This window comes from Vidua chalybeata, chromosome 3, assembly GCF_026979565.1.
Source record: "Vidua chalybeata isolate OUT-0048 chromosome 3, bVidCha1 merged haplotype, whole genome shotgun sequence".
In the NCBI taxonomy this organism is placed as follows: Eukaryota; Metazoa; Chordata; class Aves; order Passeriformes; family Viduidae; genus Vidua; species Vidua chalybeata.
Genome location: NC_071532.1, coordinates 70,544,154 through 70,616,242, shown reverse-complemented (window position 1 = coordinate 70,616,242; position 72,089 = coordinate 70,544,154). Strand labels below are relative to the sequence as shown.

General features: G+C 37.4%; 1 protein-coding gene across 3 annotated transcripts; it reads right to left on the bottom strand.

Annotated features, from left to right (window-relative positions):
• Positions 1 to 22,138: 22,138 nt before the first annotated feature.
• HACE1 (HECT domain and ankyrin repeat containing E3 ubiquitin protein ligase 1) lies at positions 22,139 to 70,929 on the bottom strand. Of its 3 annotated transcripts, none has more exons than XM_053938907.1 (24): positions 70,762 to 70,929; positions 66,247 to 66,301; positions 65,059 to 65,148; positions 63,159 to 63,263; positions 61,959 to 62,034; positions 61,531 to 61,662; positions 60,601 to 60,683; positions 58,234 to 58,330; positions 55,502 to 55,603; positions 53,814 to 53,920; positions 49,363 to 49,609; positions 44,048 to 44,385; positions 42,868 to 42,936; positions 42,137 to 42,224; positions 40,819 to 40,930; positions 40,639 to 40,736; positions 40,367 to 40,454; positions 39,639 to 39,788; positions 34,822 to 35,018; positions 30,260 to 30,391; positions 29,450 to 29,548; positions 29,043 to 29,113; positions 23,486 to 23,599; positions 22,139 to 23,057 (listed from the first exon to the last, which is right to left on the bottom strand). In XM_053938907.1, the coding sequence occupies exons 1-24, from the start codon at positions 70,835 to 70,837 to the stop codon at positions 22,955 to 22,957; spliced, it is 2,829 nt and encodes a 942-aa protein (XP_053794882.1). In that variant the 5' UTR covers positions 70,838 to 70,929; the 3' UTR covers positions 22,139 to 22,954. The 3 variants fall into 3 exon arrangements, with proteins under 3 accessions (XP_053794882.1, XP_053794883.1, XP_053794884.1); XM_053938908.1 differs by having other exon boundaries at positions 49,459 to 49,609; XM_053938909.1 differs by lacking the exons at positions 66,247 to 66,301; positions 70,762 to 70,929 and having other exon boundaries at positions 64,991 to 65,077.
• Between the last annotated feature and the right edge of the window lie 1,160 nt (positions 70,930 to 72,089).

The following is a 72,089-nucleotide window of genomic DNA, read 5'->3' as shown; positions in this document are numbered from 1 at the left end:
CCTTTCTCTCTCCCTGGAGGCCACTGTCCCTACCAGTCTGTAGATGGAGAAACCTGTCTCTCATCATGTTCCAAGCCAAGCCATGTGAATTAGCTCACATAACACCAGAGATGGTTTGTTCCTGAAGAAGCAAGAGCAAAAGCTTGCACACAATTCCCCATAGCCTGACTAACCAGGGAAGAAACCTCTTCAGTGAGATTGGCTGAAAGATATGCATAGTCTATACTGCTAATTTCTTATTTCACAAACTTCTTATTTTCATGATTAGATCCTCCAGATCTCTACCACATGATGCCACAAAACAGTTTGTACAAACAGGTTACCTGCCTCCAGATAATTTGGCCAGCTGTCCTCAAGTTTCACTATGTTTCAGGAGTGCAGTAAAAAAAGAAAAAGTTCAGCTAAAGAGGAAAAAGAGTAGCAGCAATGAGATGACATCTCTCTGCCAGAGTTTTTCTGAATCAAGCAGGAATGGGCCAAGACAGAGGGTTCTCAGGACTTCAACAAATGGCTGCTTGTCAGATGCTGTTATGAAGCTTTCAATTCTGCTGAGAAGTGTCTCTTGGAAGAAGTGTTTGCTTCTTGGGAAGTAAATAAAGCAGGGAGATCCCCTTCAGAAAACTTATTTTGTGAGCTATTGTATACTGCATGAATCTGCTGCAGATTCTGCTCTTCACCCCATGGGATCCTGGCTGCCTGTGCTAAATGCTGTCTGAAGGCATGTTTGCTTTCAGGTGTGTGTTTGCTCAGGGTGACTTTCAGCAGATAAGTACTATGAAAAATCCTCTTACCTGTGCTAATAGCAAATGTCTTTCTGCATCATGAAGTGAAATCAGGATGAGAAAAGTGACATTGAAATGGCACAGAAAATTATAGTTATGAATCAGCAGGAAGACAAACAGCAGTTCTGCAATTATGTGTGGTACACCAAAAGCTCTTCAACAACTGACCTCTTCAAGTTTTCAAGTGAATGATATCTGATTGTACCATTCACCACCAATAGCACTGAGGGGAGTGAGCTGCCAAGCACCTTTTCTTTATTCTTATCACTTTCCACAGGTTCAAATGCTCTTTGAAGACATTGGAGATTAATAAATAGAAATAATTTGTCTGTTCCATCAGTCTGCAAAGATTAACACAATCATGTCCTTGGTGAAACCTTGCCATGTGAAGCTAACATGAATGCAGCAGAAAAGATGTCCAAAGGACTCTTCCAGATCCCATCTACAGCTGCATCGTCCTCTGGGTGTCAAAACACAAGTAAAAGATAAGGACTTGTCCCATAAAAATTGAGCCTGTTTTAATATATTTCAGTTAGAGGTATGAAAGGAACTGAACTTGGCAGTGTATTTAACAAAAAGTTAGAAGAAAAAAAAAAAAAACAATAGAAAAGGCTCCAATCTTTCTTTTGATACCATCCTGCTGTGATGACCGATCACCTCAGAGGCCATTCCCACAACACTTTCATGAGCTGCAAAGTGAAGCTAAATTACATGCCCAAGCTTCTTTAGGAAGTCTGCTGTAGAGGGGAAAAAAATTAAAATTAAAAAAGAAAAGCCAACATGATCATACAAATCCCAGACTAGTCTCCCAAGCACTGGAGCATCTTTCCTCTGCCAACTATTTATCAGACCACTTCACGATTCATTGCCTTTCAAATGGCTTTTCACTGACGAACAGTGAGTTGCAAAAGGCTTTGTAGATTGAACTAGAAAGGTCCTCAGAAGGTGAACCAGGAATGATTTCAGATACAGAAAGAAAAATTCTGTCTTGAAAGAGGTCAGAGAAACAGATGCCCACCACTTCACTGCTGTTGCAAAGCTGATATGCTGAACATTTAGCCTCAAACATGAACAGAGTAGCCTCCATTCCCACCTCTCTGCACTTGCAGCCTATTATTTAGGTGCCATTTGGGAATTTTTCAGCTCTTTCATCTCTTACAACAGTTTCTCAGAGCTCTTCTACAGTCCCAGGGCAGACTCTGAAGTAAAAATAGAACTGTGCCAGATTACAGACGTGACTTTTGATTAATTATCAGCATAACCCTTTATGTAGACACCAACGGCTTCACCAATGGTATCATATAAGAATTTTTTTTTTTTTTTGTCCCTATCCAGCTAGACAACAAGCCTTACTGACCCTGTAAGCAGTGTACAAAACCCCTATGACCAAGAGCCATTAAAAACAATTTTTATGTCAGAAAGGCAAGGGGAGAGGAGTGGCAAAGTCACAAGAAAGGGCATGGGATAACAGCTTCTCAGACCCCGGAGCTCCATAGCAGGATGGAGCCAGACCCAAGGGCACCCCAGCCACATTCAGCCAAACATCATCTAGCCATGGGATCTTGCTGTACATGGCTCAGGAGTCAAGGGCTGGCCTCATGAGTATGTCTTGATGAGCAGCATGAAAATTGTGGGTTCCACTATCAAATGCATTCCTAGTGGTACTCACACATCTGTCCTGGATGCTAGGAGGCAACTTCGTGCCCCTGCTGTTATCTTGGCAAAATTAGACTACTGCAATTTTCACACTCTAGCAAGATTTCATTTTACTTCTCTGGCAAAATAAAAAACCTCAGAGTAAAACCTTCTCAAGTGAATTTTGACAAAAAAAAAAAATCTAACAAACAACAGAACTACTTGCACCTCAGTGACTCAGGACAATCATGCTATTTCTGTCAGAAACTCTCAGTGGTTCCCCTGCTTGGCAAAACATTGAACCCCATGTCACAGGTTCTGAGGGCTGCAGGGAGGAAGAAGTCAGATTTTAAACAAGTCTCATCGATAATATCTTACTGGGTAAAGTGCAAGAGGTTCTTAGACCCAGGATCTTTCAACACGACTTCAGTTTTCTTCTGAAATCCTGCAAACCGGGTTTTCAGATTCATCGAATATTTTCTCCAGTCAGAACAGATAAAATATGATTGTGGGATAAACAGAGACCTGGACACTTCATCTGAATACCAGTTTTCAAACAGGTGTTCAGAAGGCCATGCCACATGAAGTGCTCCCCCACATTTTGCTTTAAAATCTCTATAGCCTACCAGCATTTTTCAAAATCTTGACAGTATGTCTGTAAAGAGATAGAAACTAAAAAAAAAAGCGGTCAGTTTAGGGTCTTGAAGTCAGTTACTGCTGTGCTAGAGGAAGAATAACTGCAAGCAAGTGGGCTACTACCAGCAGAAGAAAAAGGAGAAATAACTACACAGTTGCTTTTTTCATCCAGTATGCTCACCTCAACTTGCCTTAGGGAGGGAGAGAGAGAGAAAGAAAGGAAATGCACCTGGCACAGTGCATGAGCAACTGTTCAATCATTCTGAAAAGAAACTGCAGAGAAAAAAGGTTTAAAGTTCTCCTAGTTTGGGGGAACTGTTACTGATCACTTCCACTGAGTTGATAAGGGTTTGGGGTCAGCTCTTAAAAAAAAAAAGAGAATGAAGCCTAACATAACAAAGCATTTGGTTTCTAACTATCAGCATAACACTCACCTGGATTGTGATTCAGGTTTTTAAGACTGCCTTAAACCACACCAGGGTTAGAGAGACACCAGGCATACCCTGAGTCTTTTGTGAAACTGTCTGAGAGGTGAAACAAGCAGAAACTGGGCTGCCAGAAAAGGGGTGGGGGGGGTATCACTGTCACCCCCAGAGACAGGTCAGACTGACAGAAAAACATATAAGATCTGGGAAAATGGCAAGTGTAGAGAAGAGATTTATTGTGAGTAAGCCTGGATATTATATACTGAAATGTTCTGTGATATTATAAAAGACTTTTTTAAAAACCCAGCAATAAAAGACATTAACTTCTAAATAAAACACCTCTTGAAGCAATCTATTAGAAGCTTTAGAAGTACTTCTATTAGAAGCATTCATAGTTCATTTATTGATAAGAATATCTATTTGGAATCTCTCATCCACTATTAAATGACACCATAGTTTGATGTTTACTGCTGATCAGCATTTTTAAAAATAGTTTTGGGGGTTGTGAATTTACTTGCACCATAATTCAGAGATTTCCTTGCTTCAGTATCTCGTGAATGGTTTTAGCATTTTATTCTGACAAAAAACAAATACATTCATGTTAAGATATTAAATACACATGCACTCTCCCAAGGAATTTCAATCTTGTTTATCACAAATGTGTATTTTCTTTCAAATTTTTCTATTCCATGAAGTAACCAGATGAGCCTTTGCTTGTTCATTTGCATCCAATCCTGTCTCCCATTCCAGAAGCTTAAAAATCTACTGCCAGCTAGGTGCCCTGTATTTAATGTTTGCCTGAAAGTTTTTACACATTTGGAGCTGTACAGATAATGCTCTTACTTTACACCGTTAGCAATCAGTAATGTTGGGCAGCACTTTCTTTAGATCTGCACTCACCTGCTCCATCTGGATCTCCAAGCACTTCTGTGGTACGAGTACTTGCAATCATCATCTGCACCTTATTTGCATGGACAGTATGTCTTGATGAGCAGCATGAAAGCAGCATTGCCTCCTGTTAAGACCTGTAGGGTATGGAGTTCAGCGCCAAAGGGCAGTGGAATATTTCCCATATAAAGCATTAAGGCGGAGTGTGTTAAACCAAAATCAAGACGGGGAGAAGAAAACCCAGGAAATCTGCTGCACTTTTTCTATTTAGTTACATGGTCTGTTTTCTTTTCAGTCCATCATAAAGATGTTAAATTTGCAGTAAATTCTAGAAATGTAAAGAGGAGCCCACGTGATGTCAAGCAAGCATTTGTCTGTGCATCTGCCCTGTGTAAAACTAGGGTCTAGGAAAAAGCTCTCTGGGTAGGAAGGCATTTCAGTTACAATGCAAAAACCAGAAGTGCTCTGTTTCCAAATTAAATACCTGTGACTTTCTCCTGTTCAAAATGGATATATCTCATGTCATTATCCTAACTTGCACAAAAAGCAATTGTTGAAACAATCTTCCCAAGCTCCTTCTCATGGGACAGGAGGGTTAGACTTTTCCTGGAGCACTTCCATATGCTTTAAGACATTACTATTGTTCAACCTTCCATATGTCAGAACTACATAAGGAATTTATCAGCTCCTGCATGCCCATTCAATAATGGTCTGCTGGCCTTCTGACAGCAACCTTCCAATAAGGTCTTGCTGTGGCAGTCCTGACAGCTAAGGTTGGCTTGTTTAACAGCATATTAACATGAAAAATTATCTTTTTGAACCTTACAGAAACACTGCAGTGTCCTGGCACAAGCTCAGTGAACTGTGACACTGCCTGAATTTCCTTGAATTGCCCTGGGAAAAAAATATCCTTTATTTAATAGGAATTCAAAATGGAATTAAAATGAAAATCAAGCAGATTTGGCAGGAAGCTGCTCCATGCTCTTTATCAGAAACTACTCACGATGTGCCCACCAGGCACATGTCAAAATCAGGGTCCCCAGCAAGAACTAGAGCATGTCACCTTCATTTTCAGTCCCTGAAATCTATTTCAACCTGTATTTTCCTCTTTATTCTAGAATTTTTTACTCACTTGCTACAGAAGAGCTTTCAAAACATGCTTTCCAACTTGCTGAGTTGTAGGGGGTCATTCCCAGAGGTCTATCTTCACATTCATAGTGGCATAAATAATGGCCCTTATGTACAGCATTATTATCTTTGTTGTTCCAGTATCTCTCAAAGTGACATTTTGTTTGGTGCTCCTGTGCCTGAGATGGATTAACAATACTCACAGGTGCTAAACCACATTTGTTAGAGAAACATTCTCTGGGTTATTGACTTATACACCAACACAGTTCTCTCTTGGATCCCTTGCAAAATTTAGAATTACTTTGCAGGAGGTTGCACAACAGAGCAGTACAGTTTCTGACAAACTTTTCTTTCCTCTTGGAGGCAAGCACTTGCATTAGCAAGTTACACTCATGTTTTACTGCTCGTAGATTGAATTACATCTATCACTCTGGAAGCAGCAACAGCATGACTGCCCTTCCACATGTGAGACATGCAATTCATCGATTTCTGGAGCTGCAACCACAGCTTTACATTTATCATATGTCAGTTCTGGTTTACTTAGCAGTCCCCTGTGTGGGACAATGAAGTTTAAAATGTTGCTATTAAAGGGAGGGGGGGGAAAGAAACATTTCACATACAATGGTAGCATTCATCAACTGTTCTTTGCAGCATGATGTAGCACTATTTATCAACTACCAGTTTCCAATTTCTCTAGCAATAACTTTCTTACTCTTATAGACAGCTCAGAGATCTAAGAACAAAATGACAAAAAGAATAGTTGAAATACGACTCACATAAACCTGTTTCTTGTGCTGAGCAGCAGCCCCTTTTTTACAACAGGAGGATGCAGTTTTTGATCCCTGAACTTTTGCCTGAAGGTATAAATCATCTTCATGGCCCTTAAGGAAATTAACTGGCACCCAAAATTAAAAGCTTCACTCCCAATTTAGAATATCCCCATTTGAGTGAATGACTCCATATTAAGGCATCCTTTTTCAGAAGCCTCTGAATTCCTCAAGCACTGGGCTTCACATGCAAGCAGCCCCTGTTCTAGGGGACTTCACAAACAACCCTTGCATCTGCCATTCTGTTTTCACATTAAATAAAATGAAGGTAAGTGATGAAAATCTCATCCTCATCTCAACTGTTTAAGTTAGTATCTCAAAAGATGAGATACCTTTGCCTAGTTCTGAAGCTCTTCCACTTTTTTTTCCTTTTTTTGGGTGTTTTTTTTTTTGGTGGTTTTTTTTTTTTTTTGCCACCTTTCAGAATTTGTGGCTGTGAAGAGCACAGTTGTGAACAGTTGTCTCTGACAACTGGTTGGGTGTTCAGGGACAGTGTCTCTGGTCCCCAGTCACCCAAACCTATTCTGCTCCCCAGGAATTCAGGAGAAGGGAACTCTTCCTTCATTTCTGTCCATCCCAGATGGACAGTGGAAGACAGGCTGCAGAAATACACTTAGAATCATCTGCAAAATATTCCCCAAGCAAAATTTCAACAATGTAGAGTTTGTCACATCACTCTAGGCTTTAAGGAACAAAGTTTATTCCAGCAGGAGGAGCAACAATGTGATGGTTTTCCCTGCTGCCAGACTGGGAGGCACTGCAGGAGCCTGCCCAGTACCATGAGAGAGGGAGCAATGCAGTCATCCACTCATTCCTGCTCGAAACCTTCTCTTAGTCCTCTGCACTGAAGAGGCCTCTCTTGCCAGAGAAATAGCTTGTCTTGGTGTAGGGGGGACAAGAAGGGAAGAGGGTGGTGACTGTCACCAGATTGGAATATATTTTCAAATGAGGGGAAAGGCAGAATTCATTCTGTCCAGATGATGCAGCAACACGCCAGCACGACTGCAAGAACAGCAGACTCCAGCCTCTCATTGAAAATATATTCTCCAAGGCAAATGAAAAGAGAATGGCTTAAACAAAATTATGCTTTCTTGTGACACTTAACCTTGAAGATTTTCTCGTCCTATCAGAGGTGCTTTCATGCAGTTTACAATATGAATAGCAAAATCACAGACTCTTTAATCACAAGGCAAGTTCTATTTGTTTCTTGTTTCCTGTTGTGAAAATTGGTTTTCTGGCTAATGTCAAATATGTTTTCTGAAAGAAAATGCTGTCAAATGTGTTTTCTGAAAGAAAACACTGCAAAAGAAAATCTCCCAATAAATATTTGTTTTCACTACATTACAAGAAATATATTAATAAAGAATATGTAGTGCTGTTAATTTGTTTTATCTGTCTTATCTGTTCAAGAGTAAACTGGTTTTAGATGAAACAGGGCATAGGAAAAAATAACTCCCAAGAACGGTCATTTCTACCTCCTCCAGAACTTGCCAGTATGAAAACAAAGATAGGTTTCCCCAACATTTCTCATTAAGAAAAATGCCATCATTTCTACTAGTTAGGACAGTCACTTGGAAAGTAGGAGATCCATATTTGAGATATTACCATCAGATAGGCAAACCAGAGTTTTAGGTCTTTCTCAAATCCCAGATATGCATGGAAAGGATCTCAACATATCAAATAGTTTGATGTCCTGTTCCAAGTAGATTAACTAGATCAGGTTGTTCATAACCATGTTCTAGCTCTGAATGTCTGCAAGAACAGACACACCAAAACCTCTCTGGCCAGGCTCTGACAGTGTTTGGCCACCCTCATGGTGGACAAAAAATTTCTAATATCTACTTGGAATTTCCCTTGTTGCAGCTAGCCTCTAGTCTCTGCCATTCTTTCCCTCTGCACCTCACAGAATGGTATTAAAGCATAAACATCCCCCATCACAATCCCTTCATCTACTCTCCACTACATGAACATGGCAGACCAGTCAGCTACAATTTGTCCATGGTACATCCACGCTGGCTGTTCTCAGTCACCTTCCCATCCTTCACGTACTTGGACATGCCTTCCAGGAAGACAAGCTCCATAACCTTCCTGAGAATTGAGGTTAGGCTGATAGGTCAAAAGCTCCCCAGATTCTCCTCCTTACCTTTCATTAAAATGGCATTAAAAAGGCATGTCCTGTTCCCGATGGTCACCACATTTCCAAGATGACAGAGAGGGATTTTGCAATTTTATTAGCCAATGCTTGGCACCCTTGGATGCAGCCTATGTGATTCCAGAGTCTGGTATTTGCCCTATTGACTTCAGTTGTTCCTAACTCAGTCCAGCTCCCTTGTCACTTAAGCATCTCTCTCCCAGCCTATTACTGGATGCAGAGCCTTCACTAGATCCAGTCATGCAAACTTCCTCAGCACATTTCTGCTCTTCCAGTGACATAGGTCTGAGCTGCATGTGGACTTCAAATTTCTTCTATCTTTTTTCCATGTTGTGTATGTACCTGCACAAACACTTGATTGAGAGTCTGGCTTTAGACAAAATAAATAAATAAATTTTCCTCCTTTCATACTTCCCATTGGAATTTCTGTTTATCTATATTCATATCAATACTATCAGAGTTCTTGGGTATTTAAAAATTGGAATGTTAAGTAAAAAGCTTCCTATATATGGATTGCATAAATTCAATCAGATACTAGCTATAACTCCCATGTCCATAGTCTGAAAACAAAAAATGAGAAAACCCAAACCCAGATAAACTCCAAATTGTGTAATAAAGTCTGAGGAGACTGTTATGGGACAGATAGGAAGGGATGTACAATTGAAAACTTGGAAACTGATAAACCTCCCCAGTATTGAAGAGTATTCCACAATACTGAGCCCAGAGTTCAAATTATTTAAAAGTCTCAAGAATTAATTAGAAGCAAGAAAGATTTTGGCCATGGTGTCCAAATGCCATGGACATGGAAAGCACACCTTACAGAAGGAATATTTAATTGAATGGTCAAGTTTCCAACATCAGTTGAAGCCAAGTAAATTTAAGTTATATGCAAGTTGTATTACATGTATTATATGTAAGATTTTAATACAGTGTGTCTGCTATTAAAACACATTTGTAAAGGAAAAGGCAGAATCTCCAGATCTGCAGTTCTCTTTGCCAACAGTCTTTCTGGAAAATGTATTTTAATAGTTCACAAATAGTTAACTCCTGAAAAAAAAACCTACATAACTTGTGCCCTCTTATACGAGAAGTCGAAAGAGAACATAGGCATAGACCTCTACATTCAGCTTGAAACTAGTATAAAGCAGGCAGTTTCTTGATTCTGCCTACAAGCAAAAAAATGGCTCAGTGGGCACCACAGCAAGTCAGAGGTGTCCCCAACAGCATCACAGCCAGTGTTCTGCCAAGGCAATTTCTGCTGGAAAATATCCAGTTTAATTTTACTTGCATTAATAAATTCCAAGTTTTTGGCATACTGGTGTGAATACTCCAGTAGTGCAGCAGAGCAACAGCCTGCTTATATTCCTGTAGAATGACATTTATTGCAGCGATGAACTTTACAAACACTTTGGACCAGATGGCGACTGCTTTCCTTGATGGCACACAGGGGAAGGGAAGCCCCTCGAAACTGAGCAGAGAGGAAACCTCAGGAGTTCACAAGGTAACACCTCCACTGACTGCAACTTCCCCAAGGTACTAGGGCTTTGTCTCTTTGCCCTTTACATGGGGTAAACCTGGCCATGTGTGAGCTCTGTGACTGTGTGTGAGCTCACCAAGAGAAACAGATTTGGAAACCTTGTCAAGATGGGCATAGCTGTCATCTGCTCCTTGCAGTATTCAGAGACTGTGGCCTACTTCAACCAAGCTTATGAAGGTAGTTCAAGCCTTTGCTGAAGTGAATCAAAAAGTTTGGAGAAATCCCAAAGTGAAAACAAATAAGGACAATATTTTCTTAGGTACCTGTCCTTTATTGTTCAGGTCTACTTCTCTGATCATTTGCTTACACTCAGCAATTCTTTTCTAGCTTTTTTTAGCTCTCTTATATTGCTATCTGAGTCAGGCTCTTTTAACCAGCTGCTGTCCCAGCCCCTAAACTGCAGATTATGATATTGGTTTGGTACTTCACTGTGATGGGCAGAACTTCATGCCTATGCTGCAGGCACGGAGCAAAGCCCGCTGCTCCTGCCTGGATGCAGAGAGGACATTCCCCTTCCCTCTTCCCTAAGACAAGTCTCACAAACAGGCTCCAAGTTGCTTGCACATAAATGCTGCTCTCCCACCCACACTTCTCTCTGCACACCCCAAGTACACTCTTTTGGCTTTATGAAATGCAGATGTTCACACCAGCAAAATTTACACACCTTACCAGCCTTGTTAATTCTTATCTGTACCAAAGAAACATTTGAGATACCCAGAAAAGGCACTTTTTAAGAATTTGACATTGTATACCTAGTGCATACAAAATGCTACTCTTTGCATCTACCTCTGCAGTGCAGCATTTGAGAATGTACCTCTATATATTACCTTATTGTGGGCAACAAACACAAGCTTCGTGTTAAAATCATATAATTGTGACAATCATCCAGTCTATATGTTAGAAGGACAATTCTGCAGACTCATTTGCATAGCCAGCATGGCAAAAAAACTATTAGAAGAAAGAGCTTTAGAAATAAAACCCTGGATTCTACAAATCTAGGATAAATAAAAAAACAAAGTTACACAAAATCATGCAGATTTATGGACTAGCTGAACTTAAAAGAACAGCTGCTTCAGACATTTTTCCAAGAGAATTGAAAGGCACTGGAGGAAAAAGCATTTGTGTGCATATATGCATATCTTGTGCATACACACAGGCACATACATTATATTTATTTATGCACCTGACACAATTTATCCTTTACTTCAAATAAAGTATACAGGATCTTAAGGACTACCAGTTAATTTGGTGTCTGTATCCTCAGATATAGAGCACAGCTGCCAAATGACAGAAATGGATCGAGTGTCACAGACTTTTTTTTTCCCCCCCATCATTTGGTGCTGATATAATTTATATCAGAAGAAGAACTGGAATGCCAACCTGGAGCAGCCATCAGCTGCAGCCCTGGCACATTAGCTCCCAGTTCCCACTGTTAGTTGTGTACGTCCATATATCTACCAGCCTGTCAGGCCCAGCTTCTGAACACCTTTAATGTGCTTCAAAGATAAACACATATGTAGGACAGGAAATGAGGCTTCTTTTGCTGATTAAAAAAAAAAAAAAAATTACAACAAGTGTAGGGAAAGAACCCTTCCAATTAAAATACAGCTTAAGCTTTTTTTTGTCCTCAATATCAATGAAATCAGAACATCACTGTAATTTGATAATTTTAACTTAGTTTATTAGAGATTGTCCCCCTGAGCCAATAGCTAACCTCCAAAGCACTCCAGCTTCCTGTGGGATAACAAAGAATAACATAAAACATGCTACTGTAAAATAAGCATGGCTGGTGTGAAGTTTGTTCCTGTGTTGCCAGATCGCCAAACCTATAGCAAGTACTAAGCAGTGATCTAATAAATATCCAGAGACCTTTTTCTAACAGACAACTCAGCAACATCAAACAGATTTCTTGAGCTAATTCACTTGTGGTATGGGCTGATAAAGCAGTGTTAATCTCCTGCTTTAAATCAAATCTCTGTCATAAGGCTCTATTAATCTCTCCCAAGTTATGGAGGGTCTTAGTGGCAGGAAATTATACTTCTAAATTGAATTTTGTTCTCTCTCAGTGTAGCAAGAAATATCTTTCAAACTTCTAATAGGAACTGTAAAACCTATGATGCCAACAATACATTTGAATAAATAAAAGCTATAATTTAAAGCCACTTCCTTGCAAGACCAAACATTACAGCAAAATAACAGAAACTGGTTACCTACAAAGAAGAAATTAAGCACAAGATTTTAAATGAAAGCGAAGCAGATGGTTAGCGTTTTTATCTTTTTACAGCAATTAGATTTTTTCTTAAAAAATCCTTTAAAAAAAAAAATCCTTTGTAGTCAAACAATCTCCAGACACTAATAAAACACTTATTGATTCTTAGTATATGACACTTACTCTACAAGATGTCCTGACCTGCAGTTTCCATTATTTTTAACAGAAACAGATACCCTTTAAGTCTGCAAAGTTAGTGCCCCTTTGTTTCATGGGAGACAAATTTACAGTAAGTAAATATCTCTGCATTAAATTTACTATGCTTAAGTTAGAATTAATAACCATAGGTGACAACATAACTTAATTTTATGGCCAGCAAGAGAGTTGCAGGGTGGGTAGTGGTAGGAGGCACCAGAATGTAACTGCAGCATTGATAAATTTGATGGCCTTTGCTTTCCAAGAAGAGCCCCACAGTCATTTAAGGTTTAGATAGACCTGTCCCATTGGCTGATTTGAATCTTATCTACTCACCAAGTTTTTTATTACCATCTCACCAAGTGCAACAAACAGCACTGGTCAGTGCTTAGATCAGAAGTACTGCCTGCATGGTCACCCAGCAGTAAATACAGAGAACTATTGCACATCAGCATGTTAGGATTTGCATTAGGCAGAGTGTTCAAGGCCACAGGATCAGGGCATCACCACTCAATTTATATCAGCTTTGCAGTCAAACCGAAATCCAGGTAGCACAAGGAATCACCTTGACTTTCAGGTTTGAGGTAAGATGGATTTAATTTAACTTAGATGAAATTTACATCAAAAAAAAAATGAACACAAGAACACCAAACCAAAAAAAACCCACCCATGCTTGCTACAGATTTATTCTCTCTCTGTAGGAATTAGATTTTTCTCACAAAAATGAAAGTCAGAACACTTACCACAAGTCTGTTTCTTTGGGGGAGGCTGTGGGATGGGAAGGTTAATGTTACCTTTTAAGTTCAGCTGGGACACATGGTGTAAGCATTGAATACCACCAAGAGCACAGCAAGATTGGAGCAAGAAGCATTTTAAAGTGACTGCTGCCTCAAGTTAATTTTAGCTAACCTTCATTAACTGTTCAGAGTTGACTTGTACTAAAATTTCCTGTTTTCATTTCTATGACAAGGGTCTCAGGGTCTCCAACATCACCATGATCTACCTCGCTACATTTTCTAATATGTCCCAACCTTTAAAGCATCAGAGCTGCTAATGAAAACTGGAAATAGCTATGAAAGCTAAAGGGGAATTTATGGTTAATATTTTTCAAGGCTGGCAGAGGCATGTGCTTGGTGTATGTGCAGGGAGAGCAGCCTCATCCACACAAAACAAGCAATAGGAACCAGCTGATGGGGCTATGGTGGAGCACATCTCAGATTTCTGGTTCTTCTGGTGCCATGAACTAAATAAGATTTGATGCAGAGTAAAAGATGTATCTAAAGTGTTTCCACAACACAGAGCTCTTTCTTTTTGAGCTGCTTTGTTTGCAACAAATGGAAGGATAACTCTCCCTGTCCACAGAAAAACAGTGAAAGATGAGAGGGGAAGGAGAGAAAAGAGGCAACAGAAAGAGAAGGGCAGCTGCAGACAACAAGGCTGGAGAGAAAGGTGGACATATCCCAGAGCTGGCAACCCTCAGGTGAGCATTGCAGCAGCCCTCCTGCAGTTTCTGCAAACAATTAGAAACGAAAGGAGCCTGTTCTTGTCAATGCATCCAAAGGGTGCAAACTCAACAGTTTGCCTATCAGGCTTCTCCCTCACAACATGAATTTTTCCGTCTTTTAAGTAAAGCTGTTTTGCTGACACATTTGACTGATGTTTGCAGCCCCAGCTCTGAAACAAAGAGATGATGTATTCAGCAGCCTGTGCACATCCTATTTCCGTGAAGACTTCCCCAGTTTGCCCTAGATAGCCTGTAATAAGTAGCAGAAGAAATGTCTTATCAAGACATTGATATTTTCTCTGCAGACTGCTGATCAGAGTCTTTCTGCCATAACTGAGATCCAGCAATAAAGAGGAAATATGGTCTTAGGACAACATAAGTAGAAACACATGCTCCTCCAAAATTCAGAATTTTAAGAAATCCTCAAGACTACATATGAAAATACATAGTGTAGGGCAGATGTTAACTTTCATCTTTCAAGGTCGAGAAAGAGAACCATACATCATACATGGAGAAAGAGAATCTAAAGAGAGCAAAAGGCTCCTTAAAGGTAAGTGTCCTCATTTGTATTACCTGAATTCAGTAAAGATTTGGATAAATCACTGCTCAAAATGTAAATTTAGCAGTTTGGCAATAAAAAGAAATCAAAAAAGGGAGGAAATTTCAAGGTATATTATTCAAAGGTCAAATTCACACCTCCCATAGACAGCTGTCTACAAAAAAAAAGGCTGACATACAAACACTAAATTCATTAGAGGAAAGAGGAATTGGACTAATTAACTCTGAATTAAATACTATTCATTAGAGACATGTTGTATGGTCCTCCCATTCCAGCAACTTAAACCAATTTACAAGCAAGAGACCATTTTCTTAAACAAGTCATTGATAAAAATTATGATTTTGCCCAAAAGTTAAAAGCCTTTGGAATCTCAGCAAAGGTTTCTGAATAAAGACCTTCCCTTACCCACCAATTTACATTAGTCTGATGAACAGTATATCCCACATTTAGTTTGACCTTTGACAGCTGGAAGACCTGGTATCCTACAAATACTGAAATCAGATAAAAATGTCAAAATAATTAAGTTCCCTTACTTAAGCAGGTTCAGACATACAGGACTAGCACAGCTTTATGGTCCAGGATCATAGTAAATAGCTGTTCTAAGGCAGCAAAATCAATGGAAATATTTTAAATACTTGGCACTTCTTTTTTGAGGGATGGTAGGAATTGTTGCTTGGCATAAATCACCACATAACTATGTGTTACCTTTAAAATTAGAGACCTTCAGACCCTGCAGATTCTTTGCTGGTTTACAGCTTTCTATCCTGCCCTCCAGCCTTGTCGGAAGCCTTCCTGATGCTGTGAAGTTTGTTTTGTCTAAAGGGGAGGGTAACTGCATGAAATTGAAAGATCTAATATTCCACAGTCACAGGAAAAATAGGATTTTTTTAAAAAAGTTGCATCTCTGTAGAGCTGGAGGATAGCAGTCTGGGTGAAGAGACCAGCACATTTCTAGAAAAATCATGGAACTCCCTACCCTTGTTCCACAAATTACTGAGGTTTTTCTTTAAGTGCCACCCACTACAAACACAGACCTAAAGTCATTTCATGTATGTAACTGCTTATCTTAAAAAGACACAAGTGCAGTGGGCTTATTTTATTAAGCCAAAAATCATATTCATTGTAAATACACATTGAAGGTCCAGATTAGATTTAGATTCTCTACATACCAGAAAAAGAATGCAGACTCTAAGCACAGATTGCACTAGTGAGAGCTTGTACGTATAGAAAAAAGGTAGGCTCGACACAAGATGGACTTTTGGGATGGGTTCAACTTTAGGTGGTGAGTCTTGGGACAGAAGTTGCCAGCTGATGTTGAATGGATACAGAAACAGACCCAAGTAAGAGGAGCATGCCACTCACCATCAAGGCTTCTGAAAATTAAATTCACTTCTGTTTTAAGGAGAAATTAAGATTTGCCATAGGATAACTCCTACTGCTTAAAAGCAACTTTTCAACTTTGTCACAAACCAGAAAGCAACACTTATATCCTTATTTATCTGCAAGTTACGGAATCAGCATTAAACCATGGGGATTTCCCACCTTATCAGAAGCACCGCTCCATCCAGACCATCAGTGTCTGGGTGTAAAAGCCTCCAGCATCAAGGTTACGAAGGCTCTTGACAAGATGGTGCTTCTAGGGCAAGTTAAAGCACCTGAGTCACACTTGTGTGGAATATCCCCACCGGTTCACTGGTTACCAGACATGACTGCTTTCCAGACAGACCACAGGACTGAACATACTCCCCCACACTTTACCTAGCATGCAGTCATGGTGACAGGGGAGGACAAGACACTGAAGCAGAAGCAAGCCTTGGAGAGAATTTAGTTGATACCAAGCCCTTCTGTTACCATTTTCAGAATTTGTGACTGGTGAGCACTAAACAGCGTTTTCAAGATACCGAGGTTTCCTAAGCACAAGTTTACGACAGCCATCTGCTCCAGTTTGCTCCAGCTGCCAGAAGGGCTCAGCAGGATGGGTGAGACAGAAGAGCAAACACACTCCTGAGACCCCACTCTAGGACAGTCCCTAAGGAACAGAACTAAACCCTGGGTAAAAACACAGACACTGTGTCTGGATACTTCCACATATCCCTGCCAAACTCATCGGCTCTGCATGGCATCACACAGACACACAGAGCTTGTCCCCTTCCCTCAGAAGTTTACAGTCTAACTGCAATAGCACAGCCTACGTACAGAGACACGAAGGGATTCACTGAGGTTACAAAGGGGGTCAGTGGCAGACACAGACACCAAACATGAGCCACAGCAGTCTCCCTGTCATCTGCCTGTTCACTGAACTTTGCTGTCTGTTAACTGCAAAGATACATGACAGAGCAAAAGCCCCTGGTGAACTCACATCAAACCAGTCAAGACTGCGTAACTGAGAAGTTTGGTACTGGAAACAAGACAGAGAGACAAGCAGAAACAAAACCTACAGGCCAGCAGGGCAAGATACGGTCAAAGGGTAGGTTTTTTTTTTCTGTAAATGACAGTAAGAAAAACCTTTTCTTCAGGCATTTACACACACACCCCAAGTGCACATTGCTATGAGCTCTGTTGGACTTTTTGACAGTTTTAACTGAAGTAATAATGCACCTTATAAAAGCATAGCTTTACATTAAAATTTATCACAGTTGTTCACTCATACATTTCTATTATTTCAGTCCACTCCTCTTGTTGTGTTACCAGTGAAGACACAGGAAATTGTCACACAATACACAGAAACTCTAATGAATAGCAAAGACTGAAAGTACATTTGCCTGGTTTAAGACAGTTCTTAAATTGCCACAATCCAGTCAATACTGAAGATGGAGATTCTAAATACGCTAAAATAAAAACACTTCCACAAAGAACCACAACCTAAACAAAGACACAAAGAGACTATTTCCAAAACAAAAACACAACATATTTAAGGTGCATTTTAAAATGATGTCAAGGTGCTAAGGACCAAAAGCACATACATGACTATTAACCTCCACGTGTCCTGCCCATGGAGTTTACATTTAGAATTTTCCTATACTGGAGACACATTTCAGCAGTTATTCATGCCACTGTGCTTAAGGGGGAGCATCTCACCTGCATAGAAGGGAGTCCCTTCTCACATAAAATTTCAAGTGGTGCCCTTTCAGCAAAACCTTAACTTGCTTTAGCAAACATTGCCAAAAAATCTACCTTAAGGCATGGGGTGGGGGGAATATACCAAAATGACAAGTCAGCAGTAGGCTCATTCTAAGCTAGCATCAAACATAAAGGAAAATCCACCATACTCCAGCAACCCTCCTGGCTGAGCCCAACCAGTCTTCCCAGTCTCAGTGGCAGCAGACTGCAGCCTTCAGACCAGGCAGGGAAGAAAAAAAGATCATATTTCTACGAGGCCCAGGCACTATTCCCATCTGCCAGCTGAACGACGTATCTGTTCTCAAAACATCCCTGCTATTCCACATTTATACTCAGGACACGACTCACCTCTTTCCTAAAAATACTCTTCACTTTCAGAAGTGTGGCTCTACCATTTATTTCCTCTTTTTTCTTGCTTATGGTCCTACATCTAAGAGCATCACTAATACATCCCACAAATCAGGAGCAAAGTACACTAGTTGTCTCCAGGCCACCTCTCCAGACCTAATCTAACACAAAATTTAGATTCCCTCTAGTACAATCCCATTTTTAGCTGACATGCACTGAAAAGCCACGCTGTCATAACATCCACAGGCATCCAAATACCAATCAATAGCTGCATCAATTTGTAGAAATAAAGACAGCAATTAGAAGAATTAATCTAAAATAGTGCTTATACATTCATCTAAATACATCAGAACAAACTAGCACAGAAAAGCTTTCTCGTAGATACCTGTGAAATCTTTGCCCTATGCATGTTAACTAGTATCATTCTTCAAGTATTCAGTTTTCTTTCCAATCCAAGTAATTTGCAGACTGAAGGTGTTTTTATATACTGGACAGCACTAGGGTTCAGTTTCCTTTTACCAGGGGTTATAAATTTGACTAGACAGCAACAATTGCTTTTTAATCTAAGCAAACTGGTATGTCAGAGGCAATCAGTATGGCGAAGCTATCCCAGGAGTATCCTAATAATCCCAATGAATCACTTGGCGTTGTATGAAACTGAATAGTTGAACTCTTGGCTCAGAATGTCACAAACACTTAATGCAGCAAGTATATGCAGCTGCAAACAGTGAGCTCAGGGACACTTCCCTTCATAGTGTTTGTACCCCTCCTCAACTTCTCTTTTGGCATTAACCAGTTTCCAATCACATTAGCGTATTTTATTTTTTTAAAAACAATTTCCCATGAGAAAAACCTGACACAAATTTAGACATGTTATTTGCTACTCCTGCCAATGGTTATATATTACATTCAGAGTAAAAGATCAGGAAAAATCTGGGAGGGCTCTAAGAGAAAATCTATCGATATAAGAGAAAATCTATCGATATAAGAGAAAATCTATCGATCTATATTCTCCTTTATATAAGGAGACCAAAGTGTTTCTGATGAAAGACTTTTTAACACACAAATGACTGACACACAAATGACATTGATTTCAGAGGAAATATTTCAGTGGACCACTGCAGCCCCTCTTAGTGCTGTTTGGAGGCTAATTTGTAGCATTTCAAACATATTAAGCGAGCATTTCAAAAACAATGTTCTTGAACTAAATTATATACCATTTATGGAAAGACATGCAATAATGCCATTTTTAAACCCAAACTAAAGGTGCAGTCTATCTTAATTCCATTTTTAGTAATATATTCTATTAGTTTGAATTACATGCAGATTTTTAAAACTGAAACTAGAAACACTACTTTACACACATAATTTGAAATGTTTCAATCTACCTAACTGCACAGAGCTATATTCAAATGAAACTAGCTAGTAATTAACCTAAGTCGGTAACCTCACTAGGTTTCTTTATGTGGTGTGATTCCTACTGCCTCTAAACAACAGCTAGCCCCACAGAAGTACATTAACTCTGTTAGTGTTCTTAGAGTGTAAAATGTTGTTGAATTGACAAGTGTGTCTATAAAACATGTATCACAGTCTCTTGCCTATCTTGTCTGTTGTCTGTATGATTATCTATAGTAAGTCTGGATAAAAACAGATGTTCTGACTTGAAAATTACTTATTTTTACAACTCCAGAATCCCTGAGGAGATTTAATCTAGTTGATTTAAAGCTTTGGTTCTTAACATCAGTTTAGTAGTTCGCTGATTTTACTTCTTAACTAGACAAATGCTCTTCTACAGACATGCTAAAAATTCTCAGTAATAATAACAGCTGCATAAACTACTGACTTGCCCGTAATTTCTAAAGCACAGGTGATCCTAACATTCTTTGCTACTGTGCACGTGAAAATCTCCAAGTATCTGGAAAATTCAGGCCAACCACCATCTTCCTCTCATTCCATTTTCAATCTTATTTGACTATGGAACATACAGTAGAAGTCATTAAGCTGCATTTCACAGTTTATGGTTTTAATGGTTTTGCAACATTAGATGCACAATACATTTTCAAGCATCAAAAACTAGGCTTTGCTATCTACCATTTCATAAAGATAATAAAAGCTAATGAGCACTCATGATCTATGATCTGACAAGACATCTGTTCTGTTCTTTCCAAGATAAAATACTCACCCTGCCTTGTTCTGGCACAGTGGGAGAGAACAAATATAAACCAATTAACCATTCTAAAGTATAAGCTATATTAAGTTATAGTTTCTCAACAGGCTTTTCATGCCCTGTTGCTAATATGGCACAGGTGTCCTAAAAACAGTCTTTCAATGCAGTAATTAAATCCTGCTAACTTCACATGGTCAGCTGCAGTCAACAGCACTGCTCAGTTTCAGCAGGAAAAAACCCTGTTCAAAACAATGGCAAGATTGATGTTATACCAAGAGTCCAGTATCAAGAGCCCTGTTCCCATTATCTACATATTTACATCATGCTTTCTTATTACAGGAGGATTTTAGAAGAATTTAATTCTAATCTGTTAGGGGGGGTAAGTAGTGCAAACATTACAAGAAATCTTACAAGATATATCATAAGGGACATGACTAACGTGGGGCACAGAGGCAACAAGAATAATTTGCTTTACCATTGTGAGATCTGTCATAGGAAACTGAGAACATTAAAATTCTGCTCTCCTTTACATTTCAAAACCAGCTGCCAAGTATGTTAGCTGAACTGCTTGAGACCAAACTCAGCTTGTTGTCACCTACAGTATAATATAGAAGTGGGAAGAAAAAAAAATTTTTTTTTTCTCTTCATTCAACCTTGCAGTATGACTTATTTTGAACACTGCAGGAGCATGCAATGTTTTGGCTTCCTGGAAACTGCTGTATATTACTGTAAATAAAACATGTGAAGGGGGCGGGGGGAAGCACAGATTGCATAGCAGTTAACGAACAACATTTTTTACAGTAAAACCTTAGATAAAGACAAAAATCCCAGTTTACATAAAGAAAACAAATACCCAATGTCTGACAAATACCCTTACTGCTCAAAACACTGTCCTCTATCAATGTACCCTGCAGAAGCACATAATAAAATAGAACAAGGGAACCAAGCACAGCCCAGCTGTGCAAGAAAGCAAAGTACTTTTGCTAAACTGAAGGATCCAAAGCAACTGGGATTAAATGTTAAAACCTCACACATCCTCAACCATCTAACCTATTCAAATAGCCTAAGCTTCCTCAAGCATGCCAGAGAAGAACAGCACCTTCCCATTTCCTTTCAGGAAAGGGAGTGAAATCTTGTGATTTCAATGAGGATAAATTGGGCAAGCTTTGGTCCATTTCCCTGCACTTCTCATCCCATTCACTTTTATTGTTTTCACTTGGTTTTGGATTTTTTTCCTTTTTTTTCCCTTAACATTTCATTTCTTTAGTTTCTTCTACTCTCTCTTTGTTTACCTTTCTTCCCAGATTTCAGGATTTTAATTGGAGTAATTTTGGCAAGTTTTGGTCCTTTTCACTGCCCCTCATTTAATCTCAGTCCATTTGGTTGTAGTCACTCCATTTCCAAATTTTCTTTTTTTTTTCAATTGCACTTTTTTTTGGTCATATCTCCTTTCCAGAGCGTTTGTTAGGCTTTGCTGTCTGATTTCAAGATTTCAGTCCCTTTCCTAAAAGCAACAACCAAGCAGCTTTCCCTGGACTGTTCTGCTGGAAGTGTCTGCTCTTTCCACTACCTAAAACTGGTATTCTCCTCATGTTGCAGTCACAGACTCTGTCTCAGAATTTAAACTGACATTTATACAACATGTGCATAAACAGAACCAAAAAGGAAATGAAGCTAGTAAGTTCATGTCTAAAGCTTAGTCCAGAAGAAAATTACTGTGGCAAGATGGTCCATGGATTTCTCTCTCACTCCTCCAGAGAAGTTATGTATGCTTTAGATTAAAATAAATAAAATCTGAAAAAAACAGCAATAAATAATTCTATATAGATTTTGACATGATATTCTAACTATCATAATTTTGTCAGTTAACCTCATAAGCTCAATTTACTCCCTTGTTCATTTTTTTATGTCCATCCATACACTTTGACAATGACTCCTGAAATACTAATTCCATGCCAATTTAAATTATAGAAAGATTAATAAAATCCTGGTAGAAAAAAGAATAATCTGCCCACAGGAACACACAAATTTGTCACATTCCAATTCTGGTTAAAATATTAAAATTTAATTAATACCTTTTGAACATACAATTATGTCAAGGAAAGAGTAAAGGCATTCAAACAATGGATATAGATCTTAAACAGCATTTACAAATTCTAAACTGCAAGTTGACTATAAAGTCACAAATACTTCAAATATTTAGTAGAATATAGTGGAAATTCTAATATAAACTAGATAAACTCAATCTGTTGGTATTTTCCAGTCATAACAGTCTAATCTTTACATATTATATACATTAGAATACTAAAAAGTTATAAAATTTTCTTTCTGTTTCTTTCTGCAAAGAAATGGAAAATACATCAGCTCTATCTTACTGTACAATATCCCAGTTGAACTTTCTGTAGTGGTCTGCAAAAATAAATGGCACTTTCACATGCAACAAGGCATAAAGTACAACTCTTTTCATTTGCAGTATTCCATCTGAGTGCAAAGTAAACCGCAATGCAAATGTCATTTAACCATATAGTTGGAAATCAAATGTAAACTGTGGGAAGAGATTCTGACAAACTTTCTCAGATTGAAATAATAATGAAAAGCATGTAAACTGATTTCCATACAGATCTGTAATTTAAAAATATGAAAATACAGCATACTGAGAAGTTTGTTATGATGGTATCAGAGCTGCCTTGACAACACAAATGCAAAGTTGATGGTGCTGTTCTGAAGCTCAACCCTGCCAATGGGCTGCAGTATCTAAGATGCTTTTCTATTGACAGTTTCCAAAATTACTTCTGCCACTCAAAATTGCACATTAACAGTCAGATGCGTTTCCTAGACTTCATTATGCCATTGTGTAACCATAGCTTCCACAGTGCAATGCCACAAGAAGCCTGTCTTTCAGGATTTCTTTACTTGGGTACTCAGGTAACTTCAGCATGTTGATACTGGAAAGTAAAAAAAAAAAAAGGACACCACAGTTCAAAAAAAAACTCAATAGTAAAGATTTCTGATTAAAAACCTTGAAGAGATCACATGTATGGAAGAAAACAAGCCTGTGCAGATTTACAGAACCACTGACCATTTGACTATATGGTAGGAAATTAAGTTGATTTTTTCACTTCAGTAAGTTATAATACAGTAATTTAACTTTAATATTCCTTTATTAATTTCACTAACTTTAATTAGACAAATTCGAGTTGCAAACATGATGTAACATCATTTGGGATAAACCCACCACTTTCATGTTGGAGAGTGAATACTGAAGAAACTGTTTACATCTTTTTTGACCTTTTAATATTCTAAAGAACTGTATTTTTGACTGACATGAAAAAGCCCCAGTTTTAAGATATTTTAATGAGAATAGTTAACATACCATGTGCTTGATGTTGGTAAAAGATTTGCAGTATATGGCACAGCAGCAATAGTAAAATTTTGCAATCCGCTGCCGCCCATTATATGGGCAAAGCCACCATGAGGCACCCTGGAACTGAGAAAATGTACAGAAATTAGAGCACTGCAATAATGTTATAAGGCAAAAAATGTAATCTTTAGACAGAAGGTATCTCTTACTTAGGATAATTTGACAGTTACTAATACTTTTACTAAAGTTCCCTTTTTCTTACTGATATCAAAATTCTTGTTGTTTAAAAGCTTTTAATTACAAGACCAAACATCACATTAGTCCACTGACAATAGGCACCATATTGTTTGACTAACATTTAAGATAATTCTGCCTGCAAGAAGTACTCATTTCTATAACCAGTTTTTGGAAAAGAATATTCATAGAATCAGAATATTCTGAATTGAAAATGACCCACAAGGACCGAAATCTGACTCCTAACTCTGCAGGGAAGACACACCATGTGCCTGAGAGAATTGTCTAAACCTTTCTTGAACTCTGTCGGGCTGGTGCTGTGACCACTTCCCTAGGGAGCCTGTTCTAGTGCCCAGCCACCTTCTGGGGGAAGAGCCTTTCCCTAAAATCCAAACTAAATCTCCCTAACACAGCTTCACATCATCCTCTTGGGTCCTGTCTTTGGTCACCAGAGAAGAGATCAGTGCCTGCTGCTCCACTTCCCTTCCTAAAGAAGCTGTAGGTCTCCAAGGTCTCCTCTCAGCCTCCTCTTCTCCAAACTGAACAGACTAAGTGTCCTCAGCCGCTCCTCGTACAGCTTCCCCTCAAGGCCCTTCACAACCTTCATGGCCTCTTTGGATGCTTTCTAACAGATTTATATCCTTCTTACATTGTGGCATTATCTCAGTTAAGACAAACATGTCTATTTATGTTTAAAGTTTAAGCTACATCACAAAACAGTTTATTCTCTGATTACTATTTGTGGGACAAATGACAAAAGTGTCCTTGACATGTCTGTTCATTTACTACTTCAGACCAAATACTTCAAGTAACTAATAAAATCATTACATCAGTCACACTATAGCCCAGTGACAAAGTATGGCAAAACTAGAACACACTAAAAAATCACTAGCATCTTCAGGAATGCAATGTCACTTAATCATATTGCTCTTTTTTTTTTCCTTTACCAACATATTATTCAAAGACTGCTCCAGGTGTAAATGTACAACAGCTCATTGGTCAGACTCCCTCTCTGTCATTAGAAACTAACAGAATAAAATTCAGATATTCAGATATTTTCGTAATATCAACTTAAGCTGACATACACTACAAGGTAACATCTTGCTAGCACAGCCCTTGCATCCAAAAAACCCTCAACTTCCACCTCAAACTCCACTATAATGAAAGGATAAAGGAATTGAATGCATTACGAACAATGCCATCAGAGAGTGTGATTATCTCTTCTCTGTACCTGGAGAGAAATATTCATCTCCAAGCTCCCCACTACAGGAGTGGCAGGGACACAATGCAGCAAGCTGAGCGAAGGGCCACAAAGATTGTGCGGGATTGGAACACCTGACACAAGACAAAAGTGAGCTGGACTGTTCAGCCTGCAGAAGTGAAAGCTCAGAGTAATCTGACCAATGTGTATAAATACTTGAAGGAAGGGATAAATAAAATGAAGCAGTGGTCCCCAGTTACAGTACAGGAGGCAACGGGCACAAATTGAAGTCTAAGAAATTGCCATTTAAACATAAGGAACAATTTTTTAGTGTGAGGTGGTCAAACACTAGTACAAGTTGCCCAGAGAAGTTGAGAGGTCAGCATTCCAGGAGACGGTCAAAACCTGTCTGGACAAGATCTTGAGCATCCAGCTGTAGCTGACCCTGCTCTGAATACCATGCTGAACTAGACAGTGAGATTACATTAGCTGATTAGAGCAATAATGCCAAGGTTGATCCCTGTATGAGCCATTCACTTAAAAGTTGGACCTGATGATCCTTGTGCATCCCTTTCAACTCAAAATATTCTGTGAAAGTCTTAATCTGCAGAGGTCCCTTTCAATCTCAGCTATTCTGTGATTTTGTAGCTAGCAAAGAAAGAGTCTGATAAAACAAAATAAACTTTCCAAAAATATGTAACAGCTGTTAGAATTCTGGATTACAGGTACATATACTAAAAACAGTGTTCCCATATTCACCAAATCAAGTGACTGTAAAAGCCAGAAGCATGTGTAAGAGAAAAAGTAATGTTTCCACTCACAGTAAAACTACCTGGCAAAAATGCACAAGTATAATGGTTGCTGCTGTTGAACGTGAAGGAGCTGGGACACAATTCACAGTAATATCTTTTAAACACACCTTTTAGAACTAGCTGTAGTATCCAACACAAATCTGTATTACCCAGCTTAACAACAGCAATGTTGAGCAGATAGTTCTAATAACACTGCTACACAAAGTAACCACTATGGAGACAAGTGCTGATTATTTGTAGCATATTATTTCTGATACAAATGGAATTGTGCTTACAGTAACAATTCAGAACAGCAGTAAAGATGGTACATCAGTACTCTTACACAATGATTTTGGCTCACATTCCAATATAGTCCTGCCTCCCCCGCAATGACTTGTTTTTTCTCCCCTCTGATAAACATCTCACATTCAAATCCGCAATAAAACTGCTGAAAATTTCTTTCAGTCCACTATTACCTAAAAGTTTTTTCAATGTAACTTATTATAATACTTTCCATATAACAGGTCAAAATCATAAAGCATGTCAAGGCTTTGAACATTTAAAAGGAAGAGATTGCTGCCAACTTGTGCCTCCAAGAATGAGTTTTCTCTCCAAGCAAAACCCTGCCAATATAGTAAAGAAAACCTTCTAAATAGGTGCAAGAAATATCACAATAGCTGTGTGCAAGAGCAACTATACAATTTCATAGCTTTGGAAATTTCTACGTTTACATCTGAATCATGACTTTTCTATCTATTTTTCCACTGACAAGTTTTGCATAAATTTGCTTGGAATGAAAACACAGTTGAAGAGATTTTAAGCTTGTTTCCTTACATTTTCTTATTCTTATATGACAGTAGACACTTATATCTTTCATATTTCACAACGATGCTGAATTTTCCTTAAAAGAGCATAAGCATATTGCTCCACAAAAACTTACAACCCCTAAAGAAGTTCTATACAATCTTTGCAGCTGTAGAATTCAAATAAAGTAGAATTTATCATTTAGACTCTATCAAGCTGTCAACACTTCCTTCCAACTGTTCACTAAAAACCCCATCAGAAGTTGCCAGTAGAGAATTAACAATAAATTAGCCAAATACTATTATAAATACCAAACAGATCAAGAGGAGGAGAAATAAGAAGAGCTTGTAGAATTGGCAATATCATCTCGAGCAGCTGTTAGCTGAGAAAGAATAAATGGCATCATAAGTGAACTTTCAGATCCCCAACATGAGCCACAAAAACATTTAGGCTTTTTCTTGAGTGTGCTAAGACCTCCAAATATGTTCAAACTTTGCTCATTACTTTACTATTAAAAGATGTCTCAGAATTGGTATTAATGACAAATGCAATGTTATCTCCACTGAAACTACCAAAGCAAGACTTCATAAGAGAAAAAGAGAAAGAGATGTAAAAATGGGGGAACAATACAAAATAAGAAGTTTAAGAAATATTTAGAGATGTCAAAGAAACACTGAAGACATAATCATAAATCTATTTTATTTAATTCACTAGATTAATTTCATAGTCTTTGATTGGAAAGAAAGAACAGTTTCATTTCACACATGCACAAAAAATCAAGTAAGTGAATGTACAGAAGAGATTAAAGGGAAATGGAGGAAAAAAAAAAAGACTTTTGAATGTAGCCTGCCAACCTCACAGTACCCCAGAAAAAATTCATTACTAAGGCCAGAAAAACATCATAGTTTGAAATCAGGTATACTTTTAATGTAAAATTTTAATTAAGATATCAGCCAACTAACGTACTAGGCTCAGAGAAAAGTCAGCATCTAAATCTTCCATTTAAAAGAAAGTAGGACTGTCTGGGGACTTACGTGCAAAAATGCCAGCTGCATATCACTATTAGAGGTAACTTTCAAAAGTGAAATATTTATGGAAAAATACATCTATTGCAGTTCAAACACTGAAGAAAAAATAGAGAGTTCCTCCTAGGTGATACAGGAAAAAAAAATCCTAAGCAGATTGTTTTTAAATTCTAGACCAGAGTTCTTAAAGTCACACCAAAAATTTCTTTCCTACTAACAAGAAAATGGGTAAGAACAAGACAGTAGGTGATTTGTGACCAAAACAAATGATGCTGATGCAGGTATTTATCAGACAGTGTAACTGTTTACCTGATAGAAAGTGCCTCTTAGAATCCAGTAGATTATCCCAAATGCCATGAAAATACTGAATGCCACTTCTGTATAATTTGGAATGTTTTAAGAAGCATTTGAAACATGACCTTACATTTTAAAGATCGTTATTTGCTGTCTAGATATAGAAATGGACCAGTCCACTAAAAATGAAAGACCAGCAGTTGGCATGCCACACATGTACAGTTACAACTTCAGGAATCATTTCTTCAGAGGACAAAAAGGTCAATGTGCATACAACTAGCTTCTTAAATTGTCCATGATCTCTAAAACCAAGGAAATTCATAATAAATCAAGTGAAACTAACAGAATTTGGAGACCAGGCCATTTGATGATACATCCATGGCTGTGAAATTCTTCAATATAAAAGGCAGTTTTGATTATTTTAATTCATATTTTATCTTTGCTTAACCACAAAACTTATACACAAAAGGTCAACTGCTCTACTAATCCTAGAATATTAAGGGAACATCAAACCAAGAAAATGCTGTGATCTCTGCTTGCTACCAGAAAAAGACTGGATTGCACAACTCAGGTGTCGCATTTTTGTCTATGGATCCACTTTGGGAAATGTCTGTACCCACAAGCTCAGCAACTCACCCAGCTTGCAGGGGCACTTATTGCTAAAACATTCCCTCACTGCCCCCAAACTGTAGGGGAAATAGAAGTGGCTTTCCCTAAAGAACAAAGAGAATTTAGGACAGAAAACCTTCATAAAGCAGACAGACTTCCATAATGTTACATCTTTACTTGACATACTGCACTAATGTTAAATTCAACTCAGCTTGAGGAGAAGGATATTCTGTGTACACTGACTGAAGTGATACCTATTTATCTCCTATATTACAGCCTCAGCTGATTGCTAGAAAAGCCAAGTCACATAAACATGCAACAGGAAAAAGAATATAAAACTCATTTAAATTCACTATGGCCTTGTCAAGAACAGCCTGGACAGCAACAAAGGCCTTTTGCAAAGTGGTCAAGTATAATAAATACATAATCAATCATTTTGCAGGCAACAGAGACAGCAAAAGTATTAACACATGCTCTGTCTACTTCCATCAACATACAGACCAACCAGTATGCAAAACAGTCTCTAGATGATCTTTTATGGGCTCTCAAGTCTCTTGTCTTATTTCTGAGTATCTAGACAATGTACTTGTTCTTACAGAAGAGTCTCTCACCTGCCAGTAACAAACTGTAATAGTAATACTCTCTCTTCCTGAGTTAGTTCTTCCACCACGTCCCAGAACCACTAAATGACAAAAAAAGTTAGTTTGTATTTTCCATTAAATACTTGTAGTACTTGAAAATATATTGATAAAACAATAAATGGAATATATGTAAGTTTGCTACTTAAATTGTGGAATTATTTGTACCAAATTCATACATAAGTAAGTTACTTAATGTAGAAATACAGCATAAAAAAACCTCCACAAATTTCAGCTAAAATAAGCTTCCACAAACACACACAGATAGTGACAACAACAAAACCACATTTTTTGGATTAAGTAGTCTACATTATTAAAAGAAAAAAAAAAACAAAGAAAAAAAATAACAAAGAAAAAACCAAACAAATAAATAATTTTACCTGAATAACTTGGTCTCCTCTCTCATAGCCACTGGTATATTCTGTATTTTTTAACCAGTCATTCACATCAATTTCTGGCATACCAGACAATAAAAGCTCCTTCAGGAGAAACACATAGATTGTGATTAGTCTTCCTGACTAACCATCTATTTCAAGAGTTTATGCTATTTTAAGAAGAAATATTTTAACAAGTAGAAAGCTTACAGTGCTGTTTCAGTTTATTGCAACCTTATGGAACTCACAACTAAATTTTAATACATGAAGATTCTTGAATTCAGATAACTTCACATGATTTGTTTAATTTAAGTATGCACTAGCAAGAGAGAAAAATTATTGCCAAAGAACCTAAAAGAAAAAACCTCTGAGTCTTGCCATGGCTTCAGAGAAAATTTGAGATGTGTTGGTTACAGAAGAGCAAACCACCAACAAATATTTACTAGAATTTGACTCTTTGACTCAGAAAAAGTAAAGACAATAGACAGCATCTCCTTACTCTTATAGGATTTCTGTCCTGCTCAAGGAAAATAAGCAAAGACTTAAAGGCCACAACATGCTAATTCCATACTGAAATTACAATTTAAGGCATTTATTGCCATGTGAAGTTTCAGGAAGATGGTAATCCTGAGTAACTAGAAAAAGCAGGAATACACATAATGAAATCCTCACTGATAGATGCCCAGGAAACAAAGCCAATGTGAAAGCTACAAAATCTTTATTTTGTGGTTACTGAGGTTTACTTCTGTATCATTTCCACTGCTGATGAAATATGCTGAACAAAGCATTTAAAAATAACTAGGCATTTCAACTTACCAGTTCATATTCATCAAAAAGTTGGATCAAAGATGGTGGAATGAACATATGGAAGCCTTGTAAAAAGGCATTTATCTGAGGCTGAATGGCTCTTGTCATTCTGAGCTCTGTCACAAGCTGGACATACTCAGCCTGCAACATAGAAAACAATATTAAGATAGACTCCAGCAAAACCACACAGTGCTCAAACAAACTCACACACCCAAATGCAGTCCTCAATGCATTACAAATCTCTTCCACTGTAAGGTAGTAAAGAGTTCCCTTGCATTTTTCACACAGAAGCAACACAAAATAAGCCCTTTCTGCTCTTCCACCTTCCTTCCTAAGACAATTCCTAAATAGAAGTGTTTGAATTGTTACATAAACCAGTCAAAAAACAGGGACTCGGACCAGGACAAAGAAAGTAACCAAAACTTAATTTTTGCCCACATCTAATACCACTTCCATCAAGCTCAATTAAGGGCATAAACACACCAATGTTTGTAAGCAAAAATACTCCACTTAAGCAAACTGACATTACTCAGGAAAAAGGGCTAACTTCTGAAGGAATATTTGTGAGACAAAAAGCTTCCTTGCTTTCCCCTCCACCTCATCTCTGGAAGCCTAAAATAATACATAATGAAGCCTGCAGAGTTTATTCATCTTCATAATAATTTCAATTTTTTAAGAAAGTCTTGAAAAATCACCTTAGTTTTTAAAAAAGAAAAACACCAGAAAACTACTTCCATCATAGCCAGGGAACAGACTATAACATGCTTTAGAGATCTGGGGGCTCCTTTCCCTTTAAAAGATGCCAGCCAGAAAAGAAATCCACCAGAACTTTGCTTTTGTTAAGAACACAGAAGCCTAGGAGGCATTAATGGAAGAAGACTTTTAGAAGGAGACAATTCCCTTTTAGAAGGAAAAAGTGGCTACATTAAAATTCTATAAACATGTCTCATCCACCCTGACCAAATTAGACAAGTTTAACAACGTTTCTTTACTCAAGAAAATAGTTTTCTACTTGAAAACAAAATTTATTCCTAGATTATTTAGGTACTCTGTTTAAAGAAACGTTTTGACTTCGTAATCAGGACTTTTAACAAGAAAATCATGAAATGTATCTCCCAATTAAATCATCTCAACTATCAGCTTCCTTCAAGAGAACAATCTGACGAAAATTCTATTTTGATTTTTAATTTTAAAATATTTCAACCTAAACTTTTATGTTCTGAACCTGCACAACAGCAACCAAGCATTTTTTCTTTCCTCCCTTTCAGAAAAAGAGAATGAAGTATGAAACTTTTCGAAACAGAATACTTTTCTACTTTGGGCAGCCAAAGGAGATTAACTTTATTAGACAAAAGTCAGTCTGTGAATACAGAAGAAATCAGAAATTTTTGCAATACCAGGATTTAAAATAATGTTAACATTGGTTGTTTTCAATAATCAGAAGTGCTTGTTTTACATCTCTTAAACTGTTCTTATGTAAATTAGGCTACCCAGAAAAACAGGGCTAAAGAAAGAAAAATTCACAACCTTATTTTGAAAAATCCATTTAAAAAAATATATTTATTTTATGCATGACAAAAATACTACATTGAACACTTTAATTATGAGAGAAAGCAGTTGCTGTAGTTTAGGTGTAACAAGAAATGTTTAAAATAGCCTGGAACAGCCAAGCATCCTTGGCTATCAGCACTGGCGCATGATGAAAGACCTGTAGCACATAATTTACATAATACATGTCAGTAAACAACCTGGTCAATTTGTTTTGCTTTCTGTGCACTTCATTTACATTTTTTTCCCCTCTGAAGCCTTAGGAGCACATTACAAAACAGAAATACCTACATCATTTCAGATCTACATATGCATTCCTACATAGTACATAAAGTTATGGTCCAGGCTTCTTTAAGGAAGGGAGATTTGATTGAACACACATTAGATGGGCATCACAAATATAATGACAAAATCTAGTTTGAGTGAGGGGTTGTTCCATATTTTACTTTGAGGTAAATAAACCAGAGATCATGCATCCTTGATTTCACAGTCCCACATACTGTGAAACAAGGATCAGTGGTTATGATGATTTTCAGATTCAGAGAGCAGCTCCATTTTAAAGCTGCCTGGAAAAAAAATACCTACTATTTTACTGCCAAATAGAATGGCCAGCTCACAGACAGGTTCTGGGAGGACTGAGAAAGCCACAGGATTGTGGAAATCTGCACCATTCTTTAATATAACATAAAGTCAAACCTTGACTATGCCTGATTTTATTTTTTTCCTAAAAAGTAGAAAGCTGATAAACGATACACAGCAAAGAGCAAAGATAAATTCAGGACAAAGCCTGACTTTTCCACTTGAAATCTCTCCATTACCATGACAAAAGGCTTTTGAACCAAGCTATAACTGCATTTTAGCTGGGCTACATGGACACAGCAATTGCAAGACATTAATATTTGCATCATCTAATTGTCCCACAACCATTCATTCACCTATTATACAGTTGATATAAAAAAAGAAAATTACCCCAATCAAAGAAAGTAACACTTTACAAATAGCTCTTATTAGTAGTGCATTTACTCTGTTTGTTTTCAATGAGAGAAAGGGACTGTTTAGGTGGTTTCTGTGCAGGGAGGGGCAAGGGTGTGTTTTATTCTGGTTTTGGCATGGGAGATCTTTTTGTGTATGTGTTTGTTGTTTAGTTTTTTTAAGGGATAAAGATTCATTCATAATTTAATTTTAACAGGTAATCTGCTAGTGTGCATACACAGCAAATTCTTTTAGAAGTTGAATTTTCTTCTCCCAGAGGTATAATAAATACAATGAGTTTAAAACAGTGATCTATTATTCCTTGGGTAAAGGCAGAAAAAAATAAGATACCACTTCCAAGGGGAAAAAGAGATTTTTGTTTATAAAGTAGACACATTCCTATTTAAACTGATAGAACAGCTAAGCTAAAACAGACTGCAAAACTATGTTACATTAAACAAACTGGGGAAAAATCCCCCAAAACCACTAAAATACATATCTCCAATTTTCAACAACTTGGTCATTGTCAACAACTTTGCCAGTGAACACAACTGTGCCATCTTACAGATGTTTTTTGACATCATATTTTGCAACTTCAAATTCAAAAAATGCATTAATATTAATAGTTTCAAAGCTACCACCAGAGCACCTCTTTCTTACCACCTTTCAAATTAAAGCTACACCAACTCTAGTCCCCTCCTGCCATGCTGAGAAAGGCTTGGTGAAATAGAATGGATACATCTCCTCTACACATTTTCAATCACCCTTTTTAGACTGTGCTCCAGCTCTAAAATTAAGAGAGCAAATAAGGCTGCTAATGGGTAGTACCCTCATGTGGGAAAACTTCTAATTTTATGCTGGTTGAAAATGGGTTTTAAATAGTTGTTATGAAACTACAATTCATGCTACATACATCTTTTTTATATACTGAGAAGCTAAGACTGACCAGACACAGGAATCAACATTCCTGCTTTCTCCAACAGATAATAAAAAAACTAAGCATCCAGTACCTTCGCAATTAGACTTCTTTTACCATCTGTATTCTTTCACAAATGACTGTATTGTAGGAATCAGTGCAGAATCAGGCTAATAACATGTATTCCTGCTATTGGAATGACACTCTGCCTTAATGAAAATGAGGATTAAGGCTACAAGAATCCAGTACCAATTGCTCCAACACAAACTGCAATGTCCTTGCAACAAAGGCTGACACCAAGCGGCTGCTCCCCAGTGCAGCATCTGCTGCACCACTCCTGAAGCCAAATGCTTACTGAGCACAGTAAGAGCAGGCTCAGACAGCCCAACATGAATAAAAATCAGAACACAAAGCAGCCATCAGGACCAAGAGTCAGTGTTATAAAAAACTACAGGTCTACTCGTGACACTCCTGCAGTTACTCAGAACTGTTTAGTCAGTAACTGCAGAATTCAATTAGACTTGTGCTTATCATAATTTCTAGACTATCTTCAAAATCTGGCTGTGTTTTCCCGTATTTCTTTTTTTTTAATTAATGCTGCAGAGGAATCAGGAGCTTTTCAACCTGCTATTAATAAAGTAAATTTAAAAAGTAGGTTATTTCCATACACATTCAAAATCTTCCTGCAGACTTTTACTCTGTCCATTATCTGCATTTTAATTAGAGCAATACAGTGCTATAGACTGGCCTAGCAGGTAGCACACTTTGCAACATTACCTACAATTTTATGTTTAGCAATTGCTACTGTTCTATTTCCTTGGTATATATACCCAAGACTTAACTTTAGGAATATTTGTAACCTTTAAAAGAAATCCTTCTTTTAAATTGATCCTATTTTCCTTCATAGTTCTGTCAAAAAGAAGAACCTCTAATCTGAACTCTTTTAAAAACTTTTATTACTATTTCTGTAACATGCTAACTTAGAAAAAGAGGAAAGAGTGTTGGCAACTGCAATTTTTATTTTTTTTTATTTTCTCCAAAACAGGTATACCATTCATCCTTCCAGTTATCCAGAAAGTCAGTCCAATGGCTTGTACTATATACTAGCATCTTCTGAATAAACCTGTATACTCACCTTGTTTTCCTGTGTAACAAGTATACTTGCACCCCCCGGCTTCAATGGTACTTCTTCCATTGCTCCAAACACATCAGTCTCAACAGAGAAGGTCAGCTCTAAACCCAGATCACTGATATCATTATCTAAAATCCACTGCAAGTTCTTTGCATACTCTGGATCAATAGATGCTACATCCTGATAATTTACAGGTATGCCTAGGAAAAAAAAAAACAAACAAAGAAACAGAACTGCTCAAATAAATAGGAAAAAGCAAAAAGGGGCTCTGACTTAATACGTGGTAGAAGATTGCCCTCTAGAGAAAAACCAGAATAATGCAGTAACAGGACAGAGAAAAAGGGATGCGCTGTTGTTAACTACAGCAGAACTGTGCACACCGAATTTTCAAAATACTACAGAATCAAGTTTCCTCCCTATGTTTTTCCTTTTTATGAAGCAAATGACATGCCACTCACAGGCAAAACCAATTTGCATTATTTTAGTTCACTAATTGGTTTCAGTATAAGCATCTACTCATTCTGAACACCAAATTTTAAATGTTTCCTGCAAAGTCTTAAAGTTTTCTACCTAAATTTTAGAAATGCAAATACCATGTTTCTCTATACCAGTGTCTTTTCCCCCAGAGCTTTATTTAGGGAGTGAGGGGGGAGAGAACCTTCCTGTACCCAGAAAACTCTATTACTCTTCAGTGTTCTTCTTTTTAATTATATTTGAAATAAGATCTATTATACAGTTAAAAATTACTGTTATAGGAAGTTTATATTTCAAACTGAACTTGCAAGACATTTAGAAACAATAAAAGGAGAGTTGCTAGAAGTCTGACTTTTATCCAGGTACAAAAAGTGCCTATTTACAAAACCCTTCACAGGCATGGCACTCAAGCACATTTGAGCAAATGGGCCCAGAAGAAAGTGTCCCTAGTTAATGCAAGAGAGCTACCCTCTTCACAAGAAAGCAGACCTTGATTATTTTAACCCTGTCATGACAGATACTTCAACACTGACATGACAGATACAATATCTGGGAAAAGGGGCAGGAGGTGAGGGTAGCAGTAGGTTTAGAGAAAAGCGAGTTATTGGGATGTACTGTCCTTGCTTCACCATCTTCCATGCACTGTGCAGTGTCATAAGGGTGCCCATTAGTAGAAACCTTAGCACACTATGGATTGTGGATGCAGTACCCCAGAGAAACACAAAATTCAAAGGTTAGCAACCACTGCAAAATATCCAAGTGTAAAAAATGTTATAGTATTTCCCTGGAAGAGCTGACAAGCGCTGAAATGGTGTGTACACAGCTGTAAGGCATTGTTTCTCAAATAAAATCAAGCAACACTCCAGTTTAAGAGAGGGATAACTTATTAATTAAATATCACTGCTACCTCTCTCAAAATAAAAAAAACTAACAGCCATCTAGTAGTTTCCAGAGGACTTTCACTTTTGCTAACTAACAAGCATATGTGCATTTGACACACGAAACATGGAAATAATGATGTCTCTGAGGGATATAAGCAAAATGTGGGAAAAGAAGACTGAAAAGTAGGAATCAGAGACTCCTTTAGAGAAGAAACTCAACAAGTGTTATGATGAAAGTACACTCACAGTCAGCATGTTGTGAGACCAAAGCACTAAGCTCAGTCATTTGGTTGGCAGATATTTTACCAATTAATAGACTCAAGCAGGCAGTTATAAAAAAATTCCATCAGATTTATCATGAAAAATTTGAGTCCCACAAAATACTAGGTGTCTTTCTCCTGTATACCCTTGAGGCCCCTGTAGTTTGAAGAGAAATCTATCTCAGCATCATTGTGAGAAGCAGGTATGTTCTGTGCAACACTGAACTTCAAAGAGATACTACAGGTAAGTTCTGAGACAAGCTTATTAATTATTCAATGAATTAAAGGCCCCCAGTTCAAAACACACTGATCCAAAAATTAATTTTCACTTTTGTTTATGCCATTTCAAGGACTACTTTCTGTTATAGAGTGGAATGTAAGAGCAGATAGAACAGTTAAGAATTTATCTGCTATCTGTGTTTGTAAACTGAAGGTGGAAAAAAATTTATGTACCCACCTGAATCTCAAAGAAATGTCTGAATATTTGTTCATACAGGTTTCAGCTTCTAATTAAGTCACTTCCACATCATGTCTATTGACTAAAAAGAAGAGTTCCTCTCTGAAAGAGATTCACAGTGCTCCTCAAATACAGAAGGGCTTAGCACACAACTGATAGTTTCAGTGCCATCAACAGATGGATATACTTTCACTACAGAAAACAAGGATCTCAGTGCAAGGTGAAAAACCAAAGGAATGAAAACAGTCGCAGACTGCAAGAAATTTCATACTCCTTTACTTAATGCCTGACAAGAAGCTGAAGGGAATTTCTATGTCTATAACCAGATAACTTGTATTTGACATGAACAAGAGCTAGCAAAAATAAAACAAATCTGCTCAGGGAGCACCCACTGCTGCACAACTCTGATTCCTTAAACAAGAAGATAGGAGATGTGCAAAGTTTATGGAAAAGGCCTTGGAAAGGTTTAAATAAATCACAGTGATTGAGGCAGAAAAAGCAACTACTTTGCAAAGTGGAGGTGTAATTTTTCCAGTTCTTTGTCTCTGATAAGTAATAAGAAGTGATAAAGAATTGTGAACATTTTGACCTTAAACAAGATTAATGTGTATAAACCTCTAGAAAGTTCCAGGATGCCTGTAAAACAGAATGTTGGAATGACAAGACCTTACTAAGACCAGTTAGACCTTATTAACAGAGACTAATGACTGTTGCTGGGTTTGCAATAGCTATTCTAGCAAAGTGAAAAAAAAAGAAAAAAAAAAGCAAGTAATAGGTTATCTTGTCAATTCAGAAACCAACAATCAAGCATAAACCAGTAAGGAACCCAAAATCATTAGCAGTCATTTCCAAAAGAGGTGACAAGAACAACACTTCATTACTCTCAAGGTAACACTGAACAGCAGAAAAATAAGATTTTTCTTTTTTGTGAATACATCACAAGGGAATTAGCTTGTGAATACATCACAAGGGAATTAGCCTGTGAGTGTTATTCATAGCAATGAAAGCAGTGTGGTCAGCAGGTCAAAGGCAATGATTCTGCCCCTCTACCTCAGACTCATGAGACCCCATCTGGAGTACTGCAGCCAGCTCTGGGGCCCCAACATAAGGACACAGACCTGTCAGAGCAAGTCCAGATGAGGCTACAGTGATGATCAGATGGCCGGAGCACCTCTCCTATGAAGACTGAAGGCTGAAACAGTTGGACTTGTTTCAGCCTGGAGAAGACAAAGCTCCAGGGAGACCTTCAAGCAGCCTTCCAGTAGCAGAAGGCAGCCTACAAAAGAGCTGGAGAGGGACTTTTTACACAAGCAGTGACAAGACAAGGCGGAATGGTTTAAATCTGAAAGACAGTAAGTTTAGATTAGATATTAGGAAGAATTTCTTTACTGTGGGGGTGATGAAGCACTGGAACAGGTTGCCCAGAGAAGTTGTGGATGCCCCATTCCTGGAAGTGTTCCAAGACCAAGCTGTACAGGACTTTGAGCAACCTGGTCTAAAGGAAGGTGTCCCTGCCCAAGGTATCTAAGATCCCTACAAACCCAAATCATTCATGATTCTTCTACTGACTCTTGATGTCAGAGGCCAAGGCTTAAATCAGCACCAAACTGTGCCATGCAATGATACCTCTACTTTAGAACCACTTTCCTGTGTGAAGATCAGTGACTAGGGGAGCCTGAGGAAGCATTGCCAACACGGTGCTGCTGCAGGCTGGCTGTATTCCACTGGCTCTTGCCCAGCATAGCCACTCTCACAGAAAGCAGTACTGAGGGAGAGGAATAAAATATGCTCCTCTGTGAAGATCTTGATAAAGATGACTTAGGCTGCACCTTCCATGAACTGCAAGTGTTCTCTGAATACTTGCAGGGAAGATAAACAGCAAGCCTGAAGTTAAGAGTTAATCTGTCCTGGACTCGGCAAACATCACAGGAAGACTGTAGGTAGACAAAACGATTACAGAAAACCATCAAGCTGTCTTGTGCTTCCAAAGGTTAGTGATTGAACACCAAGGAAATTCTGCATGCAACAGTAAATAAATTGATGTACTTGGAGGAGTAACAAGAATGCACAGGGAATCACATCTTCTTTCAGGAAAAGTTTTTCATGACAGTGCAGAAGAGAGGCATCTTGTTCAGCAATCAAGAGGCACAAAGGCTCTTAAAGAAGAGCAGAGAAGAGCCCTAGACCACAGATACCATGAACTGTCAGAGGTTATCCTACTAAAAAAGTTACATTTCTATAAAAATGTCTGTCCAATCCTCTTGAATACTACAGTAAAAGCATAGGAATTAACTTTTTTCATTAAGGAGACAGGATGAACCTGCATTAGTTCTGAAACCCTGTTTTGGAAAATAAATTGTATTTGCTGGAGTAGGTAGACAGAGAGGTTTTCAACAGCAGGGCTTCACCTTTTTAAAAACCATTGCACAAGTGAAGAATTTGAGACATGATCAAGAATGCCCAATAGATTTTTGCCAGAGTTCACAAACATTCTCAGCTTTGTCTATCTTAAGTTAACTAGGGAACAATTATCTTCATTTCTCAAGAATGACACTATGCAGAGGAGTAAATGAATTTCACGACTGTGGTGCAAAGAATTGCTGTGACTCTGATGTACATAAAAGACTAGCAAGACATTAATTTCCAAGGCTTTTTCACTTTTAACACACACACAAAACTGAAAAAGGAAAAGGTTTACTACTCAGCCAACCGTTATGACTAATAAGCAGGATTTTAATAAAAGCATACCAAGAATGTGTTTGTAGAACGACCTTGTGAAGTAGATGTTCACCAGCTGCCTGTGATTCAGAGCCAGCCCCAGGATCTGGCCTGCAAAACGGAAGTAGTTCAAATGATCTGGATTTACAGAAGAGTTGCTGTTCGGCTGGAAAGTTGTTCCTATAAAACAAAAATATTATCATGTTCCATTAATTTTTTTTAATGAATCTTTTACTTATCAAACACATTAAGCATCTGGAACACTGCAAGAGTTTTATCTTGGGGTTTTGAATGTCTGTTTGGGATTTTTGTTTATACAAAAAAGATGTCAGAAAGAAATGTCTTAGAATGTAATGACATCTTATTACAATGATACTGCTTAGCCACGCTCCAAAGCACTGCTCTAAAATAATTATAATGAACAAAAAGGTAATTACCAACTGGTAAATTTGGTCCTCCATCTTACTATATTGCTCTATGCATGTTTTACTCACTCTAATGGGCTTTGCTTCTGTCAAATTGTGAACATGCTCAAAGGAAGGACAAGAATACTTCCTTTCATATGTCTCCAGCCAGATGCAGGCTAGCCTCCTTGGAGAAGACCACTTCAAAAGGCAGACCTGAACCTTTCCCTTTAGCTTTCATTAAATAATCTGTGCCTCCACACAGATTTTTTTTTTGCATTATAAAAATGCTTTTATAAAAAATGGTACCCTAAACTTAGGGGGAAAAAATAAAAAGAGAGGGCAGAGACATACCATCAGCTGACTGGGTAAACAAGGCATAATCTGGGTTAACTATTTCACTGGATAAGATATCAAACCATTCACGCACCACACCCTGTCCCTGCATGTCAAGAGAATAAAACATATTAATACACAAAACTTTCACTCAGTAGTTATGCTAAGTAAGCACATATTTCTTTTAAAGTAATTTTAAAGTAGGCCTTAGGTCAAAACCTCACTTATGAATGACAATTACTATTTCCTTATGAAAATGCCATAAAAGAAAACCATGCACTTTGACCCACCATGCCTTCTTCTCCATGAAATCTCACAGCAATCCCCTGCTTTAATTTTGCACAGTTTGCTTTAGACACAACTTCACAGCTACTCCTAAAAATAGAATCTAAACACAAAATACCAATTAATTTTTTCATTTTCATTCATTGTCTTTCAAAGACACACTAAGTGCATTTAGAACACAATACCTCTGTGAACCAAAAGTATGTCATTTTCATTGACAGGCCTGTGCACCATGTCTGAATCTGGCTGCCCGGCGTGCAGATGTTCATAGAACCATTCACAGCGATCTTTAAATGGCTATAAAACAAGGTGCAAACCATATTATGCACATGCATTCTCCTGAATAATTCCTCTCCCATAAACAAACAGTTATGCATAATTCTCAATTAATTTTTGAGATGTGCATATTTACCCCAATATGCTATACAGTATTTTGGGAACAAGAAAGGACTAGACATGTGCTTGAGTGCTTGCAAAAAGACTAGACTACCAGCTATCCAGAAATAGCTATTTAAGTTTTCCACGGAAGAGAAAACCAGCACAAAACTTCTTACAGGTTAGAAGAGAGCATGAAGGAACTTAGATAAGAAATAAGTCACTGGCTTCTGTAAAACTACTGATAATCAACCACAGCTGAGCACAGAAGCACAAGCAATATGAACCAGCCCTATTTGCAGTAAGGTTCACCAGCAATGTAAAACAGCCCAAAGGAACCAGAAACCTTACAAAGCAATTGCTAGGTGAGAAGGTTCTAACTTGTTTGACTCAGTGTTTATATCAACATTTGCAGCTCTTTTGAGACAGATATGATACAAGCATGGCCTTTCTCATCCCCTGCAATACACAGCACATACATGAGTTGATCTAACGAACAGGGTATCAGTTCTCGGGGTCTCCTCATTATTCATAGGTAGTGAGTTTCGAAACACACATTTCAATGAAAGACTGAATAAACAACACACCTACACCATGTCCCAAAAGCAAAACTGGATTAATAAAAGCAATTTATCTTTAGAAATAAAAGTACAGTATGGTTCACAATTTAGGAAATAAAGCTGTTGGAACAGACAACAAGATGCCATGATGTTTCATTAAAGGAGCTGCCACTATGACCAAATCAAGTAATAATGATGTATTTATCCTCTGGTTTGTCTCAAAATATAAGTCATTTAGGGGAAAGTAAAGCATTTTAATCTATTAGATGTGCACAAGTATATTTACAAACAGAAATTTCACTCTTTAACTGAAAGCTGGAATTGTAAGACACATCCAATATTGGTTATCTCAAATGGACTCACCCATGTATTTTAGAGAATTATGAATACAGAAATACAGCTGCCATGTCTGTTTAACATGATCTTTCCACATTACAGATTCAGAAGCCACTGAGGCCATGTTTAGTTCTTTCATCCTCCCCAAACAGAAATTCTTTAAATATTATTTTTTTAAAAACACCCTTTGTATATTCACAGAAGTTGTAATTAAACACCTCCTGACATTTACCTGAGCTTTTATGATGTGCATAAATCTGGACATTAGTTCAGGACACTCCAGAAGAAAATGAAAGTGATCAAAAATTATTTTGGGATTTCTGAAAGAAAAATAGGTTAGAATCCTGTTAGAGATTTAATAATAATGCTTCACAATGCAAAAAGACTACATAAAGAAGAAGTGCAATTAATCATATAGACAAGTTTCAAGAGATTCTTTTATTTTATCACTTTTTCCTAACTCTTGTTTCCAAACAACTTATACCACTTCATCTGTTAAACATGAGAGGATTAGAAGCAGCTCCCCACATAGAAGGAAGGTTATAAACCTGGCAGTCCCAGAGAAACTCTGGAAACAGTCAACTGTACAAAGATGGTTTAGACTCTTAAGTTGTCACACATTTGAGGAAGAATGGAAGTTTTCATCTACCTTAAAATGGAAGGCCTTATTTGGAACAAATATAAGGAAAGAATCCATTCATCAAATTATTCTGTTGTTCTGTGAAATAGATTTTGTTCACAAATCTTACAAATAGATCACTTAAGTATGCAGAAAAGTTCATTTAAGTCTGAGCTCTGAATCATTAATCTACACTGTTGAGTTCAGCAAGACCATTAAATTGCATATTGTTCATATATCAAAGCAACAATCTAAAAACACAACTCAGCAAGAAGAAAAAAATGAATTATTGCCAAGGAGGAACAGAGAGGTGGATTACAAAGTCCAAATTTGTTGAAGCTTACCGGTTAACAAAACACTTAAGGACATCATCATGTTTACAAACAAATTCTATAAAACGAGGTGACGTCATCCTGTTCAAAAATCATAAGATGTTTCTGGTTAGTGCAGTCAAAACTAATTTGAATTACATAAATTGTTGGGGTTATTTTTAAATAAATACTACACAAATAGAAACTGATGCTGTTTAACTAGACATCATGAAACTAAATATTCAACAGCATTAAGATCTCATAACGAGAAACAGAAATTTCAGAATTCTAACAAAAAAGGCAAAAATGTCAATAACCAATCATCTTCCAGAATATCTACAGAGAACTATGCCCCAAACAAATATTACTGGCCAATTTGAAAGCTTTTATTCAACTCTGTTTGGCAGAGAAAGAAAAACCCTTATATGATTAGGAATAACTAAGAGCTGACATGTAGTAGGACCCTTGCTTCTAGTTTCCTCAGGGAGCTTTAATACCATCATACTTGCCTAATCTTCTAGTCATGAGGGCCCAAGTCATAAATATAATCCATAAGAATCTTGGACAGACTAGGACCTCAGTTACAAGTGGTCACACTTGTTTCCTTTTTAAACCAGACCTCAATGATATTATGCTTACCTAAGCTGAACTGCATGTTCCACACAAAACTACATGTCTGTCAACCTGAGACAGGATTCCAAGTGAGCATAACTTTGAGACTGAACTCCCCTTGTTATACATTATATAGTCAAATAAGTTTTGCCCCAGCCATCGTTTTCATACACAAAGATAACTCATTTGTTTTTCTCTTCTGAGCTTACAGCTCTTCTTGTTGGATAATCACATTAAATTCAGGGTTAATTTCACATTAAGAACCAACAGCAAATACAGCTAAGCTTCAAAATATCAGAATCCTACAAGTATACTACATGATTACAAAGACCCATTAGACACTCAATACGAAACGTGTCTCAGTGCAACTACATTCATAGGCAGCAGCAATATGGAAAACTTGCAGTGCTGTTTGCTGCCTTTAGAACCGTTAAAAAAAAAAAAAAAACAACATTCAAATAACTGAACTAGTGAAAGCACTAAACAGCATAGCCTTGACTGTCACTAATACAATGTGGTCAGTATCAACATTCTTCCAAGAAAGTATGTGTGACTTTAAAATGGTAACAGTTAGGGTAAGAAAAATGAATTGCCTCCTTACCCCTGAGGCATCTGACAGGAGCAGCACATATAGAAGGCTTGAATGACAGCACTTAGCCTGTTTGCTGTCATGGAGATAACATCCTGACAATCAGCACAAGCTTCCTGCTTCCCAGCAACATCGTATTTTTTTAACTCGACAGCATCAGTGGACAGCTCTTTTCTTCCCTCAGCTCCTGCAGTGGCAAAAGAAGGCGCAGAAGTAGCATCTTGGTGATTTGGTCCTTTTTGCTTCAATAAAATAGAAGTAATGTTGGCAGAGTCCCTTTTGTTTTTCATCAGCTCTGTGGCTATCAGAACAAGCCATTCATCCAGAGAATGCCAGAGCAGTTCCAGCGGCTGCAATAAACACATGAAAAAACAGACAAAAAGAAACATGCTGACATGAGATAATATTAAAAATGTGATAATTGTCTTAAGGCAAATAAATATTATGCACATTTTAAAGCTTTAAATGATACTTGAGAGGTCAGGTTAGAGATAAGACGCCAATACTAATAAAAAGTTCTGCACTTGTAGCCACACAGTACAAAGAGACAATTTCATATAGAAGGAAAATCAAGCAGCAGATGGAAGAAGGATAAACTCATTTAGAAAGAACTACAGAAGAACTATAGAACTGAACTATATGACAAAGTTTGGCTTCACACAGCACACTACTGCCTAACCACTGCAGCCAAGCAGGGAAACAGGAACACACAGGTTGAGTTTCTAGAGTAAGAGTGCCAGTTCTTTAGGAAGAACCTGGTCAAAGGAGCTTCCTCTACCAAGAAGATGGAGGAAATCCCAGACAACACCACACAGATTCAGGTTCATGTCTAGTAAGAATGTGTTTTATGCAAAATGTGAGCTCATACAGCTCATTTTGATAGTACCTCAGATGTTTCAAAGTAAGGGTCACTAACATCTAGCTTTACAAAATAGAAACTAGTATCAGCAGAATCCCATATCAAATTATAAGGCTATACATTTTATTTTACTTTAACAAAGACACGCTTTTTTTACTATCACCTGCTAAAACTCAATATAATTGAAATCCAGTATGATTCCCTCATTACACATTTACTCTGAGCTGCAGGCCTACTATGGTGGAGGAAAAAGGACAAGACCTGTCACTTTCTTATGAGTATAAAAAAATCCACAAGGGCTAACTGTGTTTTCCCTTAATGGTGTTTTAAGGGTTTGTTTTACAAGCCCACAGTCTAGTGAGCATAAGGATATGAATCCAGCAAGGAGGTGATCAACTCAAGTACTTCATAGCATTCCAAAAGTAAGAATGAACTTCTAAATGGATTCCTTTTTCCATATATTACTGTTACATCAACATTTTTCACCAGTGAAAATACTCAAAGACTTAGCAAACACTGAAAGCTAAATTCTCATATTCTCAGGTTCCTTTTGAAAATAAAGAACTGCTCACAGCAGCTTAACATCTGTACACTATCTGGAGCCCTGTCAGTTGCACCTCATAACTGACATGTTCTCAATACACAATAATTTACTTATCAAAAGAGCTCTGCATTAAAAGATTCAGCTGAAATTCACAATTTAAAAATTTACTATTATGCTTCCATTTTTTCCCAATAGGAATGTGGGGGAAAGCCAGCCTGATAATACTAGTAGACTTTGCTCAACACTTTCTATGTCACTCACTCAGTGCTTGTGCTCCTAGTGACCACACATTTCTCTAGGTGGTGATCTAAATACCTCCAGCACAGGTAGCATTTTCTAAATAAATGTCTGCCACACAGGATCAAGTTATCCTCCTTCCAAGACCCATTTGGAAGACTTTTAACACAAAACATAATGTTAAAAAAAACTTTCGAATGGAAACTAGGATTAATTGAATACACAGAAGAATTAAAATGCGGCTGTACTCTCAACCTATACCTCAGGAGAAACTAGGTAGTTATTTACTAGAATACTAAAAACTAGTTTTTTTCCCCTCAAACTTTTAAATGTTTAGCTTGCCATATTCCACCATATTCCCCCAGTATCTTGTGTTTTATTTTTTATTTCCAACAGATTTAGCACACTTTTCAGAACTTTTCCACCCAATTTGTTTTTCCAAAGCTTGTTCTTCACAGCTTCTTGTCATAAACTCATTTAAAAGTCTAGTGAAGCACAGTAGCTTTAACATTTCATTTTCTTTCCTTCTAGTCCAACTTCAAGATATAAAACACTTCTAAATATTGCCCATCACCTCTATATCCATGACTGTCAGCATTTTATGCTGTCATTCATGACCAGACCTTTTCAAGTAGCATATGGACATATTCAATCAAACCACTAGTAATGTTGTTTCAAACTACTAGTCAGCATTCTTCAGTTAATTCTTACCATGAACCTCATATTAAACAAAGAGCTCCAGTCAAACTTCAGTTGTCACGTTTCACAGTGCGGAAAAGTTTCTCTAGAATTATACAGCTGAATCTGATGGAGTACCAAGCTCTTACAGCTGCACACCTTACCTCCCAAATGCAAGAATTTACCTATGCAATGCCTTCCTCTTTACTCATCTAGAAAGCAATACCAGTAACCAAATCCATATTCAAACTGCAACACTGAAGCAAAAATCTTTTGTCAGATGTCAGATAACTTTTTAAGACACAGGGTGCAGGAGATCACTAATCGATGAAGTGACTTTGTCACAGCAGAGAAGTTACCTCAATTCTAGAAAAGAACAGTATCTGAAACAAGGAAAAAACATTAAGCACTTCCCAACCTTGTTCAATTACAGAGAAATTTTGCAGCAAGTTTCCCTAATATGCGATCACACTGAACAGCAATTGCAAGAGCAATACATGGAAAAGTAACAAGTGTAAACCTGGTCAAAATTACTACTCAAAGTTTCTCACTGGTAAGGTCTCATTTGAGTTAGCAGCTTGGGAGACAAATTTCAATGATTCTTTTGTATCTTTCAGGATCAGTACAAGAATGTGTTCTCATTAGCTAGTGCTTCCACTTTAAAACATCTGGATATGCTGAATCACATACAGGGAATTCCACGAAAGCAATGATAGCCCTGTGATTTTCCTGACCTCATCAAGCATTAACATTCCTCTGTAGGCTCAGATCAAGAATACTCAAAATTTTAATCCCTTCCCAGCTACATTACAGTGGCAACTCTTCAAAATATGTTCAATCAGTACATTGATACAGAAAAATTTAATGAAGCATTACAAAAAGTCAGGTCTTTTTTATCTCCTCCCAAATGGTGTAAAAGACCACCAAAAGCACATTTTCAAAGAAAGGACAAAAAAGCAGAAGGAAAGGTAGGACTAAGAGAAACCTGGAAGTCATCCAATTCACTCAGCACTATATCTAATCTCCCACTACCCAGTCTACTGTAAATTCAGGGAAGAACAGACTAACCACAACTGTAGATTCATTTAGCACTGCCAGACCTGTGTGCCCATTCCCAAACAACAGTAAGTTCTCATCAGCAGTTTTATATTTCTGAGTTTGAAATGTAAATCAATTTTTAAAATAATGTGGACACAACAGTGGTCCTACTGCAGGGTTACCTCACTCATAAAACTTCTAAATAAATTACAGTAATTGCAATTTTAAAATAATTTTTAAAACATCCTGAAATTTTTGTTTTGTTAAGTAATGCAACAGTAGTATGCATTTTGTTTATTTATTAAAAGCAGACATGTTGTTTTCACACAAGTAAGAATTACTGACATTTTCTGGGACAACTGTGGCAGTTGTTTAATGTAAGTCTACTGCACAAGATTTAAATGCACAATAAATTAAGAAACAATTCTTTCATCATACAATTCATTTGGGCATGCAGATAAGTGATTTTACTAATATACCATTTCCTTTGCAAATTGCACTTGAATGTTTTTGTTTATTATACTGAGTTCTGAAATTATGTGGAGTTGAAAAGCAGAAAACCTTCCTTTTTTTCCTTTCTGGGCTTGGTAGCAGAGTATCTCAATGGAGACAGTTCTTATATGAAGTGTGTTTAACATCTGCTTGTGATTTAATCTGGTATACTTGGAGCAATTTTCATTAAAACTGTTAGAAAGTGCTGCCTTTAATAAAATAATTCTCGTGATGTGGGCACGGCTTTGTTTTCTAAAAACAGAATTCTGGTTGAACCTACATTATTGTCCTATTATGATGAACAATTCCAAAGGACAATTATTACACTGCACACTGCGTAACATTTTGTACAGACTCATTACATTTTATTCAGACTTAAGCACTAGTTTTATATTCATTATATAAATCAGTTTGTCCTTAAAACTGTTGTGCTACCAGAAGAACAAACATTTGTGCTTGCATTTTTTTTTTGTTTTGACAGTCTAATGTTTTTCTTCTTTCCAGGAGAAGAAATTTAAACAAAAACTGAGATAATTCACTAAATAAACTGGAATTAAGAGTATCATCTTCCACAATCTTATCAATATAGCTCTGTCTTAAAACCCCTAGAAGTAACCTGATGAACATGTATCATCAAATAATTGCAGCAATTTCAAAATACTGTTTTCACAACACAGTGGAAGAAACATAAAAGAAAAAAAATCCTCAATTACTGGCATCTAAATTTCTTGGTATGAGCTATGCTGTGTAAGAGTATGGAGTAAGATGGGAGAAGAAAGATTACCCTGCAGTTATTTCTTATTAGGTGCTCTGAAAAATACAGCAGTTGTATATCCAATGAAGACTGAGTGGCACACAGGAAACTGAGGCTTCTTTACAAAAAGGCAATCTTTGACTTTCTACAGAGGGGTTCCTTAACAAATAAACATAAAAATACCAAACACCTTCATGAACTAAACCTCTAAATGGCAACCACCTAAAGCATGTGTTTAAAAGGAGCTATAAATCAGTAACCTTGCAAGGGTAGTAGTGAGCTGGTATGTTTCAAAGCACATAATAATAAAATCCAAAAACAACTTGGGAAAAGATTGCATGATCACAGTGAGAACAACAAAGAGATCAAAAATTCAATTGTTTCCATTTGTCTTGTGAAACTGGATAAAGTTTATTGATCATCACTCCATCTGTGTATCTCCTACTACCATTTTGAAATTACATTAATATAATCTATTATATTAATATCACCATATTTTGATATTACTATGCTCTTAACAGAAATAAAAACAAAATGTACCAATGTCACCTGGGTAGCTAAACCTTCAACACCTAATAAACAATCTATTAAATAAGAAATAAACAGAAAACATAACATGAGATGTGCATCAGTGGCTAAATGAATTAATTCAGTGGGAAAAAATACAGGAGAAGGAGAGAGGTAAGTTTAACTTAAAAAGGGATAGGGACATCAACCAAACTTACTTCCTGTTCATGAGATGTCTGATTAATGAATGCATGCTTTGTGAAATTCATCTCTTTAACGTCTATCTTCCTAACAACATCATATACTTTTCTGACCTTGAACACCTGACTTCTTGGAGTTTTATTTCCATTGTAGCCCATGTCATTTCCATTACTGGGAGAGGATGGGCCAATGCGAAAGACATGGCAAAATATCCTCACGATCCTTAAGAGACTCTTCATTTGAGCTTCATAATTACTTGACAAGCTGGGGGAAAAAAATGGAATGTTTAAGTTTCTTTTCCTAAATGAAACAATTTAGTATAATAAGGAGTAAGCAATGTAATGGTAGGGTCTGATACATATGCTGAAAAAAAAACCCCTAAGCTTCAAACCCTAGAAAATTTTTACTTTCATTTCCTGCACCAGCCCCAAAAGTCAAATATAAGCATTATGATTTTACTAACATGTACAGGTAACTTTAACTAGAAGTAAAAACAGCAAATTCCAGATCTTTCAAAACACTTCCTTTTTTTTTTTTTTAAATACACTTCTTATGAACCCCTGGGAGGAAATCCAACTTCCTAAGAATCTCAGTGCCTGAAGCAAACTGGGACATCCAGATGAAAATGTTTCTCAACCAAGAAAAGAGAGCATTCAACAGTAAAAGCCTACTGACTGATCAGATACGCTGCCATAGCCCATCCTCACCAGCTATTATTCTAGATGCCCACTAACTACCTCAACCAGACAAGGGATCAGGATGGTAAGGATGCCACTATTTCTACTCAAGAAAAAATGTAATCTAAAATATACTAAACAAAAGCACCACTATGTTATTTATTTATCCAACAAATATACTAAAAGTTTTATGTCTCCTTAATTGAACTGGCAAACACTGAACTCTGTACCAAAACAGTGCAAAATATGAGATATTCATGACATTATGCACAAGCAGAACATTCTCCAAACTCAACTAGGTTTTCTTTCTTAAACTCCAAGTAGTAAGAATTCTTCTGTCTTGAATGCATAACAAACTGCAAGAAATTAATTCTTTTCTATCAAAACCTACTAACTTATAAATATTATAGAAGTGAGCACATACTCAATTCTATCCTTAAAGTACTTGCAACTTAAAAGCATGCTTCCCAGCCAGAAGATCAGTAAACACCAGAAAACTGACATCTTATAGGGTGCTGTAAACATCTGTGGCAATTAATAATCTGTTAATACACAAACCTGAAACACAGTTAGTTGTAACAGCTAGCATAGCTTTATTATGATCTCATTCACCCTAAGTCATCAGCAAAATACCTATTTGCTTTTAGCACTACATTTTAATGACTGTGAGTTAACTTTTAAAAGCAATGTACTAAAAATTTTACCAAACTACCTCACAAAGTACAATTTTCTTGTGACAATTTATACTTTAGCCAGGTAAGTTTGCAGTAAGTCAATATAAGAAAAGAACAGAGAGAGCAAATGGTGCTACAGTAGGAATGTTAAGTTTTTAACCAGGTAAAGAAAATCCCCTGACTGGCTGTCTACAATTGTGTTACCAGAAGCTCTTGTCACAGCTAAAAACTAGCATTTGTAAAATCTTTGCTTATAATACCAAAAGAATTTATGAATACAAGAAGCTAACTCAAGAAGTTAACTCTTGAAAAGAGGAAAAAAAAAAAAAACTTGTAACATTCCAACTGAAGTTTAAAATTTCAACTGAGGTCTCAGCAGTGGTGTTTTCCTGGTGAAATTTCCTTGTCTCCAGGATAAGGACACACATATGTAGAAAAAACCACAGAGGCCTTTTAATAGTTTACTGAAACTTCTACTGCCATGTTTGTAAACATTCAGCTAGGCCTAACCTGCATGAGCAAGACCAAATCATATCACACGCCAATTATTTTCTTGGAAAAAGGGAATACTTGGTGAAGATAATACTATGTGAAACAGGGTCCTTGCTTGTACTCAAGGCCGAAGTCTTCAAGCAGAAGCTTAGTGGCATGCCTGGATACTTGCTAGAAGCATTACAAGAAACAATTTTAGAGACTTTTGAACTAAACAATAGACAAACCCAAAAGCAACAGTGTTGCATCCTGGGTTTGGGTTCAGATTAGGGGTTCTGTCATGTGCTAGCTAGCCGGTTCTGTGTACCCCCGTGCAACCCCACATTTCCTCCCCCGCGGTGGTCCACTCCGGGTTACTTACCATTGGAGCCCACTATGCCAGTCCTGCAACCACCCCTCCTTGTCCACTCCTGAGAGTTCGGTGTCTGTTTCCCCTTTCCCACGTCCCCATTCACCCCAGAGTCCATCCACCCCCGTCGCGGTCCCTCTTCGCCTTATACCCTTGTGTGGGCGACAGAACCCGGCAAGCCCCAACCGGCGCGTCGCGGAAGCAGTGCCCGGGAGTACGCGGCAGCCGCCGGTCCTGGACAGAAGCAGCGCCCGAGCCGGGCTCCAGAGCCGCCCAGGACCGGGGGAAAAACAACGTGACGCCGTACAACAGGTTGTGGGTTAGTACCCAGGAAACAAAGAGATTATATTAGTTCAGCCATGCAAGAATATATAATTACTGGAGGTTTTCATGTACAAAGTGAATTTTACACAATTTTTTTGGAAGAAGGAGAGAGAGGAAAGAGGCCCAAGCTCAAAGTATTCACCAAGTACTACCTTAATCCCCATTGTGTTTATAAGAAAGCAACTGAGAAATATTTCTTGAAGTAAAAATTCACTACTTCTGCCAGGAAATCAAGCTGAAGAGAAGAGAAACACAGTTTTTGCGAAACTGCATCTGTGAAACTGTCTTGGAATTGTTTTCTTTTGCTATCACATTTCTATATTACAAAGTACCAAAGAGAAGCTGGCCAGTAAGAGTCCACAGGACACTGCAAGTACTGGCATCGCTAGAAATGAGTCCTCATCCAATGCAATGCAACCCTTCAATCTTGTCTTCAGCCTCCACCAGCCCACCCATAAATGGCAATACAGGAGCACACAGAGGCTCAAACTCAAAGACAGTACAACCACAGAGCTACTGCTCCTACAGCCAAACTGGGGGAGCATTGCTCAAATCAGAAGAGCAGTAACAGTAACAAATCAAATCTAAACAACAATCAGTTTAATTTACCTCTGAAGACATTGAAACAGAAGCAAACACTACCTCGTATGATGTAATCCAGCTACCACCACTTCCAATAATGTCCCTGTACAGAGCAAATTTGAAACCCTTTCCTGCACTATGGTTTTACATCTTATCACAATGTATTTGTGGGAGATCTATTGGCTCTAAGGAAGTCTGGAGACAAAAAGGAATATGTTACAAGTTAAACTGATACACACTGAAGCTCAGAAACAGCAGAAATTCTTAAAAAAGTTATCTTCGCAGCAACAAAACTTCATTAATGTCTACACACTTTAACCTCAAAGTTTAAAGGGATTCAGACCTACACATTAATTCATTAAATGAACACCCACCAGAATAAGATTTATTAATGGTGTAATGAATTTCCTACCATCATCCAGGAGTTCTGACCTCCTATCTACAAGCTCCATTTAAATGTAACATGACTAATGGGGAAGAAAAAAAAAAAGATCTAGGAGTAAGAATATACTATTTATTTTCCACCTCACTGATGGGCTCCTCAGACCCCAACCCAAGTTAAAAAAAAGCTTCCCAAGTTATAATCCTCTACAACCTATGCTACAGAACACTCTCAAAGCTCTCTTTGCCAAAATACCGTTTAAAACATAATAAGGAACTTCACTCATGTTTTCAGACCCTTGACTATTTCAGTAAAGATCTTCTAGTAAAGCATAAAGGTCACACCAAAATCTGTTCGCTACTGAAAACAGTAAAATGTTCCAACAAATTGCAGATGAAATATTTTGCACAAACTCAAACAGATGCCACAAAAATTAGGAAAGCATACCAGGTAAATATGCTTGCCTATGTCATGCAGTTACTGCTGCTTGTGCTGCTGAGACAACACACTGGTAGATGAAATTTTTTGTCTCATAATATATCAGTAGCCATGTAAAGGCAACCAGAACCAGCAAACATGAGGTGTCTGAAGTAACAAAACTCCCCAAGCATACTAAGGAAGCTTGCAGAAAAGTAAAAATGTTGAAAGGGAAGAAAAAATGAGAAGGGTGAAGACAAAAAAAAAAAAAAAAAATTATTTGATAGTTGTCAAAAAGCTTCCCTTCACTAGGGCTGACACAGCCAAACTAACCAAACAAAAAATACACTTCTCTGCAACAGAAGCTTATAAATACCAGCAGCTATACAAGGACACCAACTTTTTCTCTTGAAGTCTGTGAAGACAGTGATCTGAACAGACATTACCATATAAATCAGATTTGAGATCCATCTACTCCAGCATGTGTTGAGCATCAGATAGTTTGGACTATTAAAACACTTAAGTGGCACTAACTGTGGAGTAGTTTATCAACTTGTGACCTCACACTTACCTGAGCAATTTGTGACCATTTGTTGTAGCAACTTCAGCAAGACTTGTCAAGATTTTAAGATACTGGCTTTCGCTCTGCTGAGACAAGTGCTCCAGAACTTGCCGCAACTGAAGGATTAAAACAAAAGCAATTGCAGAGTGTCAAGGAGCTTCAGATCAACAAAAATTTATCAATTATGTAGAACACTATTACACAAATATTAATATCTAGCAATAACAATGTATATCTATACTGTATATATAATGTCTATCTATACAATCTCTAACCTCAGTTAATGTTTCATTAGCATTTACAAAGATTACAAATGTGCAAAGGTACACATTGTAGTGTTGATGAAGGTACTACAGGGAATGTTACAAACACCGAATGCTTAACCCTGTAGAACAACTTATGGCAATTGAAATACAAGTCCTGACTTGTAACACATACGCAGTTTCCTTATGTCATCACTTCCAGATAATACAAACTGGTCATTTCCCAAGACTAAGCAGAACAGCTCAGACTTGGCCATAGAAAATAATTTTCAATATATGATCACATTTCAGCAACGAAGTAGAGCTATACCATGTATTAGCTAATATATTTTGTATACACTCTCATTAAGATCTTGTTTTTGCACACAGCTCCACCATTACTGAGACAGATGAAAATTTTTTCTCACTTATTTTCTTTACTTCTACAATATACAAAAGGTCTTTTTGTTCCATTGTTTTAGTTCTTTCACTTTTAATTTAAATCATCTATAGTATCTTCCCTTGCATCTACCATACACTTTGAGAAATCTCAGCTGCTTCATTTCACTCTGTAAAACTCAACCCTGTCTCAGAAATTTAAACACTAACCTGGAAATCTTCAGTGTCCTAGTGGAAGTAATGAAGTTATAGAGAAAATAAAAACATCAAAAATCTAGCAAACTAAATTAAGTAAATTGGCAGCCAACACCTTACTATTTTTTTTTTTACAGTCTGTAAGGTTGTTTGCAGTCACTTTAAAACAACTAATGTATTAAAACCCCACAGCAAGCTAGATTTACAAGGGGGAAAAGGCACCCCATGCTTCTTTTCCTTTACACAATCAAGAAACAAAACTTAGTCCCTTGATTTTTCTTTGCTTTAGATTGTACCCCACAATAACCAAAGAAGAAATGTATAAGAGAACCATTAAAAAAGAAACAGAGTAGTTTCAGCTACAGAAATAATAATCAAATGAAATTGTGGCTGCAATCTTTTACACTCTAATTGTACAAGGCAACTTCATACAGATGACTGCTCATACCACAAACTTTTAATTTAATTCTGGATGATTCAGCCTCAAGACACATCCTTAGAATGGATGTCTGCAGATAATGACTAAATGAAGGAAAATAGGCCCTTTTACACAAAGTAACTGTATATATAGGATGCTCTAGGCATGCTCTATCAGTACCTTTGTATTGAAGCTTGCAATGTCTGCTCTTTAAACTGTCTAGATCACTTTGCCAAATGTACAAAGTTAGAACACCAAATGAAAACAGATCCTACATTAAATTCCAAATTCTTGTGTTTGAAATTATGTGTAGACTGCACATTTTCCATGAGGAAAGAAAGATACCTAGTGGTCAACTACTGTGCTACTGATTGCCACTCATATTAAGCTCTCCACCACACACACAGAGATCCCTGGCTATAACACACAGCATCCCATATTACCATGTTTTCCCGCAGATCTTCATTCTGTGTCATTTGAATTATTGTCTGGAAAAGCCGAGGATGGTACTGTATTAAGACTTCACAAGTCTCTCCATAACCACCCTAAGAAAACATTTTAATTAAAAGAAACATTAGAATTGAGAGTTAGACTATTACAGGCAATAACATCTATTAAGGATTATGATTTTTTTTAATGCTGGAGAAATCCTGTTCCAAAATAATTTGAAATTTAAAAATGTAGCAAAGTCAGGTATCCCAAAATGTTTGGGAGTAGACAGAATCAATTTGTTTCAGTATAATGACTCACGTATATCCACTCCTGTTTTTCCGGTTTTTGAAACATTTTCCTACTTACCAAATTAAAGGTACAGTTCAACAGCACTTCAGCCAACAATCACCAGAGATCAAAAATAGTGCAATATTTCAGTTCTCTTCGTCTTGCTGACATCTATTTAATTACATCCAGAATTTAATTCTTCAAAACAAACATTTTCTAAAGGTTCATAGGACACATATCTAACTTGTTACAGGAAGAAATAGGATAAACCCATGAAAGGGTTATTTAACTTTAAAACAAATACACAAGTATGACTCCTTAGAATGTGCCTTAGACTAACTTCACACCCTTCTAAGAAAAAAATGTTTTCTGTAAAGAAAAGAACTTGATTTTGTGGTTTATTTGTATCAAATCTTATTTAACACAGCTGCATTTTGAAGCCGACACCTAACACCTAAACCTGCATGAACTTCTGTTTTAACTGCTGCAACTCCAGGGACTCCTCTGTGAATGACAGTTGACATTACCTCAGTGAAAACCATACATTAAGAAGATTAATTTAATTGTTTCTGGTACCAAGAAATTAAGTATTAAAAATAAACCCACCCAGAATCTGTAAAAATTAACAAAAGTCAAATCTTCAAGATCAAGTTAATGTTGGCAAGAAGTGTATGAATCTATAATTTCAGTCTTCTGAAAACACGTATTGACTTTGAAAAACAAACCTTTAAGCATAGAATAAAACCCACAATGTAAAAAGAAAGAAAACATATTGTTTTCTCTATTCTTACTTGGCATCATGAACTTGTATATTGCATGATCTCAAACACAGCAAGATCATCACTACACAACAAACACCAGGTGTCACTACTCACACCTACAAAAATTTAACAGAAGTTTTATGTGTAAAAATGTGCCCTAGGGATTGCAAAACTGGAGACTGAAGCAGAAGCTCAAAACATTAATCAAAAAAATAGTAACTATAACATTAAGCACACACTGGTATAGAATCACAGAATTATTTAGGTTGGAAAATATCTTTAAGATCATCAAGTCCAAACATCAGCCTAGCACCACCCCTACGTATGCTACTAAACCACATCCTCAAGTGCCATATCCACCATTTTTTTTAAACACTTTCAGGGGTGGAGACTCCACCACTTCCCTGGGCAGTCTCCTCCAATGCTTTACAGCCCTTTCCATGAAGAAATTATTCCTAATAATTCCTAATCTAAACCTCTCCTGCCATACACTGTCTTACAGGTCTGTTGCTGCAGAATACCTTGAAACTAATCAGACTCCGTGTGGCTTTATGTAATGATAAGTCATTCTGTCATAACAAAGAAAAAAAAAAATCTGAGTTTCACAATCAAGTCAGCAGTGAGACATTATAGTGGATCTGGCACTGCTCAGTGACCAGAGCTGAGGACTTACTTGGTTTCTTATATGCAAAAAGAAATACTGTAAGTAACCTAACTGGATCAAGGTCTTCCACAGATAGTCTATGAAAAAAAGCTTTCAGACTTAAACATTCCAAAAATATCCCACAGGTACTGGAGACAGCACTCTTGCACATACACACAACTATTTCAAGTGCAAGTCTTAGGCACATGAGGACACCTCAGAAATTAAATAACTTGAGGTTGAAATAATCAGAAAATACAGGAAAAAAATAGAAAATTTCAACTTTATCCTGAAAAAATAGTGATATGCATAAAGGTAGTGTGACGTCCACTCACTCCAGTGATTTCGTTTTTTTCAGCTTTCAGTTCAGTTTTCTAGTCTGATTACTAGCAAACGTTCAAAAGCTTCCATTCAATCATGTTATTTACACACTGACCTTCAACTGATCTGACAGAAAAAAGTGTAAGTGCTCACAAATCAAAAAAAGTCACTTTAGCAAGCAGTACAAGCAGTACCTGGTATAAAACAAGACAGACTGTTTTGCAGTTGAAAATGCCATGTTAGTTGAAAATGCGTAAGAATTTTGTTCCTCATCCAGACATAGAAATATCTTTGAAAAGTAAGAGTCATCACCATGTAGGTTTTATTTGTTTTTAACAGCAACATCTTCTCATGGGAAAAGAAAATCTATTACTTGAGGTAGGGAAAAAAAAGCACTCCTTTCTGCATGCCTTTGCCTCTTACTTGTTAATAGGCAAGCACCTAAATTTTGTACTACCATTATACCAAGGATTACAGAACTTTCCAGTCAATTGGAGTTCTGGAAACTCTTTCTCACTATGTCAGTTCTTGCATCTGACTTATGCAAAGGGTAGAAATTATGAATCTGCCTGTAGGATCAATTTCATTATTAAAAAATTACATTTTGCACTTGTTTTGCCAAAAGCCTACTGTCTTTCAGAGGCCTTAAGAATAAAAAAAGGTAATAATGATCAGATTACACTGTAGTAAGTCACAGAAATTCACAGAAAAAGTGTTGCTAACTTAATACCTGTACACAGAGATCCAGTGGAGTAACACCATTCTTGTCTGGTAGGTATTTGGCTCCTCTCATCAAAAGAATTTGTGCAGTGTCTCTCTGACCATGGCTATTCAAAAGAGAAGAAAGACAGTTAATACAGCATTTATGATCTGAGTCATAAATCTGTCTTTATTGCATCTAACAACAAAACCAACATAAGCTAGAAGAAAATTGTTACTGCAAAAGAGCAGTGCAAAATTCAGGCTATTTATGAAGTCAGAGTCACTCTCATCGTTCAGAAATGATTCATCTTAGCCTTGCCTCAAATATTTATGAGCTGCATTTCCTGCAAAAAGAGAGCTCTTTCTCAATTTACATCCTAATTTACTTCCCAGAGGAAGTTATCTTTGCCAAGTTCTTTGCTCACTTCTACCATATTTGGGAAAAAAACAATCTGATTGTGCTTTAACCATCAATAAAATATTAGCAAGATATTTTTATTGATAATTCCTTTTTTTGTACAAGAGATAACTACATCACTCAAATGGCTCTAATTTCTATATATAAATGTCTAGCATAGCCTCTAGAAGTGATGAGTTCTACTTTTGCATTCAAAGTCTATTCACTAATCTGCTTATAGGTTGTATAGGACCCTTAGTTACCTTGAGTTAAAAATTTCCCAACATACCAGCATTAGAAAACAGAAAACCCAACTATTTATACCTCTCAACACTTTCCCAAATCCTTTCTTCTGAAAAAAAAAGAGAAATTGAGTACCAGTGATCACAGGCTTACTTCATTAAAAACACATGGAACGATTACTTGAATATTGCTTTCACCAGCATTAAGTGCATATACTGCCAAACATAACAGAGAATCCAAAAAAAAAAAAAAAAAAAGGATTTCTAAAGGATGAAATGAAAGACTGATAAAAAAGACATAGCAATTCTGGTTACAGATACAAGTTTTTTCAGGGAAGTTTTATTTCTCAAGCTAGTTTGCAGTACACCCTTTACACCAATGTGTATTTTGGCATCCTGGAACATACAAGAAGCTGTCTGCATTCTGAGCCTGACAGGTGCAGCCTATCAGTTCAGAAAGGGCACAGGTAAAGTGACAACTAACAGCTGAGGGGCAAGAGGTAGCTTCACTGATCTCTCAATAACACACAGATGAGTTCTCCTCAGTCCTGTCCTTCCAGCCCAGGAAGCCAATAGGTTCATCTAATGTACCAGACTTTGTCCCAATGCAAACAAACACTAAGGGTCAGAAAGGAGCTCAGACTAATGGTCTACTTGCAGCATCCTCACTGTAATTCTCTCGACTAAGTGCACAATCCAACACATTGACAAAATAGGTGCTTCAGACTCAGACTTTGAATACTGACACCCTTCCTGCAGCTATCATCTGCCACTGCTACCACATCCTGCCCTCCCTGTCATCAGGAACCTACAACTTTTCTTTCAAGGTTTGCTGTAGTACACACCCTGCTCATTCTACCCTGCCAGATGCTCCAGTTGGTAATTTCTAAAGAATGTAACTCCTGTACTTTGCCACATTCCCTTCTTGTGAAAAACCTCCAAGCCAAGACAAGCTGCTTACTTCTTTTAAACTGTGTACAAATACCAGTCCCTAAATCAAGGACCAAGGCTAGCAGCAATATATTCTCCACTTCCCTTCTTATCAACTGCCACAAGTCAACATACACTATCTCCAGAGACCATGGCTCCCAGAACATAACTCTTAGCAGACCAGCAGGTCAGTCCATTTCTCCTTTTGTTTATGGTAACAGTTAATCTTATGTGAACTATTTAACCTGTAACCAAAACATAGGGATTGCAAAAATTGTAAATGTTCTAACAAATTGCAGAAATGCTCTAATTAAAACAAAAGATCATTTATCATATGTGATTAATTTTGAAATAAAACTATGAAGAAAACAGAACTGAGCAAAGCAAGAATGTAATTTTAATTCAATACTGTAACTTTGACACATATATGCACATTTCAGGTATACAGTAACACCATACTGTACATTAAGGAATAGCCAAATTTGGCTTATAAAAGGCTCTGGTTTTAGTGTACTCAAAATAATCTAAGTTGGCAGAATTTATTTTTTCAGAAAAGGGTTCAGCAGTCATCAATTTATGAGTTATGTTAGAACATGTACAGGTATGTGTTTAACATGTCTGTTAGAAAGAGGTACATAAGCCTGCAGTACTAACCTAAGTATTTAGGTAAGATATCAAACTACACTCAAAAATGAGACAAGATTAAATACCAGTCAGCATGGCAGCTTTTCTATTTCCTATGTTTTTTAATTTCTAATCAGTTATTGCAAAAGGGGAAAAAATATTTCACTTCTAGGCCAGTATTCAAAAGTTAAAAACATATAACCTGCAAGCAAAATAAAGCGGAGTTGCCCCAGAAACATTGGGCCTGTTTATGTCTGCACCGCTGTCCAGCAAACACTGCACCGTCTAAAAGAGAAAAAACACCACCTTTAGAAAAAGAGCAGTGGAAAACCCTACTGGCTTGCAAATATTTAGTGCATGTCTAAAATACGAAAATACTGAGCAGACTCTCAAACAACTTTTGTTACATTTCAGTCACATAAATTTGCTACAGTTACTATAAGCAAGTCTTTCAGAATTTGGCCTTCCAAAAGGACAACAGAAAGAATCTGAGTAGAATTACAATTTATTCTTTTTAGCAGTAAATAGTTCTGGTGGCAATCTATATAACTCTATAGGGCTCTAATGCAGTTCAAGTAAAGCATCCAGACTTATACTCTGAATATAAATAGTCAGCCCTAATGCAAGGCCAAGCATAAAAATTATTCACACAGATCAATAACAGAAGAGTTTATTTGAACTTGTTTACTTCTAGAGTTAAATTGTATCTGACCCAATTCTGTTTTCATCTTTTACTCACAGTACATTAATATTTCTAATTTCAAAATCATATAATAGCTTGCACAATTATGAATTAAACATATTCTGAAAAATAAGGCAAAACATTTTCAAACATTTCAAATTACATAAAAACTTGATAAAGCCAATAAAAAAAGCAGTACAGAAGAGCTGAACAGTACACAGTAAGTCACCTCAACTCCCATAGGCACTGAGATCAATCAGCTCCACAAGAATAAATAAGTAGTTCCCATGGAATTGTATGCAGTCAATAGTAAGACACACAACAGCATTCTTCATACTTGTAGCCATTATCATGTGCATTACTACTCTGAAGTTTATAAAAAAACCACAACTTTGAGGCATTACCAAGTTCTTCACAAATCAATTGTGTTCATACAATTTAGAAACTTACTGTCTTGTGTCCATTTTGACAAGCTACATGAAGGGCTGTCTGTCCCATGGCATCTTCAACATCTACATTACTGACGTGCTGAACAAGATCATGAAGCAATTCTGTTCGTCCATTGACAGCCAACCAATGAATCTAAGTACAAAATGATGACACACGTTTCCTTTAGCAATGATTTATATATACCATAAAAATTATTTTAAACCTGGCTGTATTATTGGCAACACTTTCACAAAGAGAAGCTTTGCACAATATTAAGCTTTGAATGATAAAATCATATGCTTAGGTATTTTGATCACATCTTTTGATTCTTGATGGCACTGGACACACAGCAGTTTTGTTTTATATGTAAGATGGCAAAAGCTTAAAAATGAAGAATCTCCAAATTCGTCATTCATATTATGAACATCATGATAATTAATAGCACTTACTGCAGTCAAGCCTTCATTATTACAAATGTTGACATCTGCACTGTATTCCAGCAGCTTGCTCATACATTTTTTCTGGCTATAAGCAAAAGAATACATTAAAATCCTGTCAGGGAAAATCACTTACAAAGACTAAATATCTTCTTAGAGCTCCAGTAGCTCTAATTTACCATTGTTCTAAGCATAACAGGTGGTTCCAATTTAGAAGGACTACAGTACTGAGCAGGTGAACGAGAGAAGTGATCTTCACAGAGACTCAGTGCAAGGGTAGCAAACAAAATAGGGCTAAAATCATAGCTGTTTTTGTGGAAAGTGCAGAAGCACTTAACCACTACTCTAATAGTTTCAGCTCTTCATGAACTACCCTTTCAAGACAAAAAGCCAGAGTTCAGCTAATAGAAGTCCATCAAGTTCACTGTAGCCTGTACATATCAGTGGATATGTTTACAGTACACCACTAAATCATTACTTAACGAGAGAGTCATTGTAAAACTATGCAAATCTTTGTTAAATACAAGTACTTTCTTAATAAAAGTAGAGGTATTTTTTCCTAATACATGTTTTGTTTGGATTTTTAACATTTTTAAATGTTTTTAAATTTTTAAAAAGCCTCCTCATCTGAAGTACCAGCTGTGATACAATTCAGTTATTGCATCACATACATGTCCTAAAAAAAAAAAAGACAACATCACCTTTACAGCTGCATGTTTTCACATACTACAATTCCAGAAGTAGGATCTTAAAAGAGGTACTTGCTCACTGGTTTGGAGTTCTTTCTCTGCCTCTCTCCTAACACTGTGCAGGCCAACTTTGTATTCCTTTTCTTGCAGGAAAAATTTTCTTAGAGACACTATCTCCGAAAATTCAGAAGTCTCTGACCCCCTCCAAAACCTTTTCTTACTAAGCTAACTGGAAGGTGAATGTATTCCTCATTCAATTACTGTTGTAATAATCATTGTGCCCCTGATTAACAGAAAACCCTAAAATGACTGGTACTGGAATTAGTATTTCAGACATGACTTATTATTTATAAAATATTATTCTGTGAATACTCAAAGTAAGGATTTTAACCTCCATGTTCTCGATTTTCAAAAGTGAAAACCAAATGTGTTTTTTTGAACTATGCAAAAATATTACAGAACATGCCAGCTCAAGTGCATTATGCAAAAATTTTTTAAGAGTTTAAGGATTTTTAAAACTTACCCATTCCTTGCTGCTAAATGGAGAGGAGTACATCCTGAGATGTCCTGATAGTTTGGATTTGCTCCTTTTCTTAATAATAGAACAAGGCATTCAACAGACCCACAGCTAAAAAGAAAATAAGAAAATCTGTAACAAGGATATTTACTAATCTGTATTGGCATAAAGAGAACAGCAATATTATGTAAAGATCACACTCACTAGAACATCTTTACATAAAATTGTTTTACACCCTCATAGTTCAGGCTACACAAAGCTAAGTAAACTCACTTAATGCAGCAAGAAGTGACCAAATACAACTTGCAACAATGAATAGATGCCAGCCTTCTCTGTGATTCTATTGGCTTTAAAACACAACAGTGAGAGTTTAGGACTGTTAATTCTTTAAACTATAAACTGTTTTGAAAGTTTTGCTTTCAATTTCCTCTCACCTCCCTCATCTCTAATCTATTAAAAGGACTAAATTTTCCATTAAAGATTTTGGGGTTTGTTATGCTTCTGTATCTGGAAGTTATATTTAGAAGTTTGAATATCAGGAAAATTCTAAAACTTGCACAAATATTTTTTGCTACTACAATTATTTCTTTGCTATCAACCTTGAACCTGTAATAAAGAGCTGAACTCTTTTACTTTACATAATATAACAGCTCTTCAGAATAACCAATGTCACTAAGAAGTCAGAAACTCTGCTTTACATATTTATCTTGTTCCTGAACTCTTTAAGTGAAAGATCTGATTGAAAAGATAACCTGTTTATTTTTTGTCTGTTGTGACCAGATAATCCACTTTTACAAATCTTCCCAATATCAGAACTGCTACACAACCCAAAGAACCTGAAGACTAACTGTACAATATGTTGCAAAACCAGCAGCTTGATGATCCCTTTGTGACCCAATAACTAAGTCAAGCTAAAAGACAATCCAGAAACTAAGACACAACTTCTTGTATCTTTAGAATCAATAAGTACAGCGTATTTTCAAATATATTTCTAAAGTATATGCTAAAAATTTGCTTGCATTTTTTTAAGTACTTCCTTAAGTAAATTTTATATAAGCACTATGTAATTCTGAGATGAAATAGTTGGGAAGCAGCTATTTCTAACAGTCTGTTCAAGAAGCTGGAATTTCCACCTTTATTGTGACCAAATACTGCTATATATATGCAATACTACTTCTATTTCCTTTTTTTTTTTTCCTTTTTCTAACCTTTTAAATGTAAGAACTTTCAAGATATTTAAAAGGGGAGACAAATACAGAGCATTCATTCATCATGACAAAAACTATGGTTCATTTCTATTTATATGATGCTAACCTGTCTGTTTCTTGGCAGAGTTGCATATAAAATAGAGTTATCCCCATTGAACAGACATACAAACAATAAATAATGTAGATCAAAATTTGCACTGAAGCCCTCTATCCAGGATACAAAACTTATTAGAAGCAGGTTCCCAAGTTATATTCCCTTCAGTTATGGTCACATGAAGTACTTTGGAACAGCTGCTTCCCAACAAACATCCAAATGCCTCCCACTGTTTTAGAATACTTCAAAAACAATCAGCACCTGCAAATGAGAGTTCTCTACCTCTACCAAGGCAAGAGTAACCCAGCTATACAGGATGCACATCATGGCTGCATTTTTTTAAAAGATTTCAGATTTCACAGAAAGGTAAGAAAGTATCTAGCCAGACTTCCTTCACTGGAATTTGGAAGGCCATTTGATACCACGTGTAAAATCTGTCCTCCTTATAAGGCAGGCACATTACTAGGAAGAACAAACAAGATACAAAAAGTGTGAAAACAAAATGTTAACTGACACTACAGAGTTTTCCAGCTTACATTGGTGACTTAGATTTGTGGCAATATTTTCATTGTTAACTTCTGGACTGGACTCAAGTAAGTCTTACTTTGCTGCAATATGAAGCAAACTTCTCTTCACACGTCCAAAGGCATAATTCACATCAAATTTTGAATTTGACAGCAGCTCTGAGACAGACCTTCAAAAAGAATTTTTTTTTTTAATTTTAAAAATAGTTCACAGTATCCAAGCAAAGTTTATACTGTAAGTTGTACACAAGTACTCTATTTGTTACTTAATCACTATTCTTTTCCCTCCAACTAATTACTAAGAGATCAAATAGTTTTAAGCATTTGCTGATTAACAATACCTTTCCATTTCTTACTGTACATAAAAAATGAACTGTGACACTGGGAAGCTGTTTCAAATGTAAACTAGTAAGAATTAGACCAAACCAAATCACTTCTTTACAAATACAAAAAACAAGCATTTCAACAGCTTTGGTTTAAACAAAATATAAAATCCCATTTTGCCTCTTATCAAAATCACCCCAACCACATATGCAACAGTTTTCCCAAACACAGGTAAAGTTCAGAGAGAAAACTGGTATGTGAAATCATGATGATGAAGTAGAAGGATACAAGATTAGGATAAAAAATTTAAATTACTTCCAGTAATGGGCTGATTACATAATTTAAAACCCTTGCATGCAGTCTCAAAATATTACATAGCAGAACAAGTGCTTATCCTGGCTGGAAAAGCAGCTTTCTGTTTCAGTAAAAGTTTAAGCATCCTTCCCTAAAAAAATCATGCGAAGAAAGCACCACTTAGCTGGCACCATATAGCCTCCAGGTTCCAAGCACTTGGAGGACAACTCAGTAAGAGAAACAGCTGTTCATCTGAGGAATTCCAGAAGGATCAATCTCATTGTCCAAGTCTTATTCCATGTCTTTCCGAGATGTCTGAAGAGACTAAGAGCTTCTATGTCATCCATAAAAACATACTCTGAGCTAAGACATAGTTACAAAACAACACTTTTGTTCTTATCCTAGGACAAATTTTCCTATGGGCTTCAATAGAAAAAATCCCAGTTCTGGTCTGTGGCAAAAATCAAAACATGTAAAAATATGCTGGGATGCACACAGTCAGTGACTAACTTCAAATTAGAACACAACTCAGCAATTCAGCAGCTGGACTTCCGAGACTGCTTTAGAAGCAATCTCAGCAAATCTTTCAGCAAACAGGCTGGGTTTTTCGAATCTTAAAAAAAAAAAGGTAAATTTAAAGAAGCTCTCACCTGTGCTGGTCAGCCATAACCATCGGCATCAGTGTATAGACAGCAGTTTCATTATCTGGGAAGAAATTAAATTACTTTGTTACCATAAAGATATCTTTCACATAAAATAAATGTATCTAGCAATACTTATGTACCTTTTCAAGTGTCCACTGTTCAATAGATCATTCTTTTTAAACAGATTGTACACACACAGTTTCATTATAAAGAAAAAGCCATCATACTTACCTAAAAGAGAGAATTAACACAATTGCAATACATGAAATTTCAATGCGGCTTTTTTTCTTTTACAAAGTAAAAGTTACAGAATTTTCAGTGGAGCATCAATTTCTTTGAACTGACAAATCTGTTAATTAAATCCTAGTTTTTAAAAGATATGCATTAAAAAAGCCCAACAAAACAAAAACACTTAACTATTTAATTTTAAAAAGAGGAAGTTTCCTGTCTTCCAAGGTGACTTCCATAGTCCTGAGACGATGATTTTGTAGTAGTGACTTCTTTAAATTACTTCATAACCATTCAATTTTGTCTTTATACTTGAATACCTGAGTGCAATAAGTTTCACTTCACTTTTTCATCTCAAATCAGTTTCTTATTTCAAACTTGAAGGCAATGAAGAAAGTCCAGAACACAAAGATCCATGTCAGTGGTGGGAACACACTGGCATTCAGCCACACAGTCTCTGTCATCACTACTGCTGCAAATGCCAGCACATTGCATGGATGTGATGAGCCTGTTCGGTCACTTACACATTTCCTGAAGTAAGATACTATTTTTAGAAGATTAATTTGACAAAACTTAAAATCTTTTAACATATAACAATTATAAATATTATTAACGTGAATTAATTTTTCTTTTATTATGGACAATTATTATAATTTTGCCCTTCAACAAGCCACCCATTTTTGAGAGTACAATCTCCACTGATTGTTCATGTAGATACCAACTTATGACAGGAGCTTGGGTTCAGAATACAGAAATACAGAAAAACTTTTTAAGTTTTTCCTCATCACCTTCATTGATCCAAAGTTACAAAGCAATCAGAACAGGAAGAATTAAAACAGTCCCAAAAAAGCATAGTGTCTCATGTCTTTTACATGCCTCTACATATTCACTACTTCCACTAGGTAAGCAAAGTGACATCTACTGAATTTTAAATAAAGATTCTTCAGAATTATGAAGTGGAATCCAAGAAATCATTACCATGCTGCAGCTATGCTATTTGTTGTTATTATTGTTCTACAGTGCTCCAAGGTTACTGCTGCTATCAGCTATTTGAAGTTGTGTGTCCCTAGCTAACAAAAGAAAGAAACAACGCTTCTTTGTAATAATCTGTTATTAGCTTTGAACACTGGACAGATATAAATCAAATTCAAATCACATTTCATCAGCTATAAAAAATTTAAAACAAATTTTTAAAAGTCAACATCGCTTATAGCAAACACATGGTGCAAGAGACACAAGCCTCTCAAAACACCAAATTATGATTAAACATTGCAGAGAGTCACCAATCATCACCAAGTTCAAGTTTGAACTCTCTACAAATTGTTTCTTATGGCAGAGTTCTGTGAGCATCAGATAACTCCATCTCCAACACACACACCTAGAATTTGACTGCTGGGGAAAGAGTAAGCTGGAAGGGAGGGGACACAGAGAGAAAGAATCCTGAAACAAAATTAAATAGATGCTAAATAAATATCAATTGTGAAAAATATTTGAGCACTTTTTCAAAAATCTATCCATTATTAGCTCCCAGTATACACAAACTAAAAAAAAAAAAAAATATCTTGAGCCCTGTTTCACAGAGCTCTGGGCAGAAGATAAAGCTTTCCAAATAAAACAAAAAAACAAACTTAAGAGCATCAACTAAATTTAAACATGACACACTTATATATATTTCCACAATCAGGCTCTATACAAGGCACCAAAAAAAGGTGAAAAAAATCTTTTAAATCTATCAGCACACTTAACTGAAATGCTTAATATTGATTCTAACTATATTTAACTATATTGCAAGTGCAGTGATCTAGAAAAAGTCAATAGTTAAATACAAGTGTAGCTGGGCCATAACAGGCATTTATGGCACAGTTACAAAACTAAGCCTTTTGCTATTCCATTAACAGAAATTATGCTGTGAAGCACATGCAGATTTTCCCAGAGTTTTTCTGTAAGAAGTAATTAAGAGGGTGTGGGACTAAGGAGCTTTTATGCTTGTTTTTGGTGATCATTTTCTCCAGTCATAAAAAAAAAGCTCCAACTGACATAAACTACATGGCAGCAGGTAGAGAAAAAGCATTATACACCTCATGGACTCACCAAACTTATTTGCTATCTAACTTGCTTGCTTGTCAAATCTTGATTATTTAAAGATAAAAAAAAGCACACCAAACATAGTGTCACAGCTTTGGGCTGCAAGACCTAGTTTTCAGACACTGAGCCTTAATAGTAGCATCCAGAAATTTGTGTGAAGCCCTCAAGTGTCCAAGAAACAACTGCTGAAGAATACTTTGGGAGACTGATAAAAAAAGTTCTACTTGCAAGCTCAGGTTATTCACTGGCACTGGACTCAGGTGTTAAGATTTGCTTTAAAAAAAAAAAAACACTTGAAATTCATCATCTAGAATCCTGCCCTGGCAAGATACACTGACTACTTTTTTTCCTCAGAGATACTGTTGTGAAGTTGGCAGAGATCACAATCTTAAAGAAGCGTCAGCACTGTCCACATAATACCCTAGTGGCTATGGCACATGCAACGGAAGTTTAATACTTCCATTTACTGGGATTTATTGCCTTCTTCAGCATAAATAAATTCAAACATACATCTCCATTTCCTGTGAGAGAACCATGATTCTCACTTTAAGGATGGAGGGGTAAACTATGTATCTTTCAAATTAAATGTCAAATTAAAGTTATTCAAATGCAGTGGGGGGAAAGAGGGCGGGAGTCATAATTCAAGAGGCCAGACACAGCACACAGCAAGCCACCAAACTACGTATTATCCTAGACCAGTGTGGAATATTCCAAGCTGATCCTGTCAGTACATGTTTGGAACTACATACTACAAGCCAAACCTGCTTCTCAAGAAGAGTTTGGGCAGACCTGCATGAACCTAAGGAACACCAAGGTCAAGAAAGAAGATACCTAACGAGCTAAGACAGACCCAAAGTTGGATGACCATTGAACAGAAACTGTCTTGCAGTACAGTTTGAGACTTCTGTGTGTTAAGCCCATTTATCTCCTTATATCAGTCCCACTGATTTCTTTCATGCAATTCCTAAGGAATGCATAGAATTCACATTCCTTCTGCACTACAGGATGATAGAAGTACTTGTTCCAAAGGTCTCGGGGCTTGCACTACAAGATGATAGAAGTACTTGTTCCAAAGGTCTCAGGGCTTGCACTTACACTGCCATTCCACAGACCTAACTACCTCCTAAGGGTAAGATAAAAATGCCCAAGATGTGAAGAAAACAGATGAAATTCAGAATAAATTTGCCTACATCAGTACTGGAGTAAATTTAAAGCAGCTCCAACTGACACAGGTTGTGCAAAGCGTTATTCATATGAGCATCTTCAATTAGTTAAACTGGTGCTACTCCATTATTTCTGTAAGTCTAAGCTTAAGTTAATAGTATTACGTCAATTTTCAGTGCTGCTAGTCAAAGGCTTACAAGCAGCAGCAAAATCTTCCTGAAACTTGTCTGGCAAGTGAATTTATTTGTAACTGTACTGCAAGACACTGGAACTGTGACAGGTGACAATAAATGAAGGGTGTAGTAGCACCATTCGGGAGGACACCAGGAAGCCCAAGCAGCAAATGCACAGAGAAAACAGAATATTACTCCCTCTCCTCCACCACTGGAGATGAAAGCTGGCAGACAGGCAGCCAAAGACACATCCATAAAAGTAAACACTGAAGAAAGCATAGTGACAGCACATGACTCACAAGAACAGAAATTCTGCATGTCCAAGAGTTTTATAGTTAGTTCTCCCAAAAGCTGGACCTGGCTGGAACACCAAACCACTTGCCGTAAGAGCCTGAAGCTCTATTTTCAAATCCGCCCTGATGTGGGGGACCAGCACCCACGTGAAGTGGTTTCGAGCCAAAAAAAGTTAGGCGGTGACGGTGACTTAAAATACCTTTTCAATTCAGCACCACTGAAAAACAAACAAACAAAAAAACCCACAAAGAGTTTTCATCGCTACTCTGTCATCGACAAGGCACCTGACGAAGGATTTAGAAGCGAATACAGCCGGTGTCCGGCACCCCGGCTCGCCCGGGCTCAGGGGCGGCAGCAGCCGGCAGGGATCCCCGCGCCCCGCCGCGGAGGCGGCGAGGCGTGGGGGGGGGAAGGAAGGGGACGCCGCTGTTGCTGTCAGCACGCCAAACAAACAGAGCCTGTCAGAGGCGGAGAGAGGAAGCCTGTTCCCATCCTCCCCAGCCGCCTCAACTCATCCCCGCCGGCCAGCGAGCGGAGGCCGCCTGGACCGACCGCTATGTCAGGGCCCCGCTCCTACCGTCCGGCAGCTCCACGGTGCGGGCGCGGCGCAGGGACCTGGTCAGCCGGTTGAGCTGCTCCATGGCTCTCTCCATCCTCGGAGCGTCCAGCCCGGAGCCGCGGACACCCCCCGCTCCAGCGCCTGCCCTCACTCAGCCCATCGCGGCGCTGGCGGCGCCGAGGCCGCCCAGGCCGCCGCCACCTCGGGCTGCTGCGCGCATGCGCGGGGCGGGCGGCTGGGGGCGGGGGCAGGGGCGATTCCCTCAGTTTGCTTTTTTCCTCAAGTAAGGAAAGGGATGTGGGCGATGAATCTTCAAAGCTCGTGGAAAATGGGTGCTTAAACGTCTGCTTGTTGCAAATAAAAATAAAAAAAAACTGCTGCCTTTTGAAGCCGCCCCTGCCAGGTGATCCTGCCCGTGGGGCTCATTTCCCCGGAAGCACGGAAGGGAGTGGGGCTGCAAACGCACCTAAGCGGGACAGAATCACAGAATCGATCAGGTTGGAAAAGACCTCTAAAATCATCGAGTCCAATCTATGACTGAACACCCCCATGTCAACTAGACGGTGGCACCAAGTGCCACACCCAGTCTTTTCTTAAACACCTCCAGGGGTGGTGATTCCACCACCTCCTTGGGCGGCCCATTCCAATGCCTCATCATCCTTTTTGTGAAGAACTTCTTCCTGATGTCTAGCGTAAACCTCCCCTGGTGCAGCTTAACACTGTGTCCTCTCATCCTGTCGCTGGTTGCCTGGGAGAAGAGACCAACCCCATCTGGCTACACCCTCCTTTCAGGTGATAAGGTCGCCCCTGAGCCTCCTTTTCTCCAGGCTAAACACCCTCAGCTAAGCTCCCTCAGCTGCTCCTCACAGGACTTGTGCTCCAGACCCTAAAACAGCTTCATTGCTCTTCTAGTGCCAGCACAAAAACTATAGACACTTGGAACTGTGCAAGGAAACAACTAGAACATGAGCCTGTTAATTCATTTCTTCCTCTGGCACAATAATATATGTTGTCAAGCATGAAGGAGCATTCAGTGTTGTGTATTTTGGCTTTAATTATGCTTCAGGTGTTGATGCAATCTTGGCAAACCAGGGGAATATGGGCTACATAACAACACTATAAAGTGAGAATGAAAAAATTATGTAAAAATTTAATGTAAAGAAAACATACCCTGACAAGATTTTATTCATGATCAACTTCCAAATGCAAGAAGGTGTATGGGACTCCACGGGAATCTGTTGTGATCTGGTTCTGTTTAATGCTTTCACTCTTTCGTTCTGTAAAATGCTCCAATGACTCTGACTTGGAAAAATGAAGAAAAGCTATCTAAGATCTGAAAAAGGTTC

Bases quoted from the DNA above. Each gene is read 5' to 3' on its own strand.
- HACE1 (XM_053938907.1), bottom strand. From the start codon at position 70,837: ATGGAGAGAGCCATGGAGCAGCTCAACCGGCTGACCAGGTCCCTGCGC. The intron at 66,302-70,761 runs GTAGGAGCGGGG...ATTTCTTCCCAG, and splicing joins CACCGTGGAGCTGCCGGACG to ATAATGAAACTGCTGTCTAT. The intron at 39,789-40,366 runs GTATGTCTCTGC...TTTGTTTTATAG, and splicing joins GTTTACCCAGTCAGCTGATG to GAACAACTTTCCAGCCGAAC.